Source organism: Jaculus jaculus, chromosome 13 (assembly GCF_020740685.1).
Source record: "Jaculus jaculus isolate mJacJac1 chromosome 13, mJacJac1.mat.Y.cur, whole genome shotgun sequence".
NCBI classification, from domain to species: Eukaryota; Metazoa; Chordata; class Mammalia; order Rodentia; family Dipodidae; genus Jaculus; species Jaculus jaculus.
The window spans coordinates 67,003,718-67,058,122 of record NC_059114.1 but is presented as its reverse complement, the minus strand read 5'-3'; the positions used below and the strand labels follow the sequence as shown (position 1 = coordinate 67,058,122).

The 54,405-nt window shown below is 42.0% G+C and overlaps 1 protein-coding gene across 3 annotated transcripts; it reads right to left on the bottom strand.

Moving 5' to 3' along the window:
• Positions 1-1,236: 1,236 nt before the first annotated feature.
• Ttc33 (tetratricopeptide repeat domain 33) lies at positions 1,237-47,968 on the bottom strand. Of its 3 annotated transcripts, none has more exons than XM_045132695.1 (5): positions 47,842-47,968; positions 38,114-38,335; positions 10,414-10,495; positions 5,670-5,801; positions 1,237-4,329 (listed from the first exon to the last, which is right to left on the bottom strand). In XM_045132695.1, exons 2-5 carry the CDS (start codon positions 38,332-38,334, stop codon positions 3,979-3,981), a joined length of 786 nt encoding a protein of 261 aa, XP_044988630.1. In that variant the 5' UTR covers position 38,335; positions 47,842-47,968; the 3' UTR covers positions 1,237-3,978. The 3 variants fall into 3 exon arrangements, with proteins under 3 accessions (XP_044988630.1, XP_044988632.1, XP_044988631.1); XM_045132697.1 differs by lacking the exon at positions 47,842-47,968 and adding an exon at positions 47,758-47,820; XM_045132696.1 differs by lacking the exon at positions 47,842-47,968 and adding an exon at positions 47,590-47,653.
• Positions 47,969-54,405: the final 6,437 nt, after the last annotated feature.

The window sequence follows — 54,405 nt, the reverse complement described above, 5'->3', positions numbered from 1 at the left end:
ACTAATTTTGCTGAAATTTAAGGACACCATAAATTATCTATGCTCCCTCCTGGCCTCCAAACTGCCTGAGAAACAAGTCAGGGAGATGGAGATTCTATCAGATACCTGCTGGAGAAGGCTAAGTTAGATCAATTTAAGTTTATGCCAATAATGGACACCTAATACTGAACCCAGAATTACAATATCAAGGTTATACATTTCAGCAACACTTGAATGACAAAAGATTTGAACCCAGAATTACAAGCTTTCTCACAAAGCGATGGGCAGTTCTATAAGCACAGATGTCCCCTTGCAGGAGCATCTGCAAGATTCACAAAGTCACTGGAAAGAAGCAAGGAAAACACACAGAAAGGGGCACATCCTATACTGTTTCCTAAACCCCTTCTTTTCCCTGGAAGACAGGAGGAAGATTAGGACTCCTTGGCCAATGGATGTCCTAACCAAGAGGAAAGGAATCCATCGCCATCCACCCACCTTCCCACCAATGTTAAAGTGAATTTCTCAACTGTACACATGCGGAAGAACAGACGAAGCTCACAGAGAACACTGATCAAGACGTGGCGGGTGAGTTAGTTAAGGGACCACTCTTCCTCTTCCACTCAAAGTGCTCGTATTTAGTTGCAAATAGCTAGAATATATATAACTTTATGAAGAATTTCCTTCATTTTCATCTAATTTACTTTGGTAAAATAATTTAATAATTGTCATTTTTCCATTATTGGTTAAAATGAGTTTCTCAATCCTAAAATGCCACCAGTTAGGAAATACATCCCTGATAAAATACCATCTCAGAAAAAAAAAAAAAAACATATTTAATGCAACCATGATTTGATCTGAAGATAATTATTACAGGATTATAGTTTTTGTTAACTCATAGTTCAGTTAGATACATGTTCTGTCATAAAATCACAGCCCAAAATGTCTGGTCCATCCAAAGTCAGTCTGGGAGGATTTTTGACTGGAGGAAATTAAAGAACTGATTAATAATTTTTCTACTGCTGGGAAAGGAGTGAGGCAAGCTTGTTGAAACAAGCTTGTGAATCATTATGCAAACTTAACCTTCAAATTGAGGAGGGCTGTGAGGAGGGTATACTCATGAACACACTAGTTTTCTGAGATAAATTCTTTTTAACTCTTGGTTTTGACATATAACAACTTGAAGTCTCTTCATACTTAAACCACTTCATATTATACATGGGCCCCAGTTGCAAGAGACTGGAGATCTGAGATGTGTACTTCTCTGTGACTTTCCAATATCATGTTTGTTTGCATATTTAAGAGAATGCTTGATAATCTAGGAGCCTGTATTCTGAAGAATATGAGCCTCATGCTATGAGATATGGTCTGATGTGTAGTGTACTGACTAATGACTGTCTATACCATACGATTTTCAAATAATAAGAACATAAATTATATTCAGTATAATTTGAACATTAAAAATCATTGTTACTTGAGAAAATGTATCAAACACCAATAATTATATATCTATCATGAACATCTATCCAGATTCATAAAAATATAATTAATAAAATTAGTAAACTTCTGAATATCACTATTCACATCCTTGCAAAATGATGGGTGTGTCTTCTTCATGCATGGCAAAGTATTAATGAAAATGGGCACCTTTAAGATCTCGAGAAATGAGCCTTCCTTTTTGGTTATTCTTCTCCTCCATCCTACGTCAATCTCATATCTTATGTCCATTATAACCTGACCCAGCAAGGCCAATACAGAAGAAGCAGTTTCTTCCACAGTCTGGTGGCTGCACGTACTCACCCCATGCTGGGTCTTGCCTCTTTTGAGGTTGAGGCACAGACTTTCTGGAAAGAACAATCTCCACCTAAGAACCACCTATCCTGTACTACAGTGACCTCTCTCAGATAAACAAAGACTATGAAAAAGTTCACCATTTTCCTTTCCTAGAATCAGAAAACCTGAGACTAATCAAGTCTTCCATCAGAGAAACTGCATCACCTAAACAGATCACATTTGAGGAGCCATGCCTATTGCTGAAATATATCTCTTATAAACATACCAAAAAAAAAAAAGGGAAATTATCTAAATTTTTCAATAGTGACAGAAAAATATCCAAAATGAAGAAAAAACTATTCACAAATTACACAAGAAACAAACATTCATTACATGAAACAACAGGTTAGATAGTCACTCCTGTAGAAACCTAGCTACCCAGTGAGAATAGTCTTTGCTATTTAACAAAATAAAAATTTCTGATCGCTGTAAAACTGGCCTCCCTAATCAGGAGTTAGCTTTCTGATGATATAATTTATGGGGGAAATACAATCCCTCTTAAGGCAATTGCTGATTTCTTCAACTCTGGAAACAAAGAAATCAACATTTTCCTAGAACAAAATTCTCGAAAGTCATCCTCACAAAGATGTAGGCCATTACTTACATGTTCCAACAGTGTTAATTCCTAACACAAAGGAACTTTCATCTCTAACATAGAAAATTACACCAATAACATCTTCCTGAGTGTCAGAAATAACAGCATCCACCAGTTCAACATGACTGTACTACAGTGGAACTCACATCAGCAATAACAGTACTGGCTTGTGGCTGTGACCGTGGCCTTTAGTAAACCAGTGTTTTCCCTTTTTTTGCCTTGTTCTACTTTGTGTTGGGCAAGGACATGCTACATAGACTGGCTAGCTGAATTTGAGATTCTCCTGCTTTACCCTCCCTAGTGCTTAAAGACATCTGCCAATATCTCCAGTAATAAACTGTTTCTTTAATATATCCCTCTCATATTCATGGGACTATTATCCCATAAATCACATTCCAGATTCTATATAGTTTTGCTTAAGTTAATCACACAGTGTCATCCTAATAAAACCCCTACTTTTTTAAAAAGACACACTTTGCCTACTTAAAATTGTAATTATTCATTGATTTTTTTTTTTGTTTTTTTCAAGATAGGGTCTCACTCTTTAATATCATTTAATAGTTCCCAAAAAGCTATTTAAAAAATTAATTTCAAATCATCAACTGGAGAGTTAAAAGCAAGAAGGGTTGGACTGGTGTGGTGGCTCACCTGTACATGGAAGGCTAAGGGAGGATTGCCAACCATCTCAGAAAAACAAAGGAAAAAGCAAGTATTTTCAGGATTCCTCGTATGTCTCAGAATAGAGGGCTAGAGAAGTCGCTCAGTGGCATAGTGTTTGCCTAGCATGTAGAAAACTCTAGGACACACATGAAAGAAAGGAATGCTGCTTTGGGCTAGAATGATGTAGAGGTACAATTTAGAGACATTTCTGTAAGTGTCATTCATCTTTAAAAATGATTTGCTGTGATAAGGACTATTCTACCCTAATAATAAAACAATCATTCTGACTTACCAGTATTTCATACACTTAACCAATACTGAAGATAACCACCACTGTTAAACTTTAAAATCAAAACAGAAATACAAATCAGAATTAAGAGAAACTCGAAGAAAATGTTCAGGATACACTTATTTACATGCATTTTTCAGCCAAACTTTTAAACCAAATGATAGCCTTGGATCAAAATGAATGTCAGAAACATTCAGGCTTGATGAAGACTGACATTTTCAGGGAAGGAAGAAAAATGGAAGAGCCAACAGTGACCACAGCATATCTCTAGGAGGGAAAGAATCCTTGATCATAAAACAAAACTCAGTGAGTTGACATTTTAATGACACTATCAAGTTATTTCCTATTCTGGAATACACTTTCCAAGTGTGTCTTTAAGATGTTTTCATTCATGTATTTTAATTAAACCAAGTTTATCGATCAAAACATTATCTTAAGTTTCTAATCAAGTATATATCACAACTTATGAAAGCATAAACACTGTGGAGCCACTCTGCCACTTAAGTTTTATGTCTCATCTGAAAAACTGAAATACAAACAGGAATTCTGCCTTTCTCCATAGCAAATGTCTAAACATTGAGTAGCACAAAGACAGACTCAGTAACTTCTCGGGACACAAGCTCCTTCATCGAGCTTTGATGAAGAAGGCGCCATCTGGTGGGGTGGCATCCTCCTCCTCCGTGACAGTCTCCACAGTCCCAGAAGCCGACACAATCACCATGGTTTTATTGGCTGAAACTGTCTTCTCTTTTTCGGCAATGGCTGCACAAACCGCCACAATCTCGTCACTTTCGAAGTCATAGTCGGGGACGGGCTGTGGTGAGGGCCGGGCTACTTGAGCGCAGGCTTCGCTGCTGTCCACCCTGCGCGCCGCCTTCTGCTGCTCCTGGAGCGCTCTCGCCCAGGAAAGGTCTTCCCTCCAGAGCTCTGGGTTCATAGGGTAGATGTGAAGCGCTACCTGAAAACTGCGAATTGCCTGGGGGGAAAAATTAAGTGTTTCAGTTCTTTTTTTTTTTTTAATTTACAAGCAGAGGGAGAGATAGAGAGGAAAACAGTCAGAGAGAGAATGGGCCACCAGGGCCTCCAGCCACTGCAAACTCCAGGCGCCTGTGCCCCCTTGTGCATCTGGATTACGTGGGCCCTGGAGAATGCAGCCTGGGGCCTTAGGCTCCGCAGGCAAGTGCCTTAACTGCCAAGCCGTCTCTCCAGCTCCAAGTTGTTTTAGTTCTAAGCAGCAGTAGGGTAGGTACTGTCATACCTACAGCTCCACCATCACTATGAGTACAGAAAATAACAACATACTGGTGGACTAAATGCCACAAAGTACAGATGATAAGAAATTCTCATTTGCATACTGACAAGGAAGGAATACCATATTATTTCATTAAATTTGCCACACTTTTTAGGAAGTTCAATTTTGTTAACAATCAGGTAAGCAGAGTCTAGCCAAAACAAAAACAAGGCAATTCTCAGCTAGATGAAATGTGGCTGATGAATCGGGAGTTGGTTTCCCTGGTAAAAGTGGCCCCTTCCCCATTTATCTCTTAAATTAAAAATAATAATTAAAAATAAAAATATTTTCCAGGTGTGGTAGTGCACACCTTTAATCCCAGCACTCAGAAGGCAGAGGTAGGAGGAGCATTGTGAGTTCAAGGTCAGCCTGAGAGCACAAATACAGTGAATTCCAGGGTCGGCATGGGCTGGAGTGGACCCTACCTAAAAAAAAAAACAAAAGTAGCCGGGCATGGTGGCACACACCTTTAATCCCAGCACTCAGGAGGCAGAGGTAGGAGGATCATGGTCAGTTCAAGGCCACCATAAGATTACAGAGTCAATTCCAGGTCAGCCTGGGTTAGAATGAAACCCTACCTTGGAAAAAAAAAAAAAGTAGGCCTGGGCTAGAGCAAAACCCTACCTCAAATATATATGTAAATTTATATAAATATATATTTCTTTATATTTTTCCTCTAATTTTATTGATTTATTTGCATATGTGTACATGCACACAGGCACACCAGGGCTTCTTGCACCACTTTTTGTGTCAGGCTTACGTTGGGTGGCTTGGGACTTGAACCCAGGCCAGCAGACTTTGCAAACCACTCTTAACCACTGAGCCATCTTCCCAGCCCATGAAAAATACTTTGCCCAATACAACTGGTGCTGATGGCAATAAAAAAATGTTCAGACAGATTTAAGAGATAATTTCCTATTTTTACAGATTTGATAAATGGCTATTCCCTTTTGGGTTTAGCTGATACATGTAAAAAAAAAAAAACTTAAATTTGATCATTATAATAAACCAACTTTTTTTTTTACCAGGATTATCTCTCCTAATCCAAGCTGAGCACGACCCAAAGTCTGCCAAGACTCCCACGAATGTGGATTGCGCTGGACAGCCATTTCTGCTGCATGGACCGCTGGGAACATTTCATGAAGAGACATTAGGACCTGCATGTCCAGAAGAAGAAGAAGCAAAATCTGTCAGATATATATAAACTAGCAAAGTACTTACTGGTGTATAACCAGTAGTTTATTTTCCTTTATAAAATATATTTTAGGGCTGGAGAGATGGCTTAGCGGTTAAGCGCTTGCCTGTGAAGCCTAAGGACCCCGGTTCGAGGCTCGGTTCCCAGGTCCCACATTAGCCAGATGCACAAGGGGGCGCACGCGTCTGGAGTTCGTTTGCAGAGGCTGGAAGCCGTGGCGCGCCCATTCTCTCTCTCTCCCTCTATCTGTCTTTCTCTCTGTGTCTGTCGCTCTCAAATAAATAAATAAAATTTTAAAATATATATATATATATATTTTTAGTCTGGTAAACAACATTTTAATGGTTTTTACCCCAACCTCTGACATTCAGGTTCAGAAATTCTAGTCCTTGTTTTCACCAAAATAACTGTGAAAATAAAACCTATTCCCTTTCCAGCTACTTAACTCTATATCCATTTGGTCAAAACAAAACAAAATAAAAAAGCCCAGCATGGTGGTACACACCTCTAAACCCAGCACTTGGAAGGCAGAGGTACAAGGATTGCTGTGAATTTGAGGCCAGCCTGAGACTACATAATGAATTCCAGGTCAGCCTAGGCTAGAGAGAGACTCTACCTTGGGGGGAAAAAATGTGACTCTATTCCAGGTCTATTTTCACGTATTCCATTTACAATATGTTTTGTTTGTTTGTTTGTTTTCATTTATTTGACAGCGACAGACAGAGAAGAGGCAGAGAGAGCGAATGGGTGTGCCAGGGCCTCCACCCACTGCAAAGGAACTCCAGACGCGTGCACCCCCTTGTGCATCTAATGTGGGTCCTGGGGAATGGAGACTCAAACCAGGGTCTTTAGGCTTCATAGGCAAGCGCTTAACCGCTAAGCCATCTCTCCAGCCCTACGATATGTTTTATAAGAAACTTCCAAGTCTTGCTAAATAAGGTAAACTAATTTATTCTACCCACAATCCTGTCCCAGTGAACCTCTCCCTGCTGTAAAAGCTACTTACATATTGTATAGGCCTCCTCACAACTGTGCTTTGCATTTGCAAACCACACACACCGGAAATAACAGAGCTGGAGAAATGAACCCTATACTTCTTTTTTAATATATAGTTTTGTTTTGTTTTTTTTTTTGGTTTTTCGAGGTAGGGCCTCACTCTGGTCCAGGCTGACCTGGAATTGACTCTGTAGTCTCAAGATGGCCTTGAACTCATGGTTCTGCCTCCTTGGTGCTGGGATTAAAGGTGTGTGCTACCATGCCCAGCTTTTTAAAGTATTTTTATTTATTAGTAAGCAGAGAAAGAGAAGAGAGAATGGGCACACCAGAAAGTCTTGCCACTGCAAATGAACTCCAGAGGCATGCACTACTTTGTGACATCTGGCTTTACATGGGTACTGGTGGTGTAGGATTTTGGGGTTCAGGATGGGTTCCCAAATTTATGAACCCCAAAGTTTGGGTTATGTCCTAACTTTAACAAAGAATTGATAAAGACAGACTCAAGAAGGATAAATTGTGAATTATTAAGTTTATTTAGGGAGAAACCACAAATTGTGGGGTTTATTTTAAGGAGATAGGGATCTGGGAAGGAAGGCTGGAACAGAGCCATAACCACGTGGGAGTGGGAAGCATGCATGCACACAGAAAAGCTTGTGTGGTTCAGAAAGTACATTTAAGAGAACCTGAGGCTTTCGAGAAAGACTGGAGCACAGCCCCAAGCACATGGAGAACAGAATTTAGGAGCTCGATGTGTAGGGAGTTAGAAGAACAGCCATGGCATCTGCCATGTGTTTTCCCCATGGAAGAAGGTTAAAAGAGCAAATGATGGTGACTTAAGAAGAATAGCAGAGAGAAAATAGCAAAGCAGAGACCATGAAGTTCAGAGTAGAAATGAGTAATGAAGAGAGGTACACTCACGGTTACCCTGAGTTTAAGGAAATTACACAGGTAGCAGTCCTGAAGTGAGTGAGAGCACCCCCGTGGTAGATCTGGGGAATAAGGGCAATACGCACACGGTACATTCAGAGACCAGAGGAAAATCATGCATGTAATCAAGTGAGAAGTTACCCCAAACTACAAAGCAGAGGCAAGCAGAAAAGATCCCTCAGACCAAGAAATAGTGTTATGCTCTCCCCCCACCCATTCACACAGCCAGGCTGGGTGAAGAAGAACCTAGACTAGTGTGTTCACGCAGAGATGAGAGGGAATCCAGAGAGAGCTCTGCATAAAGGTTTGAAAAGGCCCAGACAGGAAGAAGATGAGCGCAAGGGGAAGATCTGCTTGGCTTGCAGATTTAGAGAGCAGACCCCAGAGTCAGCCCACCTGGGCCATCTACGTAGGCAGTGAGCTACACTGTGGGTAGCCAGGGGCACTATAGATCAGTCTCAAGCAGACATGAGTTCCACTCCTGCCAAGAGTTCTGTTCTTGTGCCAGGGCTAAGTGGCATGGGGAATGGCATTTCCTGATTCTCACTGGCCTCAACTTCGAACTGAAACTACCTAAAAGCAGCTAGCTTTCTCTTATCCTCCTCCATTCACTGGGAATCCAGGCTTTGTAAGTAAGTGCCTTTAACTGTTGAGCCAGCTCTTCAGCGCTCCTATACTTCAATCGATAGGAAAGAGCTGCATTTTATCTATAATCTTTGGAGCCATGAACAGTTTGGAAAATTCTTGACACAAGCATCATGATTAGGTTCCAAACTAAGCTGTCCATACAGTTTGCTATAAACTTTATCAAAATATATGCATTACCTTAAGCCTGAAACTTAAAGGCACCTAAATCACTGTCCTCATAGGACCTGTTTCAATAACCTTACTTACTGGGGTTTTGCTCTACACACTAACATAAAACCGGTAAAGTATGTGACTCACATTGGTGATCAGTATCTGAAAACATTTGTTAGATGTGAATTGCAACAATCCCCAGCTAAAAGTATACTTTATGCTGTTTGAGAATCTCTTTTTGTTGGTTGTTTTCAGTTTTTGGGACAGTCTGGCTCTGTAGCCCAGCCTGGCCTTGAACTGGTGACTCGCCTTTCCTCCTTGGCTTCCCTAGTCCTGGGATTTCAGTATGTGCCAGAAACAATGCTCCTTGGGACAAGTGTTGCTGGTTTCTCCAGGCATGGTCTCACTCTGTAGCCCCAGGCTAGCCTCACAACAACTCATCCTCCCACCTCCGCCTCCCAGGTACTGGGAATTGAAGGGGTGAGCCACCATGCCAGGAATTTGTTTGAGACATTATTTTACTTTTTATTTTATTTTACTTATTTGAGAAAGAGGCAGATAGAGAGAATGGGCACACCAAGGCCTTTAGTCAATACAAACAAACTCCAGACGCATGCACCAGCTTGTCCACCAGGCTTGCGTAGGTCCTGGGGAATTAAACCTGGCAAATGCCTTGACTGGTAACCCATCTCTCCAGCCCTTGTATGAGACTCTTAAGTCTCTTGGATAACCTAATTCAGGCACTAAGAGGCTTTCTTATAAAATTTTCCAAAAGATATTGAAAATGTGTATTCAATACAAATGCTAATTTTAAAGTAATACTAAATCACACCAATTCCAACCTTTTGCTAGGGCCTATATCACAGGGGAAAAAAAAAAAATCTCAGGAGCTGGAGACATGGCTTAGTGGTAAATGCACTTGCCTATGAAGCCTAAGGACCCAGGTTCAATTCTCCAGTATCCATGTAAGCAAGATGCACAAGGTGGCACATACATCTGGAGCTTGTTTGCAGTGGCAAGAGGCCTGCCACACCCATTATCTCTCTCCCTCTATCTGTGGCTTTCTCTCTCAAATAAATAATGGTAAAAAAAAAATGTTTTTTTAAAAAATCAGGGCTAGAGAGATGGCTCAGCGGTTAAGGTGCTTCCTTATGTGCAAAACCTAGAGACCTAGGTTTGATTCCCTAGGACCCATATAAAACTGTTTGCACAAAGTGGTTCATGCATCTGGAGTTCATTTGCAGCAGCTAGAGACCCTGGCATACCCATATTCTCAATCTCTCATTTCTCTCTCCTTGCAAATAAATAAATTATTTTTAAAAATCTCTTCCAAAGCCCAATCCATCCTCATTTTGAAGAAAAATGAAATACTGCTAAGACTAGATAATTTATAAGGACAGTAGAAATTTTTCACTTATTTAAAGCAATGACTTTTTTAAAACATTCATCTTTTGGGCCGGGTGTGGTGGTGCACACCTTTGATCCCAGCACTTGGGATGTAGAGATAGGAGGATCGCCAAGAGTTTGAGGCCACCCTAAGACTACACAGTGAATTCCAGGTCAGCCTGAGCTACAGTGAGACCCTACCTTGAAACACCAAAAAAAAAAAAAAAAAAAAAAAATCATCTTTTGATATCTAATCATAGGTAGGTGAAATAACAGTTGAGTTCACTGTGAAAGCAAATGTATTTCTAATGTTATGTACAACGTATAGCTATTAATAACATGGGAAAACCTTTAAATACATTGCATTGGGCAAAGAAAATGAGAGGAAGCCCTGTTTTAGTTCATCGGTGCTCAGCAAACAAGCAGCACCATTTCAGCACGGAGGTGAACCTCCTAACATTCATTACCTGTGCTTTCATCTCGTACAGGGAGGCATCATTCGGGGTCAGCTGAAGAGCTTCATCCCACTTCTGAATTGCTTCCCGATACCTGCAAGTGTTAACGCACATTAATTTCATATTTATTCAGTTTTTAATACTTTGTTTGTTTGTTTAGGTGAGAAAGAGAGAGTATGGGCACACTTGTCTCTGCAGGCCTCTTGCCTCTGCAGATGAACTCCAGATGCAGGCATCACTTTGCATGTCTGTCTGGCTTTACAGGGTAGCAGGAACTGAACGTGGGCTGGCAGGGTTGCAAGACAGCACCTTTAAAGGCTAAGACGTCTCCCCAGCCCAACAGGGTTGTGTTTGAAGATTTGATCCCCAACTGATGGCATTATTTGGGAAGGCTGTGGAACCTTAAGGAGGTGGAGAGTTGAAGTCACGGATAACTGGGGTTTAAAGCCTGACTTTACTTCCTGTCCACTCTCTTCTTTCTGCTCCACACCAAATGTGTGGAAAGGAGTTCCAAATTGCACTCTCTTGCCACTATGAGGCCATCCCCCACAATGGGCTGGACTCTTAACTCAGCTAAAACAAACTCTTCTTGTGAGGTATTTGAAAGTCAGAGCAACAAGAAAAGTAACTAGAACACCAACTTTTCTTTGGAGATTCTAAGCCAAAGTCATTAATATCACCAACTGTAATCATACACAGCCCAAACCCAGTAATCCTAAAACTGGCCTTAGCACACCTCCTGCCAGATCTTCATAGGCGTAGCATGTTTTCTTTCTCTAAAACGAGATTCAAGCTCCCTGGTCAATGCTGGTGAGCACTTCTGTAGTGTCAGCAAACCACAGACAGTACGTGTCACCAGCAACAGTCTTATCGTGTACATCTTCTCGACTAGCTTCTTGCTATCTGTTTTCTAGATCTTCCATGTCCTCTGTATAGGTTCATGCACATCTTTTCCTTTCTAATACAGTCAGCAATAGACAACATATACAATAATGGCCCCATGATATTACAGTGGAGTTGGAAATAGCCCTTAATGGCATCAGAACTGTCCTAACATCTGTGTGAACAAACCTACTGACCTGCTGGACATATGAAAGTAAAGCTCTACCGTGCACAGAGCATAACAGAGGACAGTGGTGACAGCTACTGGGAGATGTGTTCACCATGACAGACTGCTTAAAATATTTATTTATTTGAGAGGGGGAGAGAATGGGTGGGTCAGGGCCTCTAGCCACTGCAAACGAACTCCAGATGCATGCACCACCTAGTGTACCTGGCTTTACATGGGTACTGGGGAACTGAACCTGCATCATGAGGCTTTGCAGGCAAGTGCCTTGACCACTGATCCATCTTTCTAGCCCCATAGTATACTTTTATTGCTACTTTAAGGTTGATGCAGTTGAGGGTCACTAAACCCAGAAAGTAAAAAAAACAGGAATGACCTTAAGCCTGCCCTTGCAATCCGCACTTTGCTAGAGATCCTTATCTCTGACTAAAGGAGTTACCTAGATCTGTTTTTCCATAAACCCAAGCCCCTCCCTGGGAAGGAGTTCCCCTTCCTAGAATTAAGGTTTAAATCTGATTCTAGCATTGTGGTTGGTTAAGCTCAGCCCCAAAACTTGGCACCATGACTGGCCTCTTCTGGAACCTGCCACCTGAGTCCAGACCAATCAGCTCCCGCTCAGAACTCACCTAAGCCAGAGTGAATCCCACTGGAATAAACTATAAATAGATGCTTACCAGGTGGGCACAGCCTCCTTTTGGCTATCCAGCTTTCCTGATGCCTAAACCTCCAGGTCCATGCTCTGGTAAGCCCCCTCATCTCAGCCAGGCTGGGTGGTGATGATGGGAGGGAGAGGACCCCTACTCCCACATGGACTCTGTACCCCCTTCTGCCTTCCACATGGCAGGAGCTCTCTGCATTTCCTTCTCTCAATCTAATAAATTCTCCCTAAACCTTACCATCTGCTGTGTGGGTTTTAATTCTTTAAATTCATAAGACAAGAATCCAGGGATACCACAAATTTATCGGTTCACTGGGATACATTGATATAATGGCAAGGAACCCCAAAACTCCCATTACAAGGTACACGGCTTGTACTTGAAAGAAGAAGTTCATTGTCAGGACTGTTGTCTCACACCAGCAGCCAATCTCACACACCTGGTCCTTACTGAGTCTCTTGAATGCATCACAAAGCTACATCAAGAGACTGATCTAGACCATCTAGGTTTGTGCAAGTACACGCTGATAGTCTCCCAATGAAAGTGCCAAATGATGGACATCCCAGGATATGACTATAGCACTAAGCAATGCAAGGCTGCATCAGAAGATCAACACTAATCACAAGTGCCCAGTGTGTGCTGTGCATGGAGGACTGAGACGGCAAGAACCAGAATGTAAGTAGTAAATGACCATCTAGGGAAAATACAAAGTTAAAGTGCATTTCAGAGTTGTAGAGATGGCTCAGCAGCTAAGACGCTTGCCTGTGAAACCTAAGGACACAGGTTTGATTCTCCAGGTCCCAAGTAAGCCAGATGCACATGGTGGCACATGCATCTGGAGTTCATTTGCAGTGGCTACAGGCCCTGGCATGCCCATTCTCACTCACTCTCTCTCTCTCTCTCTCTTTCTATTTCTAACAAATAAATAAGAATAAATTTTTTTTTTTAAGTACATTCTAGTGGGCATGGTGGTGCATGCCTTTAATCCCAGCACTTGGGAGGCAGAGGCAGATGGTTCACCCTGAGTTTGAGGTCATCCTGAGACCAAAACAAAAAGTACATCTGCTTGTCAGGTGGAGCAATGCATGACATTAGTCTCAACACTTGGAAGGCTGAGGCAAGTAAATGAATCAAAAGACGGCCTGGGTGACTTAGCCCAGGTGCATGTACACACTACAGAGATTTTCTTCCTCCATTTTCACCTGGATACAGTGTCCCTTACTAGCAAAAGGATTTTTCAAAGGTCCTATTCCATCTTAACAAAGCAGTAGTATACTTGACAAAGCCTGCCTTCGAAGCTCAAGGTTCGGCTCACCAAAGTTGGCATCCTCTGCTTCCAGACAGCTGCCTACCCTCCGAGATGGTGGTCCGCACTGTCCTCTCAGAACCGCTAGCAGTTTGGGCACAAAGAAGTCCCTGCTGAGGAGGTGGCTGCTGACCACTACTCAAACCTTAGGAATTAGTACCCAGTGATAAGCATACAGCATAAAGCTGGGCATGTGGTGCAACGCCTTTAATCCCAGCACTTGGGAGGCAGAAGTAGGAGGATCACTGTGAGTTCGAGGCCACCCTGAGACTACAGAGTGAATTCAGCTCAGTCTGGGCCAGAGGGAAAGACTACCTCAAAAAATAAATAAATAAATAAAAGGAACACTGCATAAGCATTTTACTCCTCATTAGTCAATCTGTTCTCTATTCACCTTAGTTTTATGATATGTTGCCATAATGCTGGGAATTTCCCTCCCTCTGTCTTCATCACAGTATTCTTGTCACAAATCAAATCTCACTAACTAAATATTATTTCCACATGAAGGATTCTTCCAAACGTAAGCATCTGTCAGGAGACAGAATGTCCAAAGTCTGAACAGGAGAACTGCCATCTTAGTAGTGGCAGTCTGCCAGGTCTTCCATCGTGGTCACACTCTGAGGAACTACCTGTGTGGCTGTTTTCCAGGTACTCGAGCACCCTGTGGCATCAGGCCAGGTTAGGCTGGGCTTCACAAGTCTCAATCGATGGTCCATGATCTCCACATGAATTCTGTGCTTAGGAGAGGACAGACATGGTCTAGCCAAGGTGCTTGCTGGTAAGGAGTGAGAGCCTAAGGCTCACACTTACATTTAGCTAACTCACATGGTAACGGTAGCTTACAGCCTTCCTCACAGACTTCAAAATATCTGAAGAGTGTCATTTAAGGTACTCACTGAAGAAAAATTAAAGAGCTGGCTAAGCAGCAACACCAAGCACTCAGCTCTACTTCCCCACTGGTCCTGCCACACGCCTTCCCTGCCAGGAGGGCCGTAACCTAGAAACTGCATGCCGAAACAAATCTTTCCTGCCTGAAACTCATTTTTGTCAGGTATTTTGTCCCAGCAAGGAGAATTTAACTGATAATTGCTCTAACTTGTTTTTAAGACTTAAGTTACGTATGAAAGCATTCGTAAAAGGAATTAAGATTTAGTATAATTTGATAAATAAATCACTATTTTTAAAAACTTGGATACTGAGTTGCAGAGATGGCTTAGTGGTTAAGGCACTTGCCTGCAAAGCCAAAGGACTGTGTTTCAGTTCCCCAGGACCCATATAAGCCAGATGTACAGGGTGGCACATGCATCTGGAGTTTATAGTGGCTCAAGGCCCAGGCATGCCCATTCTCTCTCTCTCATCAATAATAAATAAATAAAACATTCTAAAAAGTCAGATACAGCCAGGTGTGGTGGCACACACCTTTAATCCCAGCACTCAGGAGGCAGAGGTAGGAGGATCTCCATGAGTTCGCGGCCACCCTGAAACTACATAGTGAATTCCAGGTCAGCCAGGGCGAGAGTGAGACCCTACCTCGAATAACAACAACAACAAAAAGTCAGATACTATCAAATTATTTATGATTTCAAATTACTCTATTAAAATACCATAAACTGAGCTGGAGAAATGGCTTAGAGGTTAAGGGTTTGCCTGCAAAGCTAAAAGACCTCAGTTCGATTCCCCAGGACCCACGTAAGCCAGATGCACAAGGTGGCACATGCATCTGGGGCTCATCTGCAGTGGCTGGAAGCCCTGACATGCCCATTCTCTCTCTCTCTCTCTGCCTCTTTCCCTCTCTCAAAAAAATAAGTAATTTTTTAAAAAATACCATAAACTAAGCAGAATTCATTGATTAGCTGCTTCTGTCCAGGCACCACTTACCGTACCAAATTGCTTTAAGTTTCTTCCTTTTCCAGTCCACTTAGATAACTAATGTAGCATTCTTTTTTCTTTCTTTCCTTTCTTTTTTTTTTTTAATTTTTGAGGTAGGGTCTCACTCTGGCTCAGGCTGACCTGGAATTCACTATGTAGTTTCAGGTGGCCTCGAACTCACGGAGATCCTCCTACCTCTGCCTCCTAAGTGCTGGGATTAAAAGCGTGTGCCACCATGCCTGGCTGCATTCTTTTTATTTTTTAATATTTTCTTTATTTATTTGAGAGAGAGAGAGAATGGGCATGCCAGGGCCTCCGGCTGCTGCAAATGAACTCCAGATGCATGCGATCACTGGTGCATCTGGCATATGTGGGTCCTGGGGAACTGAACCTGGGTCCTCTGGCCTTGTAGGCAAGTGCCTTAAACACTAAACCATTTCTCCAGCCCCAAATGTAGCATTCTTTAAGCAAAATTTGATTGGAGAATCAGGTGGCAGTGAAAGCCAGGAAGAACCAAGATCCATCAATGGGTCAAAAAAGAAGACAGCCAACTGCCTAGATTGAGACAAGCCACTCTAGCATATCTTCCAGGACCCAGGAACCATTAAAAAGGAAGTGGCAATTTAAACATAAGTGCTGCTCTACTTGCTAGCCTGAGAGACAGTTCTAGAAATATGGTGAAAACCACTGGACACTCAAGACACATCAAAGCAGAAAATCAGTAGGGCTCAATACTAAAGTAACTTATAACACACCTGCCAAGGCTCAGGAAACATTGTGGAAGAGGTGGCAGAAAGATTTCACGAGCCATGGGGTGGGAAGGAATATCCAGAGACAATGCATCTCCACAGACTGACCACTTCATAGCCACACCCGAAATACCAATAACCCCACTGAGGATGACTCAGTGGAATGGGGGTGAGGAAGAAGATATAAGAGGTTAACACAAGGGAAACAGGACCAACACACGATTTGTTCATACAGTAAATTTCTTATTTAAAAAAAATGAGGCTGAGTATAGTGGTGCACACCTTTAATCTCAGCACTCAGGAGGCAGAGGTAGGAGGGTAGCTGCAAATTCAAGACCAGACTTGTACTACACAGTAAATTCCAGGTCAGCTTAGGCTAGAACAAACCCTACCTCAAAATAAAAAGGGGGGGACTGGCAGGATATAGTGGCACATGCCTTTAATCCTAGCACTCAGGACGAAGAGGTAGGAGGACTGGCAAGAGTTCAAGGCCACTCTGACATAGTATGCTTGAGATGGAGCGAGGCCTTACCTCAAAAAAACAAAACAAAACAAAAGGCACTGGAAAGATTGCCTAGTGGTTAGGGCGCTTGCCTGTGAAGCTTAAGGACCCACATTTGAAGCTCCAGATCCCACGTAACCACAAGGTGATGCAAGCATGCAAGGTCGCACATGGGCACAAGGTGGCACATGGGTCTGCAATTCAAGAGCAGTCGCTGGAGGCCCTAACATACCAAATGTCTCCCCACCCCTCTCATTAAAAAAAATGCAAAAGGGCTGGAGGGATAGCTTAGCAGTTAAGCATTTGCCTGTGAAGCTTAAGGAACCCGGTTCAAGGCTCGATTCCCCAGGACCCACATTAGCCAGATGCACAAGTGGGCACACGTATCTGGAGTTCGTTTGCAGTGGCTGGAGGCCTTGGCGCGCCCATTCTCTCTATCTCCCTCTTTCTCTCTCTGTCTGTCGCTCACAAATAAATAAATAAAAATAATTTTAAAAAAATACAGGACTGGAGAGACGGCTCAGCGAATAAAGTGCTTGCCTGCAAAGCCTAACAACTGGGTTTGATTCCTCAGTATCCATATAAAGTTAGATGCACAAAGTGGTGCAGGTATCTGGAGTTTGTTCACAGTGGCTAGAGGCCCTGGTGCACCAATTCTGTCCCTCTTTCCCTCCCTCTCTCTCTCCTAGCAAATAATGGTGGTGCACACCTTTAATCCCAGCAGTTGGTAGGCAGAGATAGCAGAATTGCCATGAGTTTAAGGCCACTCTGAAACTACATGGTGAATTCCAGATCAGCCTGAACTAGAGTGAGACCTCAAAATAATGTGTGTGTATATATATGTGTGTGGCACACACACACATATTTATATACACACATACATACATATATATAATTTTAACTTGATAGAGGGCTTGGCTTACTGGACGAACCGCCAGTATCGCAAGCATGAGGACTGGGGTTCAGATTCCGAGCACCAGTGTAAACGCCAGATAGCAGCCTGTTGTATTCCCAGCACTTGGGAGACAGAGACAGGAGACCCCCAGGGCAAGTTGGACAGCTAGACTAGCCAAATCAGCAAGATCTTGGTTCACGTGAGCAATCCCACCTCAGTAAATAAAATGGACAGTGATCAAGGAAGACACCTCACACTGGTCTCTGGCCACCATATGCACATCCACATGCATGCAAGTGCATCCTCCAAGATGCGCATCCTCCAACATGTGCACCCATGTGCATGTGAAAACACACACACCCCAAAACAGAAAACCTGTGGCTAGGGAGTTGGCTTAGTTTAAGAGCCTGCTGCTTGAGTAAGAGCCTGAGTTCAGATCCTAGAACCCACAACAAGCCAGGCACAGTGCAGAACACCTCTGTCTCGGCCTTCCTTCAACAGGACAGAAGACAGGGACAGGAGACTCCTATAAGCTTGCATGCAGCTAGCCTGGTATTCACGACAGTAAACAGAAGATGTTGGGGCTGGGGTGATGACTCACCAGTTTAAAGTGCTTGCTTGCAAAGCCTGCTGGTGTGAGTTTGATTCGCTAGTACGCACATAAGGCTCAATGCACAAAGTAGCAGGTGTGTCGGGGTTTAGTTTGCAGTGCAAAGAGACCCTTGTGTGCCCATACTTTCCATCCCCCCTCTTTTATGAATAAATATGTGTGTGTGTGTATATGTGTGTGTGTTTAACTGATGTAAAGCTGACAGGAAATGAAATCATATCAGACAGAAGGCCATAAACTAAAGATAATATCCTCATTGATTCTTTTAATTAAGAAAATAACCAATGACAAATATATTTAATTTTCTACATTACTGTTTTGATACTATATTACTATGACCTGCTATCTTACCAGGAAATAACTGACAGTTCCAGGCTGGCTTGGTTATAAGAATTAGCAACCTCTACACCAACCAAAAATGCTATGAATATAACATCTGAACTATCAAACATTAAATGTTTAATGTAGCTTACATGCTTACTATAAGCATTATGACTCTCAAATTTTAGTTTCAGTCTTATAGAAAAGGAAGAAATTCCTAGAATGAAAAACAAGCAGAGCCTTGGGCTCTCGTATCATGGTGGAGTGTTTGTCTAGGATGCATGAAGCCTTAGGTTTCACCTGCAGCGCTACAAAAACTGGTCATGGGATGCAAACCTGCTGTGATTTAAGCACTGGGGAAGTGGAAACAGGAAGGGTTCAAGGTCAACAGTTACCCTTAGCTTCATAAGTTTGAAGCCAGAATGGGATGTATGAGACACTGTCTCAAAAACACAAAAATTATTTGAGAAGATATGTTACCTTGATTTGAAATTATACAATGCATACACATACCAAAATATCACAGTGTTCTCCTAAAGTATTTAAAAAAAATAGGAGTCAATTTTAAAATATTTTTATTTATTTATTTGAAACAGAGAGTGAGGCAGAGAAATAAAGAGAGAGAGAGAGAGAGAGAGAGAGAGAGAGAGAGAGAGAGAGAGAGACAGACACAGAGAATGGGTGTGCCAGGGCCTCCAACTTCTGCAAACTCCAGACACATGTGCCACTTTGTGCACCTGGCTTACGTGGGTTCAAACCAGGGTCCTTTGGCTTTGCAGGCAAGTGCCTTAACCACTAAGCCATCTCTCCAGTCCCAGAATTTTAAAATATTTAATCATAAAAAAACTGACAACAGAATCAAACAAAACTATGAGAATTCTTGAGTTCATAATGATGTTGAAAATATACAGCCAGTGAACAGTGATGTACACCTTTAATCCCAGCATTCATAAAACAATAGGAGAACTGCCATGAGTTCAAGGTCATCTTAGAACTAGAATGAAACCCTACCTCAAAAAATTCAAAAACGTGGTGGTCCATGCCTTTATTCCCAGCACTCAGGAGGCAGAGGTAGAATGATCATCATGAGTTTGTAGCCAGCCTGGGATCACAGAGTGAGTTCCAGGTCAGCTTAGACTACCTTGAAAAAAAAATAATAATAATACTACATACATACATACATACAGAGAGAGAGAGAGAGAGAGAGAGAGAAAGACAGACAGAATGGCCTTCAATCCTAGCAACTCAGGAGGCAGGTGTAGGAGGACTGCTGTGAGTTCAAGGCCACCTTAAGACTACACAGTGAAATTCAATCAGCCTGAGGTAGAGTGAAACCTTACCTCAAAAAAGCAAAAAAAAAAAAGTCTCAAAATTCATACGGAAGAACAAAAAGCTTTAATAGCCAATAATACCAACAAAAGAAATATGTTTAGAGGTATCACCATACCTGGTTTCAAGATATACTACAAAGCAACAGTAACTAAAACAACATGGTACTGACACAAAAACAGACACACAGATCAGTAGATTAGAAGACCCATCATTAAATTCAATAAACTACAGCTACCTGATCTTTGACAAAGGAGCCAAAAATACACAGTAGAGAAAAGGCAGTATCTTCAACAAATGGTGTTGAAAAAACTTGGATAACTACCTGGAGAAGAAAGAAATTAGACCCACTTCTCTTATGCTGCATGAAAGTCAACTCTAAATAGATGAAGGACCTCAATATAAGACCTGAAACTCTAAAAGAACTAGGAGAAAATACACTCCACAATATAGGATTAGGAAAAAAAAAAAAAAAACTTCCTAAATAAGACCTCAGAAGCACAGGAAACTAGATCAACACCCAACCACTGGTACCTCATTGTTGTAGTCAGGTTTGCATTGCTAGCAGAAACCACCTGACCAAGAGCAGCTTGTAAGAAAAAGGTTTGTTTTGGCTTATAGACTCAAGGGAAAGCCCCATGATGGCAGGGGGAAATGTTGGCACGATCAGAGGGTGGACAGCACCTCCTGGGCAACATCAGATGGGCAACAGCAACAGGAGAGTGTGCCAAACACTGGCAAGAAGAAGCTGGCCATAAAAACCATAAGCCTGGGCCTGGAGAGATGGCTTAGCAGTTAAGGTGCTTGCCTGTGAAGCCTAAGGACCCAGGTTCGATTCCCCAGAACCCATGTAAGCCAAACACACAGATGGCGCATGCATTTGGAGTTCAATTGTAGTGGCCCTGGTGTGCCAATTCTCTCTCTCTCTCTGCCTTTCTGTCTGTCTGTCGCTCTCAAATAAATAAATAAACAAAAATAAAAATAAACCATAAGCCCTCCCCCAACAATAGACTGCCTCCAGGAAGCATTAATTTCCAAATTTCCATCAGCTGAGGAGCTAGCATTCAGAACACCTAAGTTTATAGGGGACACCTGAATCAAACCACCACATTCATGAAACTAAAAAACTACTGTATAGACAAGCAAACAATCAACAGAGTCAATAGACATCCCAGAGAATGGGGAGAAATCTGCATGAGCTTTTACCTCCAAAGGTCTCAATATTCAGAATCCACAAAGAACTCAAAAAAGTAAACAACTGGTCTAAGAAATAGCTCAGCAGTTAAAGGCACTTGCTTACAAAACCCAAAGTCCTAGGTTCAAGCCCAGCATCCAGGTAAAGCCAGATACACAAAGTGGTACAAATACAAGCATATGGAGTTCATATGCCATGGCACTAGGCCTTGGAGCACCCGTATATATATTCTCTCTCCTTGCAAGTAAATAAAATTATTTTAAATAAATCCAATCAAAAATGGGGCCAAGAATAAACAGAGACTTCTCAAAGGAATACAAGTGGCCATCACACACTTAAAGAGATGTTCAACATCGTTAGTGATCAAAGAAATGCAAATCAAAATAACTCAGATTTCATCTCACTCCAGTCAGGATGGTATTTATCAAAAAAAAAAAATTAGGGCTGGAGAGATAGCTTAGCAATTAAGGCACATGCCTGCAAAGCCTAAGGACCCAGGTTCAAATCTCCAGATCCCACATAAACAGATGCACAAGGTGGTGTATGTGTCTGGAGTTTGTTGGCAGTGGCTAGAGGCCATGGTATGCCCATTCTCACTCACTCTCTATCTCTCTCTCCCTCTCTCTAATAATAAAAATAAATCTTTTAAAAAATCAAATGAGCCGGGCATGGTGCCACACGCCTTTAATCCCAGCACTCGGAGGGCAGAAGTAGGAGGATTGCCATGAGTTCGAGGCCACCATGAGACTCCACAGTGAATTCCAGGTCAGCCTGGACTAGAGTGAGACCCCACCTCAAAAAACCAAAAAAAAAAAAAAAAAAAAAAAATCAAATGATAACAAATGCTAGTGAGGCTGTAGAGAAAAAGAGGAACCCCTACCCACTGCTGGTAGGAGTGTAAACTATGGAAACCAGTACAGAGACTCCTAAAAAAGATGAAAGTAGATCTACCATCTGATCTAGCACTCCTGGGCATATACCCTAAAGACTCCATTCTTTATTACAGTGATGCTTGCTCAACTATGTTTATTGCTACTCTATTCACAATAGCCAGGAATGGAATCAGCGCAAATGCTTATGAACTGATGAATGGATAATGAAGATGTGATACATATGGAATGGATGGAATCCTACTCAGCAGTAAGGAAAAATGAAAATGAAATTTGCAGCAAAATGGTTGAAGTTGGAAAATATCATGCTAAGTGAGGTCACACAGCCACAGAAAAACAAACAGCACATGTTTCTCATCTGTGGTTCCTAACTGGGATCAATTGGACATGAGTACAAACTGTAGTCAGCACCAGGGATATGGTCATAAGACTAGAATAAGAACAAGGGAGGGAAGAAATAAGGAGAGAGGAGTTACCTGAAAGGTTAGAGGAGGGACAGAATACGGGGGTGGGGGGAGCTTGAAAGGGTAGGAAATAGGGAAGGGAAGGAGAAAATTACAGAAAAGACAACATGAATCAGTTCCATAGAAACCCTCTTTCTGGCTAACATTTTACAAAATAAGGGGGAAGGGGGAAGAGGGACAGTCAGGACAGAAGGTGGAAAAAGCTTAACCTTAAAGCCATGGACTCTAGTCAGTAAATCCCAGGACCAGAATTGGGTTGGTGACCCCCTGCCCCCAGTGAGCTGGTGGCCACAGAGACCCACGAGGTTCCCAAAATAAGGTAGGCCATTGCCAAAACACTTGATTACCTACCAAAGCTAAAAGGTAAGACCCTACTGCTAAAGAAACCACAGGCTGCACACATCAGATTGCCATGCTAGAACCAAAAGGGAAACTAGCTCCCTCCTGGCTAGTCCTCATAGTGCTGGAAAGCCCTATGAAAGCTGCTGGAAGACAACAGTCAACAACAGCAGGAACGGATGTGTCACCTCTATCACATCTGCTGGGGCTCAGGAGAAGCTGCAGGGGAAGTGACAACATGAATACTGCTCTTACTGCTAGCCTGACAGTCAGTTCCAGGGCAATGATTCAGACACAGTGAACAATCAAAACCTATGAAAGCAGAAATCCAGAGGCCACTGAGAACTCAACACTAAATCCAACTGCCAATAGGCCTGTCATGGCTCAGGGAACATTACAGAAGAGGGGGCAAAAGATTGTACGAGCCACAGAGTGGGTAGGAATATCCTAAGGCACAGTACCCTATCCCACTGGGACTGACTAAGGCCTTCAAGACTCTACAGTGAATACCATAACCCAATGAGGAGGGACCCCAGGGTAACTGGAGCAGGGGCGAGGGAAATAAAAGAGTATACCCTCTTACATACAAAATAATATTTAAAAATTTTTAAACAAAAATTTAAAAATATATATTAAAAACAAATAAAATGGGGCTGGGAGGATTGCTTAGCAGTTAAGGCAAAGTCAAAGGACCTACGTTCGATTCCCCAGTACCCATGTAAGCCAGATACACAAGGGTGGCACAGGCATTGGAGTTTGTCTCTGCACATGCACATCCTCCTTGGCTGACACTGTTCTGCCTATTCTTGAGCTATTTTCACATGTGCTGAACACTGTTTTGATATTCTCTTGAACCTTTCCCTCCCCCCCCAAAAAAAAGAGAGAAGAAAAATTAAGAAAAGAATCTTCCCAAGCATTCTCTAATTATTATTTAGTGAAATAGCCTACTTTGGAGAGATGGCTCAGTGATTAAAAGTGCTTGTTTGCAAAGCCTGATGGCCTGGGTTCACTTCCCCAGTATCCAGGTAAAACCAGATCACGAAGTGCATGCATTCTGCAGCTCGTTTGCAATGGCAGGAGGCCCTGGCATGTCCATTCCCCTCAGCATGCTCTCTATTAGTTCTCAAATAAGTATAGGATATAAAGTAGGATATATATCCTACTTTTATATCTTCCAATAGGCCCTCTAAAACAATACAGTACTACAGCACTATACTGAGTCGCTGTAAACTCAAAATCAACAAAAACCATAAAAACTGTGGAAATCATAGCCGTAGAATCACAAAAATTCACGTTTAGAATGTAACAACTGAAACAAAGGCAGACCTTTGCCTTGCATGACCTCAGTGGAGAATTAAAACTGGGCCACCCTGTGCTGAGCTACTACTTAGGACTGATTTTGGAAGGCAGAGGCAGAAATATTGTGAGTTCAAGATCAGCAACCCGGCCTATATACTGAGGTCCTGGTTCTGAGATCTTGCCTCCCTTATTCTCCCAAAAAAAGAACAAAACAATGCATATTCATAGTAACAAGTAAATAGGAATTCATCACAAAGAACCTAACTTGAGAGAAAAAAACAACAGTCAAAGGCAAGAGGACAGTGGATCAGAGATAAAGTTCACACAGAATGTTCCCATGGCTTTACTAGGTAAGTAAAGAAACATAAACACACTTTAAAATAAAGTCTAGGGCTGGAGAGATGACTTAGTACTTAAGATGCCTGCCTGCAAAGCCAAAGGACCCAGGTTCGATTCTCTAGGACCAACATAAGCCAGATGCACAAGGTACTGCTTGTGCATAGAGATCACTTGCAGTGGCTCGAGGCCCTGGCGCACCCATTCTCCCCTCCCCATCTCTCTCTCTCTCTCTCCTCGCTCTCGTTCTCTGTGTCTTTTTTCTCTCTCTCCTCCCCCCTCCCACTATAATAAATAAAATAAAAATAATAAAGTTTACACTACTCAGAGCTTTAGATATAGGATTAAGTGAAGTCATAAAGCCCACATCCAACAATTACGCTGTATACTTACAAACACATGCACACACACACACGTCTTCAAAAGTTTCCAGTTTATTACAGACAACTCCAAACCACTGAGGGCAGATGAGGTGTGAGAACACTAGAAAAGCAGTCACACTGCATCAAGGTCTCACTCTGAATGAAGGCCATTTTTCACAGTACATCTCAGACCCTAGGGGGCTGAGGTAAGAGAATTCTGTGAGTGAGGCCAGTCTGAGTTCCAGAGCTCCTGATCAGTGTGATCTAGAGAGTGACTCTGCCTTAAAACAACAAAATCAGTTCTTAAAAATGGTAAAATAATGGTGTATCTTCTACATACTGAAAGACATTGCTTGGGGAGGGGAGGGGAGGGGAGGGGAGGGGAGGGGAGGGGAGGGGAGGGGAGGGGAGGGGAGGGGAGGGGAGGGGAGGGGAGGGGAGGGGAGGGGAGGGGAGGGGAGGGGAGGGGAGGGGAGGGGAGGGGAGGGGAGGGGAGGGGAGGGGAGGGGAGGGGAGGGGAGGGGAGAGGAGAGGAGAGGAGAGGAGAGGAGAGGAGAGGAGAGGAGAGGAGAGGAGAGGAGAGGAGAGGAGAGAAACTTAACATACAAAATTCAAATAATACAACAAATAATGGAGGAAAGGCACATGTCAATCAATGATATAATTTAATGCCTATTTCTGATTATGTATAATTATTGATCTGTATTACTCTTGACAAAAAGTATACACAACAAAGAAATCTAGACTACTGTTCCTATTATTATATACTAGGCTCTACTGATATTATCCCCAAGTAGTAATTGTTTCATGTAAAAAGAAAATGCTTGTGTTTCATTAGGTAGATTATGGATGTTGCCAAGCCTCTCTAAACAGGATTTTCAGTGTTATTAAAGACACAACATGAGGGCTGGAGACATGGCTTAGCAGTTAGGGTGCTTGCCTTCAAAGCCCAAGGACCCAGGTTTCATTCCCCAGTACCCACATAAGCCAGATGCTCATGGTGGCACATATGTCTGGAGTTCATCTGCAGCAGCTGGAGGCCCTAGTGTACCCATTCTCATTCTCTCTCTCTCCCTCTCTTTCTCTCATAAATAAATAAAAATATGTATATAAAGACAAAACATAGAAATCACTGAGAATCTGTAATGTTCTGTTCTACCATCCGTGGGACATTAACTTTTCCTTTATAATGATCCACACACAATTTTCTTAAAAACATATTAGTAGTAAATTTTATAAGACATGGCAAACACAAATGTATTTCTTCCAATTCTTGCATATCTGCAGAATCTTTTGTCTAACACTGCCCACTATGCCTGCTCTACTCACTGGCTTTTTACCTTGCCCCTACCCACATTTTGTGCCTTTTTTTGTGTGGATACCCTAAAGAACGAACATACACACACACATCAGGAATGTCTTTTTCTTCCTCCTCATCTATTCAGAAGTTCTTTATCCTCTAAGGCCAAGTGGCTTCATCCACTAACCATGAGGACTAATTGACTGACCACATAGTAATATGCTTGTAAATTGTTTATGTCCACAAAGCACATTCAATACAATTACTTAACAGTTATGTTCACAAAAGCTAATTGACTTAGAATTCAAAGCCCTATAAAATTGGCATTACTTATTTTCTTTTTATTGACGCTTGAGAGCAAGTAAAGGACTTGTCCAAAACTACATGGCATTAATTCTGCAAAAGCTACTACATAAGATAGCTCTTATAAGATCCACGCCTTCTCCAACTACCCTAACAATGTCTCTCACTAATTTTTCTCCAATTCATTGCTGGTTCCTCAAAGGGGGTATGTTTGCATTTTCTGCTACCAGCAGAACACTGCTGAGCACATAGAAGATCCTACTGCCGCTGTTTCTATTATCTGACCTGTACTACCTATGAGAAGTTCTGAAAGTAAGACAGAAAAGCATGGAGGGCATGGGAAGAGGGAACAGGAGATCACATACATCAGGAGAAAATATGAAAGTGAAAACAAATTCTACTCTTAAAACAAAAGTAGCAATCACTTTCTTCCTTCACTCCATCTCAAGAACAAAAATTTTAAGAAATTCTAAGATTTGGGGAATGTGAAAATAAACAGAAAGAATAAAATAAAAGGGGAGGAGAGAGTTCCCTGGGTACAGTGCTTGTCACACAGCAGGACAATCTAAATTTGGTCCCCAATACTATGTAAAACACTGTTAGTGGTGGCATGTACTATGTAATTACAGCACGAGGTAGATTCCACTGGCCAGCCAATCTAACTCCGAGCCAATGAGATACTCTGTCTCAAAAAGAGGTAGACAGACTCAGGTGATTCAAAAGTCATCATAATGCTGAGAAGAAGTAACAGTGGAGTGTTCATTTCTAATTAAGGCATCTTTATCACACCCTCCAACGCTCAGGGACCATTGCAGAAGAGATGGCAAAACTGGAAAAGCCAAAGAAAGGGTAGTACTAGCTACAATGCTTTCTTCCAGACACACAATGGCTTTGATATGCATGACCTTGACATTTACCTGCATAAGGTCTTCCTTATAGGAAGGGGGAATGATGACATCAATATAGAAGACAGACTAATTGGGAGACAGAGAAAGCATTCGATGGAGAGTGGGTTTGGGAGGGGGATGATGGAGACAATGGGAGGAAACTATCATGGTTTATTGTCTATACTTATGGAACTTGTCAATAAAAAATGTTTTAAAAAAGAAATGGCATAGAATTCACTCATAACAGAATCCCTTTCCCTCTTTCTTTTCTCTCGCTGTCATTTAAGTCCTACAAGAGTAGCATCACGTATTTCTTACATTTACGTATCACAGGAAAGCTGGCACCTAATCAATCAATGATCGCTCAACTCCTACAACCTATCTCCTAATTCAACTTCAGTTTGGAACAGACTGAAAAAACACAGCCCTATTGCAGCTGCTGGATAGGAAGCATTAAAAGATAAAAACTTGGTTTAAAGTCACTGTGGTTAATAAATGACCAAAGTCTGATTCAGCCAGTTTAAAGGCGGTCTTAACAGTATGCAACTGAACTAATACAAGGAAGGAAGCAAAGTGAACAGTTGCAGGGATTACACAAGGGCAGGGTGAGATAATACCTTACAACAAGCAAAGAACAGCTGGTGGCCAAGCCACATAAGATAGAAAGCACACTCACAACACAGAATCCTCAGTCCTTGGCTACTTTGCTCCAAATTACATTTCTAATTTACTGTATTTCAACGGTTTGAACTATTATGCTAACGGTTGTGGTGGTTTATATTGGCTGTCAACTTGACAGGACCTAGAATCACTGGTGGGGGGTTCTACAGATTAGGTGAATTGAGGTGGGAAGAACCACCTTTACTGTGGGTGGTGCCATTCTTTGGGCTGGCATCCTGGGCAATACCAAAAGGAGACAGCCAGCTGAGTACTAGCATCTATGGCTCTCGGCTTCCTCACTATGGGCTGCATGTGACCAGCTCTGCTTTAAGCTCCTGCTGCCATGTCTTCCTGCCATGATGGACTATAACCTCCAACTATAAGCTGAAATAGGCTCTTCTTCCCTTAAACTGATTTTTGTCAGGTATTCTGTCCCATAAATGAGATTATTATTCAGCTTACTCATTCAGGGTACTTTCTCTAGACCATGCGGCATGCTAGGTTCTGAAAATGCTGCATTCATCAGACAAAAGATCCCACTACTCTTCGACATATGGCTTTCTGAAATTATCTATATGTGAGGAAGGGGTTAGGAAAAGACAAATGCAAATGTAAATGCTACATTGGGGGGCGGGGGAAGAAGTGAGGAACTTGATAGGTAATGTCCAAATATCAACTCACAATGGGTGGTCAGGAAAGATCTCTAGAAATGCATGTGAGCTGAGGCCTGAATACTACTATTTTTTTTTTGAGGTAGGGTCTCACTCTTTCTATGACCTGTTCACTAAGTATTCTTAGGCTATCCTTGAACTCACAGTGATTCTCCAACCTCTGCCTCCCAAGTCTGGGATTAAAGGCATGTGCCACTGTGTCCTGGCTGTGAATATTAAAAAAAAAAAAAAAAAGACAGCTCAGCATGGTAGTACACGCCTTTAATCCCAGCACTCAGAAAATGAGGTAGTAAGGCTGCCTTAAATTCAAGGCCAGCCTGGGCTACAGAGTGAGTTTCAGGTGAGCCTAGGCTACAGTAAAACCCTACCTCAAAAGTAAATAAATAACAAGTAAATAGGAATAAAACCCTAAGCTACTGAAAAAAAAAATGACAACCCTCTGAATATCTGGATAAAGTCCATTCTAGACAAAGGCAAAAGCTCCAGGCAAGGGCTGGAGAGATGGCTTAGAGGTTAAGGGGCATGTCTGTGAAGCCTAGGGACCCAAGCTCGATTCTCCAGGTCCCACATAAGCCAGATGCACATGGTGGTGCATGCGTCTGGAGTTTGTTTGCAGTGGCTGGAGGCCCTCACATGCCCATTCTCACTCTCTGTCCCTCTGTCTGTCTGTCTGTCTGTCTGTCTCTCTCTCTCTCTCTCTCTCTCTCTCTCTCTCTCTCTCTCTCTCTCTCCTCCTCCCCTTTCTCTGTCTCTAATAAATAAATTAATAAAAATAAAATCTTTAAACAAAAAAAAAGCTCCAGGCAAGACCAAACACTGCAGGCTCTGAAGAGAGGAAATAAAACCAGTGTGACTACAGTGTAAGGAGAAAAGAAATGAGATCAGAGAGGTTGGTCAAAGCCAGAATTACATAAAACATAACAGGCCATGGCTATAGGTGTGGAGTTAATTATGATCATGCAACACAGACATATACAGATTTATATTTTTTGATAGTTTTTTTTCTTTTGAGGCAGGCTAGCCCCAGGCTTATCTAAAACTCACTTTATAACCCAGCTAGCTTTGAACTCATAGCAATCTTCCTATCTCAGTTTCCGGAGTGCTGAGATTGAAAATGGGAACCACCTTGCCTAGCTTGATTTACACTTTTAGAAGATGTCAGGGCTGGGGAAGTAACACAATTATATTTGCTTAGTATGGACCAGGGGTTTGAACCACAGCACTGAATTTAAAAAAAAAAAAAATGAATATAGCACTTAGGAGGTGGAGGCAGGAAGACTGAAAGTCCAAGGTCATCCTTGCCTGCATACTGAATGGTTTGCGGTGGGGAGGGGGCAGCTCAGTTAGTAGAGTGCTTATCTAGTATGCATAAAGCCCTGGGTTTGAGCCCTAGCACCACATAAGCCCAGGGGCAGTACACATGCCAGTAATTCCAGTACTCAGAAGGTAGAGGCAGGAAGATTTTAGAAATTCAAGGTCATCCTCAGCTACACAAAGAGTTTAAGGCTAGTCTGGGGCACATAAGACCTTGCCTCAAACAACACACACACACACACACACACACAATGATGTCATGTTAAGCCCAAGGGAGGAGAATACTGGTATAAAAATGTGCATGGGGAAACCAGAAAAAGATAATTACCAATTAGACAAAAAATTACAATGAAAACAAAAGAGAGAAAAAAAGATTTAGCATATATAGAAAAGAAATGAAAACTTAACTTGGATTGGGGACAGTGCCACCTTGGGTTAGCTGGAAAACAGCCTCCAGCCCATGCTTGCTGGTTTATCTCAGGGAAGCAGAATGAGGAGGAAGGACAAAACAGTACAAGGCCATGTGAAGCTGGTGACAGCTCCACAAACACACAAATGACTTGCTGATCTTGGGAAATTTCTATGGAGAATCTATGAAATCACTGGGCCTTGGAAAAAGTCCCTGGGAGAATGATACATGCCACCTCCCACACTCTGCTTCCTATGGGCCAAAACCTATCCTCTAAGGCTTTAACCCACCCACACACAGGGTGTGCAAACCAAGCCCTCCAGAAACTTCTCTCAACAGTTTGGTTTCATCTGGCTGGTGTCAAAGTGTGATGACTTTTTACTGTCAGTCAGCTCGCATGTTGGGGCTCCCTAGCCCATTGCACCAGTAGCTGCCAGATGGGTAGTGAGCGAGTGACAAATGGGGTCAGCTTTGCTTTGTAATGGCACATAAACCAGTAGAGCCTGACTCATGGTTTGGGGACTTAGGTAACTAGTAAAGAGGCAGTACCTTTTATTGGCATAGGAAAGAAAGAAAAGCAGCAGATATTTGGGAGAAAAATCAGGTGGTTTTTTTGTACATGTTAAATTTGGTATGTATTAGACATCCAAGCATAGAGAGATTTTAAAAGCATGAGGATGAGAGGACAGAATTGGAGTTATATATTTAATAGTCATTAGTGGGGATGGGGAGAAAGCTCAGTCACTAAAGGTACTTACTTGCAAAGTCTACCAATCTAGGTTCAATTCCTTAGCCACCCACATAAAGCCAGATGGACACAGCAGCAAGAGACCCTGGCATGCAAACACCCACACACACAGGAGACCCTGGCACAGACACACACACAGACTACGGGATAGAGAGATGGCTCAGCATTTAAAAGCACCTGCTTGCAAAGCCAGCTGGCTGGTACAGGTTCAATTCCCCAGTACACACTTAAAAACAGATGCACAAAGTAGCACATGCATTTGCAGTTTGTGTACAGTGGCAGGAGGCCCTGGCACAACCAGTCTTTCCTTCTTCCCTCCCTCCCTCCCTCTCTATCTTGAATAAAATATATTTTTGAAAGCAGTCATTAGTACAGAGAGGGGATGACAAAATGAAGGAAAGTACAGAAATTTAATGGACAGTCTACATGGAAAAGCAAAGAGGTACTTTCTTTTTAAAAAACATTTATTAAACCGGGTGTGGTGGTACACGCCTTTAATCCCAGCACTCGGGAGGCAGAGGTAGGAGGATCACCGTGAGGTCAAGGCCACCCCGAGACTCCACAGTGAATTCCAGGTCAGCCTGGGCTTGAGTGAGACCCTACCTCGATAAACCAAAAAAATAAAATAAAAAACATTTATTTATTTATTTATTTGAGGGGGGAGAGAAACAATGGGTACACTAGCGACTACAAATGAACTCCGGATGCATGTACCACCATGTGCATCTGGCTTACATAGGCTTGGGGAAATCGATCCTGGGTCCTTAGGCTTCACAGGCAAGTGCCTTAACTTCTATTCCAACCCAATATTCTTATTTATTTACAAGCAGAGAGAGAGGAGACAGAGAGAACAGGCATGTTAGGCCCTTAGCCACTGCAAATGTACTCCAGATGTATGTGCCATTGTGTGCATCTGGCTTTATGTGGGAACTGGAGAATAGAACCCAGATTGTTAGGCTTTGCAGGTGAGTGCTTTAACTATTGAGCTATCACTCCAGCCCCAAGGGGCACTTTATAAGTAAAGCTAACGAATGTTTGAAACTACACAAAAGAAAAGTAGCAAAGATCAGGAAGGCATGGACTTTGAGACGAGCCTAAAGCATGGCACTATGATGGTGCAGATTAGAAAGCCCTAGGTTTAGAAAGAGTGGTTAACTATGCTGAGTGATGAGGTGCACAAGACAGAACAGAGAAGGGACAGCTGGACTTGATTGCACAGAGGTCACCAGTAGTGACTTTATAAAAGTTGTATCAGTGGATTAATGAGAACATAAATCTAATTTGAAGGGAAACGGATTGATTTATTAAGAAACTGAGTTTGGGGCTGGAGAGAGGGCTCAGTTGTTAAAGCACTTGTCTACAAAGCCTAACCACCTAGGTTCGGTTCCCCAGTACCCACATAAAGCCGGATGCACAAAGAGAAGCATGCATCTGGAGTTTGCCTGCAGCAGCTGGAGGCGCTGGTGTACCCATTCTCTGTCTGTCTTCTCTCTATATCACTGTGCTGCAAATAAACAAATAAAAATATTTTTAAAGAGAAAAACTGAGTTTGTAGCAAAAGGGAAGTCAAGACCTGATAGAGTGTGTGGAGCAAAGGAAACCCTGTCCTCAAGGCATGCCAGTGTGTTAGGGCAAAGGAGGAGCCAAGGGAGGGAGGAAAAGATGACACAGATGCTCCCGAGAGGGCCAGGAGGGATGGGGCCAGTGCACACAGGGAGGGTGGGCCTTGAGGAGAGCCTGTGATCACTAGCAGAAAACAACCACACACAAACATGTCCAGGATGCAGGATGCGAGGAGAGAAGACAGGCAGGTTACACTGACTGCAACTGTTTTCACTGACTTCAAACCATGCACAATCTGCAGAAGGTGTGTCACACCATGAAAATTCACTTTGATAAGCACACTCTTACAGATAAAACTCATGCTAAGTTCTAATTATACTTAGACTTCACACACATATTCTAACAGAGAAAATTAAACTAGACAATCAAATATCACCATCTAGTGGTTGACACTATACACAACTTATGAAGCTACACCACTTTTTATTTTGAGATAGGGTCTCACTCTAGCCCAGGCTGACCTAGAACTCACTCTGAAGCCCAAACTGACCTCAAATTCAGTTTCCACCAACATCAGCCCCAAGATTGCTGGGATCATAGATGTGAGCCACCACGCCCAGCTTACATTATGACTTTTAAAAAAACATTAAGTTCAGGCTGGAAAGATGGCTTAGCAGTTAAGGTGCCTGCCTGCAAAGCCTAAGGACCCATGTTCAACTCCCCAGGTCCCATGTAAACCAGACACACAAGGTGGCACATGTGTCAGGAGTTCAATCACAGTGGCAGGAGGCTCTGGCATGCCAATTCATATTCTCTCATAACAAAACAGACCAGTCTGTTGAGCTTGCCTCAAAAAAAAAAAAAAAGGTAAGTCCTTGTTAGTAATAATTCTAGAAATAGATTAAGTGCTAAGTGGCATGCTCTATTTTCTTTATGTGAACTTGTTCTTTAATTTTCTTCTAAACAGCTATTAACATATGCATCACCATTTTACATGTTGGGAAACTGGAAACATACACAGAAGTTGTTTATCTACCTAAAGCTTATATATGAAGAAATAAAAAAAACTAGGATTTGAATACAGGTAAACTGATTCAAAATCCATATTTTTGGGCCGGGGAGATGGTTCAGCGATTAAAGGCACTTGTCTGCAAAGCTTGCTGGCCTGAGTTCGATTCCCCAGCACCCGCACAAAGGTGAATGCACAGTGGTAAGCGTATCTGATTCCCAAGGCCCCAGTAACAGTGGGAGGTGGAACCAGGAAGGTCCAAAGCTCAGTACCCTGCTAGGCTGACATTCACTTGCAGTCTGGCAATTTATTTGCAGCGGCAAAAAGGATAGAGCACAGACCTCTCAGAGTTGTCCTCCAACCTCTACATGAAGGTCAGAGCACACATATGCATGCACACACAATAAATATATCAACATTTTAAATGTTAAAACAAATCCATGGGGAGGGAGGGAATTACCATGGGATATATTTTATAATCATGGAAAATGTTAATAAAAATTAAAAAAAAAAAAAAACCAAATCCATACTTTTAACCTCAGTAGCCCAGCTCTTCAAAATGCCAATGTTATTTGGGGTTGGTTAAAGAAGTAAACCAGACTTTTGTTTCAAAGAATAACGAACACTATATGGGAAAACATTAGGAATTTAAAATGGCTCGATCACACAGCAACTCCAGGAGGTTCATTATGTCACCACACACTAGGCTGAAGCCGACAGTGAAGGGCTGAGCCTCCTTGCAGGCGGCTGGCTGGTAACACACCTGAGGCAGTGCGTACTCAATGAGTACAGACAACCCTACATGCTCAAGAAAGCTACATGAGAAAATATTTTAAAACCAAGAGAAATTCACAAGGAGGCAGAATGTATCCCAGGAGATAAAGAGTCTCCTCCTCTTCATCAACCTTTCTCCCTTTCTCTTTCACTAGCACTTAATCCAGAGGTGTTCTTTTCTACCACCGAAGCGTCATTACCAGTTCCAAGTTCAAAGTTAGCCCATACTTCCATGCACTCAATCTTTTTCTTTTCATTTCTTTTTTCCTAAAGAACTCCAGATGCATGTGCCACCTTGTACATCTGGCTTACATGGGTACTGGTGAATCAAACCTGGGTCCTTAAGCTTCACAGGCAATGGCCTTATCCACTAAGCCATCTCTACAATCATTACAAAAACAACACTCAGCCAGGCGTAGTGAGGCATGACTATAATAATCCCAGCACTCCAGAGGCAGAGGAAGGAGGATCACTGTGAATTCAAGGACACCCTGAGACTACTTAGTAGATTCCACATCACTCTGGGCTAGAGTGAAACCCAACCTCAAAATATCAAACAAACAAAAAAAAAATTCAGCTTTTTTAAAAGATTAAATGATTTTTTTAAGTTTTTAAAAATTATTTATTTATTTATTTGCAAGCAGAAAGACAGAGATAGACAGAGACAGAATGGGCATACCAGGGCCTCCAGCCACTGCAAATGAACTCCAGTCACATGCACCCCATTGTACATCTGGCTTACGTGGGTCCCGGGGAATCAAACCTGGGTCCTTTGGCTCCGCAGGCAAACACCCTAACCAATAAGCCATCTCTCCAGCCCAAAATTAAATAATTCTTATAAATCCTCTCTGGAATGTTAAGTTGAAGAGGTTAAGATTCAAACTCAAGATCTGTCAATATATACAACTGCAAAACAAAAAAGGAAAATCAATTCTTCTTCTAGAGAAACATGGGAGAGTCAAGAGAAAAGGACACAGCACTGACTAGTATGGGTTAAAGAAGCCCAAACAATCAGGGGAGAAAGAGGAGCTCCTTGGAGGAGGCCAGCTTCCATGCGCTGCCAAACTATCCCTGCCTTGAGAAGCTTAGCCTCAGCTGGAATTACCACCTTTATAACCTGCTGCATGTGAATGGCACCCTGCAGCTTTTTCTCTGCTGCCATTGTCACCATCCAACTAGGAAGATGATGCCATCCATGTGCCACATTGTAGTCTGAAAGCTCTCCCAGATAAATGTAGTTCCCTTCCATCTTCTTCATGTCTTCTGGGTTTTAATCCTGTCTGACACATAGTTCTTGTCAAAGACTTTTTTCTTTTTTCATTCTGTAGGCTAACAGCATAGTTCCCAATGCTTTGCAGAATTTTTGTTTGTTTTATTTTTATTTATTTTAGAGCAACAGACAGAAAGATAAAGAGGCAGATAGAGAGGATAGGTGTGCCAGGGCCTCCAGCCACTGCAAACGAGCTCCAGACATGTGCATCTGACTAACATGGGTCCTGGGGAATCGAGCCTTGAACCGGGGTTCTTAGGCTTCACAGGCAAGCGCTTAAGCAATAAGCCATTTCTCCAGCCCTGAAGAAGCTTTTTAAATTTCCTTTAATCCCATTTTTCAATCCTTAGGAGCACTTCTTGTGCTATTAGTGATCATAAACCAGAAAATGGGAAAATTAATGTAGAATGTGCTAGAAAGTTAAATATTACTTAGAGAATGTAGAATAGTAAATGAAAGAAATGAAGCAAGAAGGTATGAAAGGGGGTAAACTGTAGAAACAAGATTAATGGCTGGCTTTAGTGGTGCACACCTTTAATCCCAGCACTCAGGAGGCAGAGGTAGAAGGATTGCCATGAGTTCCAGGCCACCCTGAAACTACACAGTGAATTCCAGGACAGCCTGGACTAGAGTGAAAATACCTCAAAAGGATTTAAAAAAAAAAAAAAAAAGATTATGAAAAGAAATAAAGAGGCGAAAAAGAATGCTATAGAAGGGAACAGGAAGTGGAAGAGATTAAACCAGCAAACTGTTAGAGCTGATAAACACCTATAGCCATGTAGCAGGATACAAAATAAACACACAGAAATCAGTAGCCTTCCTATATGCTAACAACACACAGAGGATGAAATCAGAGAATTATTCCCATTCACAATTGCATCAAAAAAAAATAAATAGTGCAATAGTGGCACGTCTCTCATGGTGGAAACCAACTGCCCTCCAACTGGACTGGATGCCCGCCCCATAGGGGGAACACATCCCTGATGCTGTAAACTTAAACAGGGGTAGTCATGAACCCTAGGGGTGTAACATCTGTTGATGTCTGGAAAAATATATATAATATGCTTATCAAACTGCCCAGTGAGCATTTCTCTTAATATTTATACCCTTATATTAATGTTACTCTCACTTTGGGTAGAGAATCTTCTCTCTTCAGACGGCAGTGACTTTGGGATGACTCAAAAAGTATCACAATACTAGAAAGAAGTGACTGGAGTACTGAGTAACATCTCGATCACACCTTCCAAGGCTCAGGGTCTAATGCGGAAGAGGTGGCGGAAAGAATGTAAGAGCCAAAGGAAGGATAGGACTCCGTACAACGTGCTCCCTCCAGACATAAAATGGCCTGGATATCCATGACCTCACAGTGCCTGACACTACCTACACAAGACCATCCTAAGAGGAGGAAAAGACCATGACATCAAAATAAAAGAGAGACTGATTGAGATGGGCAGGGGATATGATGGAGAATGGAATTTCAAAGGAGAAAGTTGGGGGAGGGTATTACCATGGGATACTTTTTATAATCATGAAAAATGTTAATAAAAATTGAGAAAAATAAATAAAGTACCTTGGAATAAAGCTAACCCAGGAAGTGAAGGATCTCTACAATGAAAACTTTAAACCACTCAAGACAGAAATTGCAGAAGACACAAGGAAATGGAAAGGCATCCTTTGTTCTTGGATTGGTTCTTGGGAAAATCAATATTGTGAAAATGACAATCTTACCAAAAGCAATCTATACATTTAATGCAATGCCCATCAAAATTCCAATAGCGTTCTTCATGAAACTAGAAAAAAGAATCCAAAAATTCATTTGGAATCCCGAATGTCTAAAACAATCTTGGGCAACAAAAATAAGGCTGGTGGTATCACCATACCTGATTTTAACCTTTATTACAGAGTCATAGTAACAAAAACAGCATGGTACTGGCACAAAAACAGACATGTAGATTAATGCAACAGAATACAGGACCCAGATGTAAGTCCAGGTAGCTATAGCAACCTGATCTTTGACAAAAATACCAAAACTACTCATCGGAGAAAAGACAGCCTCTTCACTAAATGGTGCTGGGGACACTGCATATGTATCTGCAGAAGGATGGAAATATAGATCCTTATCTCTCTCTATGCACAAGAATTAAGTCCAAGTGGATCAAAGATCTTAATATCAGACCTGAAATTCTGAAACTGCTAGAGGAAAAAGTAGGGCAAACCCTTTAACATATTGGTCTTGGCAAAGACTTTCTGACTATAACCCCAGTTGCTTAGGAAATAAAACCATGGATCAACCACTGGGACCACATGAAATTACAAAGCTTTTATACAGCAAAGATGTGGTGTACTGGTACACACCTTTTATCCCAGCACTCAGGAGACAGAGATAGGAGGATCACCATGAGTTTGAGGCCAGCCTAAGACTACATAGTGAATTCCAGGTCAGCCTGAGCTAGAGCGAGGCCCTACCTCAAAAAACCAAAAATGAAAAATGAAAAGATGAAAATGAAAGAAAGAAAAGCAAACATAAATTTATATAAGTTATAACTTTTCATACATTGGACATTAAGCCAGAAAATGTAAACTGTTCCTCAGTAAATAAGAAACCTAAAACCATACCTTTTATTTTCAGCCAAGCTGGCTCCTTCATCCTTCAGCTGTTTGCTCTTCTGAGCACAGCCTTCCTGAAGAGCTTCCTTCCTCCGTTTACTGGCCTGGAGCCAGCTCCCTTCCTCATTCTGAACGACATCCTTCTCACCAGCAGCTTCAGCCTCAAACTGCTGGGAGGTGGCCTTTGAGACCTTCTCTCCAATTTTCCTCTTCCACCCAAAGGAAGCCATTCTGGAAAATTCAAGGAAACAGGGTTCAGTTGAAATGTGACCATTTATGAAAGTATGCCAATGAACAGGTGAAGAAAGAGTATCCAGCACTGGGGGAGGCAGAGGTAGGTGGATCACTGTGAGTTCAAGGCCACCCTAAGACTACATAGTGAATTCCAGGTCACCCTGGGCTAAAGCAAGACCCTACCTCGAAAAATAAATAAATAAATAAATAAAAGCTTTAAAGCACTCTGATCTGACATGATGCAGGAAGTTATTTCAATTTCCTGAATTTACTGGCATGCTTTATGGCCTAACATATGGTCTAGTTTGGAGAAGATTCCATGGGCTTCTGAGAAGAATGTACATTCTGTAGAATTGGGGTGGAAAGTTCTGTAGATGTCCATTAGGTCTAGTCCATCTATGATGTGGTTCAGCTCTAGTATTTCCCTGTTGTGACTATGCTTGGATGATCTATTGATGATAGTGGCTAACTATGATGGTGTTGGTGTTTACTTCTGTTCTGTTGTCAAGTAGGTTTGTTTAATCAACTGTGGTGCACCTGTGTTTGGCACATACAGATTTATGACTGTGATGTCCTCATGTTGGATCGTTCCCTTGATGAGTAAGAAAGCCACTTACTCATCTGCGGTTCCTAATCCAGACCAGCTTGAGTTGCTGACATACCTGATAGGCAACTCAAAGTCCAGACAATAGGGATAGAGGGGCTTGTGGGGAGGGCAGGGTGGGGAAAAACAAACACAAAACTAAACCTAAAATGAACTGGTACCATAGAAACCTTTATCCTTGGAGACAGACTAAACTCTCAACAGGAGTAAGGGAGGAGCACCTGAAAAGAAGGGCCGGGGAGAAGGTGAATGAAGTCTAAGCTTAAAATATATATATATAAACTTGTCTCTGGCCTGTAACTCCCAGTACCAGAAACAGGTTGCTACCCACAATGTGCTGTTGATCGAAGAAACCTATGAGGACCCCAAAAGAAGACAGATTTCTGTCAAAGCACTTGGTTACCCAACTGAGGAAGACCCTATTGCTGAAGACACCATATGCTGCTGACACAGCACGGAGAGACCTGAGTGCAATCAAGAAGAGATCCAGTCCCCAGACAGCTAGCCCATCTAGTACTGGAAAGTGCTACATAAGCTGCTGGGGGAAAGTGGCCAACAGCTGTCTGAGCAACCAGAGGTCTAAGCTACTCAGAAGCAAACACCCTGACAGGACGTACATACCAGTGCATAGTGGCACACAGCCCTGGAGGGTAACCAACAGCTTTCTCATTAGCTAAGATATCCGTTCAGTGTAAAGGAACCCATATCTGGAACTGGGAACCAAATAAGAATCGTACAGAGACAAAGATTATGCTCTCCTGTGTCAAGTTTTCACTAGTCTTTAGCTAAATAAGGGGTTACATACATCAAATTCTCCCTAAATTAATAATGCTGATCCCATTTAAACTACGTTGACTTCACTCTCCATTGGAGAATCTGTTCTTCTTTTTCAGAAGGTAACGAGACCTGAGGAAATAAACAACCCCTCACACTTCAGCCAAGCCATAGCAAAACCCGCAGAGGAGTTGGGGAGATGAGCAAGAGTGCAGCTTCCATGGTGGGCCTGACAATCAGTGCCAGGGTGCAGGAGACAGACCCTGAGGATACTCAACACCTGCCAAAGCAGAGATCCAGAGGCTCCTAAGAGCTCATCACTGAAGTAGACTTAAAACTGACCCACCATGGCTCAGGGAATTTTGAGGGGTGGAGGTAAGACTATAAGATCCACAGATTGAGACATCATGCCCACAGGCATTCCCATCCCCCCTCAAAAAAACTGACTGCTGTGCTGGGCATGGTGGCGCACGCCTTTAATCCCAGCACTTGGGAGGCAGAGGTAGGAGGATCGCCGTGAGTTCGAGGCCACCCTGATACTACATAGTGAATTCCAGGTCAGCCTGAGCCAGAGTGAGACCCTACCTCGAAAAACCAAAAGAAAAAAGAAAAAAAGAAAAAAAAAACTGAGGGCTGCTCCCACTATGCATAACCCACAACCCTATGAGGAATACCTGCAACCCCACTGAGGAGAGTCCCCAGCTGGGTGGAGGCAGGGACTAAGGAAAAGCAAGTACTAACACATGATGTATCCATACAAAATGTTGTTAATAATAATAATAATAAAAGTGAAAACCAAACCCTGATTGACATTGGACAAAATGAATGAGTTACTGTTCTATTTCAGGTGTCATCACAGTATAATGACTACTTATATATTTTTAAATATTTTATTCCTATTCATTAATGAGAGAAAGGGTACGCAAGGGCCTCAAACCACTGCAAATGAACTCCAGATGCATCCACCACCCTATGCATCTGGTTTATGTGGATTCTAGAGAACTGAACCTGGGTCCTTAAACCCAAGGTATTAAGCCACAGGCAGTGCCTGAACCACTAAGCCATCTCTCTGGCTAAATTGTTTATTTTGTTGTTGTTCTTTGTTTTTTGTTTGTTTGGTTGGTTGGTGGGTTTGGTTGGTTTTTCAAGGTAGGGTCTCCCTCTAGCCCAGGCTGACCTGGAATTCACTATGTAGTCTCAGGGTGGCCTCAAACTCACAGTGATCCTCCTACCTCTGCCTACCCAGTGCTGAGATTAACGGTGTGTGCCACAACGGCCAGCTATATTTTTTTAATATTTTATTTTTATTTATTTATCTCAGAGGCAGAGAGAGAGAGAGAGAGAGAGAGAGAATGGGCATGTCAGGACCTCCAGTTACTGCAAACAAACTACAGATATATGTGCCACCTGTGTATCATGGGTCCTGGGGTCCTTTGGATCTGCAGGCAAATGCCTTAACCACTGAGCAATCTCTCCAGCCCCTGTTTATATATATTTTTTTAATTTTTTGTTTATTTTTATTTATTTGAGAGCGACAGAGAGAAAGAGAGGCAGAGACAGAGAGAGAGAATATGGGGGTGCCAGGGCCTCCAGCCACTGCAAATGAACTCCAGATGTGTGCTCCCCCTTGTACATCTGGCTAATGTGGGTCCTGGGGGAATTGAGCCCCAAACTGGGATCCTTAGGCTTCACAAGCAAGCATTTAACCACTAAGCCATCTCTCCAGCCCCCCTGTTTATATTTTTAAACATGTACTGGATCTGAGTATGATGACACATGCCTTTAATGCCAGCACTTGGGAGGCTGAGGTAGGAAGATGGGTAGGAGTTCCAGGTCAGCCTAGGTTTGAATGAGACCCTACCTCAAAAACAGAAAAAAAAAAAAAAAAAGATTAAGGAGATGACTCAGTGTTTAAAGGCACTTGCTTGCAACGTCTGCCAGCCTAGGTCCAATATCCCAGAGCCCACGTAAAAGCCAAATGCACAAAGTCGTGCATGCATCTGCAGGGTTTGCTTGTTTGTTTTCCTTTTCTCAAGGTAGGGTTTCACTCTAGTCCAGGCTGACCTGGAATTCACTGTGTAGTCTCAGGGTGGCCTCAAGCTCACAGTGATCTTCCTACCTCTGCCTCCCAAGTGCTGGGGTTAATAGCATATGCCACCATACCCAGCTTTAAATACATTGTTTTTATTTATTTATTTGAGAGAGAGAAAGAGGGAGAGAGACAGAGAGAGTGGGCACACTAGGGCATGGAGCCACTGCAAACAAACTCCAGATGCATGTGCCACGTTCTGCATCTGGCTTATGTGGGTCCTAGGGAATCAAACCTGGGTCCTTTGGCTTTGCAGGCAAGTGCCTTAACTACTAAGCCATCTCTCCAGCCCCATCTGCAGTTTTGAGGCAGGAAGAGGTACTGGTGTGCCCATACACACACACATACACACTTTCAAATAAAAAAATATAATTTTTAAAATAGGGGCTGGAGAGATGGCTTAGTGGGCAAGGAGCTTGCCTGTGAAACCTGAGGACCCAGGTTTGATTCCATAGAACCCACATAAGCCAGATGCACAAGGTAGTGCATACATCGGGAGTTCCTTTGCAATGACTCAAGACCCTGGCACATCAATTCTCTCTATGTAGATCTGCCTCTTTCTCTCACTCCCTTCCTCCCTCCCCCCCTCCCTCTCAAATAAATAAAATAAATTATTTTTGCACCTCCTACTGTTTTGGTATGATAACCCTGTTTTATTGCTCTTTGAGACTTCATTTTTTTTTTCTTGGCCATTTGTTGTTCAAAAGCTATTGTTTAGTGCCCAAGTATTCCTGAAAGTGTAGTTTTCTTCTGTCGTTTACTTTTAGTTTCATTCTGTTAGGAATATAAAAAGTACTTGGTATTTCTTTTTAATGAAACAAAGTTTCATGTATCCTAGACTGACCAGGAACTCACTGGGTATAGCCAAAGATAACCTTGAACTTCTAATAATCCTGGCTCCATTTCCAGAGTACTGGGATTATAGCTGTATATCATCATGTCCAGTTTATGCAGGGCTAAGGATCAAACCTAACGCTTTCTTCATGTAAGACAATCACTTTACCAATTAAAGCACATCTCCAACCCCTAGAAAAATATTTAATATGAAATTATATGATATCTGGAAAATTATATCAGAGTAGTTATGGATAAAAAGTACTGGGAAAAGATAAAATAAGATTATTTTGAGGGCTGGAAAGATGGCTTAGCGGTTAAGCGCTTGCCTGTGAAGCCTAAGGACCCTGGTTCAAGGCTCGGTTCCCCAGGTCCCACGTTAGCCAGATGCACAAGGGGGCGCACGCGTCTGGAGTTCGTTTGCAGAGGCTGGAAGCCCTGGCGCGCCCATTCTCTCTTTCTCCCTCTATCTGTCTTTCTCTCTGTGTCTGTTGCTCTCAAATAAATAAAAATTTTTAAAAAAAGATTATTTTGAATTGATAACATGTTAAGAGAATAAGCATATAGGATTCAATGCTCTTTTCTCCCTTCTTTCATATATATTAAATTTTTCTAATATAAAATAGTTTTTTGTTTGCTTGTTTGAGGTGTATTGTTTGAGACAGGGCTCACTATATATCCCAACTAGCCTGTAACTTAATATATGTACAGTCTGACCTTAAACTCATAATCCTCTTGCCTCAGCCTAGCAAGTGACACCATACCTGGCTACAAAATAGTTTTTAAAACACAGGGGCTGGAGAGAGAGTTCAGCACTTAAGGTGCTTGCCTGCAAAGCCTAATGACCAGGGTTCAATTCCCTAGTACCCATGGTAAGCCGGATGTACAAAGTGGTACATGCATCTGGAGTTCGTTTGCAGTAGCAGGATCTTTCTCTCACTCTCCTCTCTCCCCTCCCTTAAATATATAAATAAAATATTTTTTAAACGCAAATTTGAGCCAGGCATGCAATACTAAGGAGGCAGAGATAGAAGGATTGCTGTGAGTTCATGGCCAGCCTTAGACTACACAGCGTGCTCCAGGTCAGCCTAGGCTCAAGTTGAGACCCTACTTCAGGAAAAAAAATGCCAATTTGTTAAGTAACTTGACTGAACTACTGGTAAAGTCAAAAAAATAACCAATGCTGGGCTGGAGGAATGGCTTAGCAGTTAAGGCATTTGCTTTCAAGGCCAAAGGGCCCAGGTTCAATTCCCCAGGACCCACATTAGTCAGATGTACAAGGGAGCACACACATGTGGAGTTCATTTGCAGTGGCTGGAGGCCGCCCTGGTGTGTCCATTCTTTCTGTCAAATAAATAAATAAATATAAAATATGTTTTAAAAGTTAACCAATATTCAAGTGTGTTTAAAAATCTATAATGAGGGATGGAGAGATGGCTTAGTGGTCAAGGTGCCTGCCTGAGAAGCCTAAGGACCCAGGTTCAAGTCCCCAGTACCCATGTAAGCCAGATGCAAAAGGTAGCTGGGGTTCATTTGTAGTGGCTGGAGGCCCTCACATGACCATTCTCCCTCCCTCCTTCCCTCTCTCTCTATCTTATTCTGTCTGTCTGTCACTCAAATAAGTAAACATTTTAAAAAATCTGCAATGCTACAAAACTATAAGGAAAAAGAAAAGGTAACTGATAGACAAATATTTGTTTAGAGAAGTGATGAACAAAGGAGTCTAATAATTCACTTATTATAAAATAGGCTTTAAAAAAATAAAAAATAAAATAGGCTTTAAGGTACTAAAAGGAAGCCCTCAGTATATTACCTATGCATAAATACTTTATATGCTGTGTATATTCTGAAGAAGAGTTTGAACTCTCATTTCACTCTTCAAGGCATCTGCAATCCCAAGGAGCTTATGGTCAATGAACTGATCCACCAGAGGGACAGGGAAAAGAGCAAGAACCAAGGGTCTTTATGAAGCCAGTGATAACGGACATTACGAGGGGAGTAGGAGAAAGATGAGAGTGAACTAGCAAATTCTAGCCAGCATCAAGGTCTTTATCACTGATTCACAGGGCTGGAGAAAGGGAGGAAAGGAAGGGGTAAAAGTGAGGATGGCAGTGAAGTTATTTTCATATAAAAGACCAAGTAGGGCTGGAGAGATGGCTTAGCGGTTAAGCGCTTGCCTGTGAAGCCTAAGGACCCCGGTTCGAGGCTCAGTTCCTCAGGTCCCACGTTAGACAGATGCACAAGGGGGCGCACACGTCTGGAGTTCGTTTGCAGAGGCTGGAAGCCCTGGCGCGCCCATTCTCTCTCTCTCCCTCTATCTGTCTCTCTCTATGTCTGTCGCTCTCAAATAAATAAATAAATAAAAATGAACAAAAAAAAAATTTTTAAAGACCAAGTAAATAGCAAAAAATGAAAACATGCTAGGTCACAGGCCTCAGTTCTTCCTGAGTATGAACATGTGCCAGTGTTTACTGGCCATCATAGACTGCACAGGCTGGTGCAGGTAAACCAAGAGTTTCTGAAAACCCCTGGGAAAGTAACAGACTATAAATCATGATGGAGCATTAGGGCAATACAAACTTTCTCCTTAAACTCATCATAATAAGGCAGAATGATTTTCCTCTGTTGGAAAATTACTTTATGTATCCCAGGGGAAGAACCAACAAAATGACTAAAACGGCAGTGTGGTTACGGTGGATCACAAGTCCAGAGGCAAGGAGTGAGGACAAGTGGGAAGAATGGAGACTTAGGAAGACGTCAAAAGGCAGAATAGGACAAGGAAAATGTCTTGTATTTATGACTGCCCTGATGAGAATGATTAAGTGTTGTGACTTCAAGTTCTCAAGTAGAACTTTTCTTTTTCTATATTACCAAGTAGAGCACCAGGCGGTGCGATTGTCCTGATAATGCTAACAGGAGCCTAGTATTTACTGATGGCAATTACATTCAAAATCACTAGTCAAATCTGTTTATTAAGAGCACAGGACAGGATGGGAAGGAAATAACAGAGACATCTGCTCAAAGAAAAAATAACTAGATCTGAGCATTTGAGAAAAATAAAAAAAAGAGAACTGATACAGACAAATGCAGCAGTAAGAGATGGGGAGAGATAGGAAAACTATCAAGGTTAAAAAGGCACAAACATGAGTCCAAGACCATTGGCCCAGATTTACAATTTCTTCTAAGTTGTCTGGAGACAAGGAGAGTACAGGAAATTACAAGACAGAAATCAAAGGATACTATGAGAAAACAGATATTTGAGGCACTATGGATAAAATGAGCTTTAAAGAATAGAAATGGAGGACTGGAGAGATGACTTAGTGGTTATGACACTTGCCTGCAATGCCAGAGGACCTAGGTTCAGTTCCCCAGAACCCAGGTAAGCCAGATGCACAAGGTGGCACAGGCATCTGGAGTTCATTTGCAATGGATGAAGGCCCTGGCATGCCCATTCTCTCTCTCTACCACCCCCCCTCCGCCTTTTTTTCCTCCCTCCCTCCCTCTCTCCCTCCCTCCCTCCCTCCCTCTCTCTTTCTCTCTCTCTCTCTCTCTCAAATAAATAAAATTAAATAAATAAAAATATTTTTAAAAAAAACAGGCATAGAGCCCAGCATGGTGGCACATGCCTTTAATCCCAGCACTCGAGAGGCAGAGGTAGAAGAATCGTGGTGAGTTCAAGGGCAGCCTGAGAATACAGAGTGAATTCCAGGTCAGCCTGTGCTAGAGCAATACTTACTTCAAAAAAAAGGGTGGGGGCATAGTGGTACATGCCTTTAATCCCAACACTTGGGAGGGCACAGATGGGAGGATCAACATGAGTTCAAGACCGGCCTGAGACTACATAGTGATTTCCAGATCAGCCTGACCTAGGAGACTCAACCTTGAAAAACGAAAAAAGAATAGAAGTTGACCAGACGTAGAAGGGCTGAGTCCTAGCAGATATCTGAAACACTTTCCCCCAAGGAAAACTGAACCTAGAGTTGATTCAGAATCCTAAATGCTGCTAGGAGAGAGGGTGAGAATGTAAATTAATAGTGCTGGATTTTTTTTTTTTTTTTTTTTGAGGTAGGGTCTCACTCTAGCCCAGGCTGACCTGGAATTTACTCTGTAGTCTCAGGGCGGCCTCGAACTCATGGCGATCCTCCTCCCTCTGCCTCTCGAGTGCTGGGATTAAAGGCGTGCACCACTACGACCGGCCCTGGAGTTTCTTTTTTGTATGATTAAACGGTTCTAAACTGTGGTGACAGACACAATTTTGTGAATAAAAAGAACTACTCACTCATATACTTTAAAAAGGTGAATGGTGTGATATGTCAACTGTATTTCAATAGAGATTTTTTTTTTTCCCTTAAAAATCTTAAATCGGGGCTGGAGAGATGTCTTAGCAGTTAAGACGCTTGCCCAGGAAGCTTAAGTACCCAGGTTCGTGTCCCCAGTGCCCACAAAGGCCAAGGTGGCACATGTGTCTGGAGTTCCTTCAGTGCCTGGATGTCCTGGAGTGCCCATCATTCTCTATCTGCCCCTCACTATCTCAAATAAATAAATAAATAAATATACATCTTAAAATTGTATGAGCTCATGGATCCTCTACGGTTATCTGAGCTTACCTAAACATTTCAGCAGGTAAAGAAAACGAGTAAATTACAATCATACGTGTTCCTTGAAAATTCAAACCCAGGACGCTGTTTTCTGAATCCGCGCACTAGGACAAAGATGCCCTGGCGGACGCCGGCAAGCGCTCTGCTGGGCCTCCAGACGCCGGCCGACCTGCCTCCCGAGGACGGGTACCAGGAGGACGGGTACCATGGGGCTGGGTACCGGCGATGACGCACTGGACCCAAGGCCCCGGGACCTCACGCCCGCATCCCTCCAGGTAAGCGTGCACTGGGAGAAATGAGCTCCGCAAACCGTTTTCCCACAGCTGCCCGACCGGGGGGCGAGGGGCGGTACCTGCCGGCGCCCGCGGCCCACGCTGGCGGCGCGCAGCTCTGGGCGTGCCTCCCCGCGGCTAGGCCTCGGAACCCGCTCCGCAGCTCGCCCAGGGCCCTTCGGCCGCCCTCCTCCTTCTCCTCCTCCTCCTTCTCCTCCTCCTCCTCCGCCCAGCCGCCAGCCCCTGACCTGAAAACCACACCGAGGTCCCGTGTTTACTTTCCGCTCGCCCTTTGGCACCGGAAGCGGAAGATGTCGCGCCCGAGTTCTTACCTGCCTTTGCTCGCTAGCCCCCTTAAAAGACTAGTGGAGCCATCAGGGGACAGCCGAAGCGTCTACAGAGGTGAGAAGACCGAGGGCATACAGTCTTTATGATCCGCCCTGGCTTCTGCGGAACCACAAATCCAGGAAGGTTGTATGGAGGTTGTCCCGCCCCCTACACCCGCATTGCCCTCTGGGAATTGTAGTCCTGTCTCCCGGCCAAGCAGGCCCGGTGGAGCGGAAGCCCTGTTCCCGGTGCAGCCTGCCCATAAAGCATTTTGGTAGCCCACATATTTTAGCTCGTATTTTGTTAATTTTTTCGTAACGTTTGAAGATAGTCTTTGTAATAAGCCAGTCCTTGAAGTAATAAAGGAGTGAGATTATTAAAATATTAGTTTTCCCTCTTTACAAAGGGCATCACAGAGCACTTCATAGTGGTTTTTGTTTGTGCTCGTTTGTTTTTCTTTGTTTTTGAGGTAGGGTCTCCTTCTAGCCCAGGCTGATCTGGAATTCACCATGCAGTCTCAGGGTGGCCTTAAACTAATGGTGATCCTCTTACCTTTGCTTTCCAATAAATGGGACTAAAGGTGTGGGCATCAATGCCTGGCTCAATAGTAGTTTTAAGTTGGTTTAGAGGGATGCTGGATGTGGTAGCCCTCAACTTTAATCCCAGCACTTGGAAGGCAGAGGTAGGAAGATGGCTATGAGTTCAAGGCAGCCTGGGACTACAAAGTGTGTCAGAGATCAGCCTGGGCTACCTTGAGACCCTACTTTAAAGAAAAAAAAAATGCTTTAAAGGGCACACAAAGGATTAAGATGTGATCCTGTGTACTGCATTTATCTTCTTGTTACTGGAGCAACACATCTGACCAAAATAGCCTATAGAAGAAAAGGATGTATGCCAAGTTCTGAAAGATAACAACTGCCAAGCAAGATTATTGTATCCTGCAAAGCTATCCATTCAAATAGAGAAATAAGGACATTCCACAACAAAAGCAGACTAAAAGAATATTTGAAGAAAAAAACAACTCTACAGAAAATTCTTGAAAGGATCCTCCATGCTGAAGAGAAAGAAAAGCACACACTTAAGGAACCTGGAGAAAATAAACCATACTCAAATACTAATTAATACAAGAGAGCAAAGGTAAAACTGGAAAAACTACAGAACAAGAAAAATGGTAAAACTAAGTACACACCTTTCAATAATAACTCTTAATATCAATGGCCTCAATGCCCCAACCAAAAGATGCAGGTTTGCAGACTGGATTAAAAAGCAGTATCCTTCAATTTGTTGATGCCAAACTCACCTTTGCACAAAGGATGGATACTATCTTAAGGTGAAAGGTTGGAAAACAGTGTTTCAAGCAAATGGGCCTAGAAAACAAACAGGGGTAGCTATCCTAATATCTGACAGGGTAGACTTCAGACCAACATTAGCTAGGAATGATAAGGAAGGTCACCTTATAGTGTTTAAAGGAATACTCCAACAGGAGGACATTACAATCCTAAACATATATACAACTAACATGGGGGCTCTCAATTTCATCAAACAAATGCTATTAGAACTAAGGTCATGGATTACATCAAACATAGTTGTAGTGGCTGATTTTAACATCCCACTTTCATCAATTGAATTGTCATTCTAGCAAAAAATAAACAGATATATATCTGGATTAAATGAGGTCATAGAACAAATGAACTGATATATATATATATCATATATATATCATATATATATATATGACATTGAATCCAAATGCTGCAGAACACACACTCTTTTCAGCAGCAAATAGAACATTTGCTAAAATAGACCATGTATTAGAACACAAAGCAAATCTTAACAAATATAGGAAAACTGAAATAATTCCTTGCACTCTATCTGATCACAATGGGATCAAACTATAACTCAGTAGCAAGAAAAGTTATAGAGCATACCAAAAATCATAGAAACTAAACAATACACTACTAAATGATGAATGGGTCAATGAAGAAGGAAATCAAAACATTCAAAGAATCAAATGATAATGAGAACACAACATACAAAAACCTTTGGGACACAATGAAGGCAGTCCTAAGAGGGAAATTTATAGCTCTAAGTGCCTACATTAAAAAATTAGAAGGTTGCGGGATGGAGAGATGGCTTAGTGGTTAAGCGCTTGCCTGTGAAGCCTAAGGACCCTGGTTCGAGGCTCGGTTCCCCAGGTCCCACGTTAGCCAGATGCACAAGGGGGCGCACGCATCTGGAGTTCGTTTGCAGAGTGGTGCACCCATTCTCTCTCTCCCTCTATCTGTCTTTCTCTCTGTGTCTGCCACTCTCAAATAGATAAATAAATAAATAAAAATTAGAAGGTTGCAAGGAAACAACTTAATGCTTCACTTTAAGGCCTTGGCAAAAGAAGAACAAGGCAAAGTGAAAATCAGTAGACGTGAAGAAATAATAAAAATTAGGGCAGAAAGTAATGAAACAGAAACCAAAAAAAGAAAAAAAAAAATCCAAAGAATCAATGAAACAAATAGTTGTTTCTTCGAAAGGATAAACAAGATTGATAAACCCTTAGCAAATCTGACCAAAAGAAAGAGAGAAGAGACACAAATTAATAAATTTATAGAAGAAAAAAGCACCATCACAACAGATACTAGAGAAGTTGAAAAAATCATAGGAAAATATACTCCACTAAGTTTGAAAATCTGAAACAAATGGATGATTTCTTAGATTCATGTGTCCTACCTAAATTAAATCAAGATGAGATCGCCACTTAAATAGACCAATAACAAGTATGGAGATCCAAGAAGTTATGAAAATCTTCCAATTAAAAAACATCAGACCCAGATGGATTTTCTGGTGAATTTTACTGTACCTTCATGGAAGAACTAAAAACACTGCTTCTCAAACTTTTTCCATAAAATAGGAAATAGAATTAATAATAATAATAGAAATAGAAATAGAATTTCATAAAATAGAAAAGAAGGGATCCCATCAAACTCCTTCTACAAAGCCAGCATCACTCTGATACCAAAACCAGACAAAGATAGAACAAAGAAAGAAAATTCCAGACCAATCTCCCTCATGAACATAGATCATATATCAGAAAGATCATTCACCCTGACCAAGTAGGCTTTAACCCAGAGATGCAGGGATGGTTCAACATATACAAATCAAAAAATGTAATACATTATATAAATTGACTGAAGGACAAAAATCACATGATCATCTCATTAGATGCAGAAAAAGCATTTGATACTTAGTAGCAGAGGCCAGTAAGTTAAAAAGGAGACATAAAGGGAAGAGAAAGGAAGGGAGGAGGATACTTAATAGGTTGATATTGTATATATGTAATTACAATGATTGTAATGGGGAGGTAATATGATGGAGAATGGCATTTCAAATGGGAAAGTGTGGGGGTGGGGAGGGAGGGAATTACCATGGGATATATTTTATAATCATGGAAAATGTTAATAAAAATTAAAAAATAAAAAAAATAAATTAAAAAATATATGTAATCAAAAAAAAAAAAGAAAAAGCATTTGACAAAATCCAACATAGTTTCATAATAAAAAATCCTACAGAGACTGGGAATAGAAGGAGCATACCTCAACCTAATAAAGTCTACTAATATGGTACTGGAAGTCTTATCCATACCAATAAGGCAAGAAACACACATAAAAGGGATACAAATTAGAAAGGAAAACATCAAGTTATCATTATTTACAGATGATATGATTGTGTACATAAAGAACCCTAGGGCCTCTACCAGCAAACTGTTAAAGCTGACAAAACACAGCAATGTAGCAGGATACAAAATAAACACACAGAAATCAGTAGCCTTCCTATATGCTAACAAAAAACATGCAGAAGATGAAATAAAAGAATCACTCCTATTCACATTTGCATAAAAAATAAATAAAGTACCTTGGAATAAACCTAACCAAGGAAGTGAAGAATCTCTACAATGAAAACTTTAAAACACTCAAGACAGAAATTGCAGAAGACACTAGGAAATGGAAAGACATCCCTTGTTTTTGGATTGGAAGAATCAATATTATGAAAATGTCAATCTTACCAAAAGCAATCTACACATTTAATGCAATCCCATCAAAATTCCAATGGCATTCTACAGGGAAAAAGAAAAACAATCCGGAAATTCATTTGGAAGCACAAAAAACCTCAAATATCTAAAACAAATTTTGAGCAACAAAATAAGACTGACGATATCACCATACCTGACTTCAACCTACATTACAGAGCCATAGTAACAAAAACAGCATGGCACAAAAACAAACATGTACATCAATGGAACAGAATAGAGGACCAGATGTAAGTCAGAGTAGCTACAGCCACCTTTGACAAAAATGCCTGCCAAAAATACTATTTAGAGAAAAGACAGCCTCTTTAGCAAATGGTACTGGGGAAACTGGATATGTATCTGTGGAAGTATGAAAATAGATCCTTATCTCTCTCCATGAATGATAGTTCTCTCTTATCATGGAGATAGAACTATTAGAGAGGGGTTACCATACCTCAGTAGGGCCTAGTCTGTAACAGCTTTTGTAATGCTCTTTCTGTGTCCCTGATTGGTCCTGATAGGCAATTGAAAAACATTTCATCCTAACCACCTGAGTTAAGGTAGGAAAGTTAGTTCTTTCCTTATTAATATATATCTGCAATTGGTTTCAGTCATCTTCTTGAAGAGGAGATACCCATGATGGAAGTTCAGAGATGCTAGAAGTGGGTAGGAGCCCACAAACCTGGCAGTCAGTCAGGTTAATATCCTGTATATATTCTTTGGCTCATATAAGGAATAAGTTTGCATCCTGAGTATAGGTAGATAGAATGGAAGAACTGACTAACAGGGTTTGGAAAGCCTGAAGAACTTATTTTCCTCTGTTTTGACTCTCCTCTTGCAGACTATACACTGATTTTTTTTAATTTATTTTGGTTTTTTGAGGAAGGGTCTTGCTGTAGCCTAGGCTGACTTCCAACTTACAGCAATCTTCCTACTTCTGTCTCCCAAGTGCTATGACTAAAGGTGTTCATCTATAGTGGTGGTTTGAGTCAGGTGTCCCCTATAAACTTAGGTGTTCTGAATGCTGGCTCCACAGCTGATAACAATTTGGGAATTAAAGCCTCTTGGAGGCAGTATATTCTTGGAGGTGAGCTTATGAGTATTATAGCCAGCCTCCTCTTGACATTGTTTGGCACACTTTCCTGTTGTTGTCCACGAGGTGATGTCTACCCACTTCTCATGCTGTCCTTTTCCCTTGCCATCATGGAATTTCTCTTCAAGTCTGTAAGCCAAAATAAACCCTTTTTAACCAAAAGCTGCTCTTGGTCAGGTGTTTTCTGCCAGCAATGAAAAAAACCTGACTGATACAGTAAAGTTGATAACAAGAAGTGGTGTCATTGCTGCTAGAAACCTGGCTGTGTGGTTTTGGGCTTTGGGGAACTGATTTGTAGGAGGAATGTGGAAGAATATGAAATCTTGACCTAAGAGATGCCTTGCAGTGCTATAAGTACAGCTTGATGGACTATTCTGGCCAGAATTGAAAGACCTGATTGCAGTAAGAATTATGGACTATAAGGTTTGGCTTATGAGGGTGAGAAAAAGCTTTGTTTGGGGTGGACTAGACGCGATTTGTGTGAGAGGCTTGATGTTATGTTTGTGTCCTGAGAACAATGCAGGGTTGCATTGCATAGAAATAGACTGGTGTGTACAGAGGGATATGACACAAAAGAAAAGAAAAGAAAAGAAAAGAAAAGAAAAGAAAAGAAAAGAAAAGAAAAGAAAAGAAAAGAAAAGAAAAGAAAAGAAAAAGGACGGGAGGGGAGGGGAAGGGAGGGGAGGGGAGGAGAGGAAAGAAATTTTTGGGTCAAAATCGCTGCCTGTTCAGCTGCAATTGTGTGAGAGATTGCAACCATAGAGACTGGGCCATCTGACCTGCACTGGAACAACAGGAAGAATGCAGAATATTTTGAAGGGACCTGAATGCTCAAGGAGTATCCTGTTCTTCAAAGTCTGCTTTACTAACCATGGATTAACAAGTTGGTAGCCCACTTGGTATTATGAAGTATAACAAATGCAGGAGAGAGAGGGTCATTGAATTTGCAACAGTTTTGTATTTTGGAAATGGCCATGGGTCGTGAAACAGGCTTGTTGGGTTACCTGTGTGGAGACCCAGTGGAGCAATGAGGATGAACCGTGGGTTGCTGTGGAGACCCAGTGGAGATACCAAGACTATGAGATGGCTGCCAAGGAGAGCTTCTGGCACCAGATGAAGTTTTTCAGGACTGTAAGTAGCCTAGCTGGAGGGGCAGAATTTGAGCTCCAGAGACTCATTACTGGCTAGAATTATCAGATTTGGAGACTTGTCATTGACTAGTTGTTGGACTTGGAGCTACAGAGTTTGATGTTTGCCATATTTAAATCTTGTATTAGTTGAATATTTCTGTGCTATGCCCAGTGCCATCTTTTGCAGGATGAATGTTTATTCTGTGCCATTATGTTGTGGGTTTCTTTTTTTTTCTCTCTCTCACTCTCTCTCTGTGTGTGTGTGTGTATTATGGCTCAGTTAAAAGAC

Bases quoted from the DNA above. Each gene is read 5' to 3' on its own strand.
- Ttc33 (XM_045132695.1), bottom strand. From the start codon at position 38,334: ATGGCTTCCTTTGGGTGGAAGAGGAAAATTGGAGAGAAGGTCTCAAAG. The intron at 5,802-10,413 runs GTAATGAATGTT...CTGGACATGCAG, and splicing joins TGTACGAGATGAAAGCACAG to GTCCTAATGTCTCTTCATGA. The intron at 4,330-5,669 runs GTAAAAAAAAAA...TTTTCCCCCCAG, and splicing joins GATTAGGAGAGATAATCCTG to GCAATTCGCAGTTTTCAGGT.